The 72,089-nt window shown below is 41.6% G+C and overlaps 2 protein-coding genes and 1 pseudogene across 2 annotated transcripts; 2 read left to right on the plus strand and 1 right to left on the minus strand.

Moving 5' to 3' along the window:
* Window positions 1-4,735: 4,735 nt before the first annotated feature.
* Window positions 4,736-17,212, plus strand: LOC143267497 (microtubule-associated serine/threonine-protein kinase 2 pseudogene; annotated as a pseudogene).
* Window positions 17,213-22,023: 4,811 nt separating this feature from the next.
* Window positions 22,024-24,221, minus strand: LOC102913500 (PRAME family member 12-like). Its single transcript, XM_076545660.1, has 2 exons — window positions 23,935-24,221; window positions 22,024-22,591 (listed from the first exon to the last, which is right to left on the minus strand). The coding sequence occupies exons 1-2, from the start codon at window positions 24,219-24,221 to the stop codon at window positions 22,024-22,026; spliced, it is 855 nt and encodes a 284-aa protein (XP_076401775.1).
* Window positions 24,222-29,245: 5,024 nt separating this feature from the next.
* LOC143267535 (PRAME family member 12-like) lies at window positions 29,246-31,428 on the plus strand. Its single transcript, XM_076545661.1, has 2 exons — window positions 29,246-29,532; window positions 30,861-31,428. Exons 1-2 carry the CDS (start codon window positions 29,246-29,248, stop codon window positions 31,426-31,428), a joined length of 855 nt encoding a protein of 284 aa, XP_076401776.1.
* Window positions 31,429-72,089: the final 40,661 nt, after the last annotated feature.

Below are 72,089 nucleotides of genomic sequence, written 5' to 3' on the forward strand. Positions count from 1 at the left end.
ACAGATACTTAACACAAATGATCTTTATGTAGTCTGAGTTCAATTAAAAATTAAAGCTGGCTTTGGAGTTAGAGAATGGTTCTCTCCTTCTCTAAACCCAAGCATTTTTGTTAAAAGGAAAATGCAAAATCTCTCTATCATGTCAGAAGATCCATCTGATATGGGACAGAAGTAAACCAAAATTAAAGGTAGATTTTATTGTCACTAATTTCTCAATTCTTTGGTTCTATTTTGATTCTTTAAACTTTCCTTAAGGTATGAATATATCAAAATTTATAATATATATATTAAACTTTTGTGATGGTATTATTGGTCATATAGAGTACTAACTAATTCTAGAAAAAAATGGCTTCATTTAGCTGCCTATATTTTTTGTGTTGGAGTCTCTATCAGGTTTCTGCAGGGAATCATGACCAGGCCTAACAGTGAATTTGAAGTCTCCAGAAAGATGATAGAGCCCACAATGAAGATTCCGTGTAGACAATGGTAATACCACTAAGCTGACAAATATCACCCAAAGATCAGTTTTGGACTACAAACTGCTCAGGACAATTTCAAGATGGCTAGCTGAGATGATGCCATCTGATAGATTATTGGTGCAAGGACTTGAGATAAGCCCTGAACTTTTTTTTAAAGATGGGGTCTGTGTAGATTTCAAGCCTGTCCTGGAACTCACTCTATAGGCCAGGCTGGCCTTGAACTCACAGAGATCCACCTACCTCTGCCTCCCAAGTGCTGCAATTAAAGGCGTGCACCACCACCACACAGCAAGCCCTGAACTTTTGCGTAATGCGGACCCTGGACAACAAATGATACAGCTACCTCTTCCAGGAATTGACTATTAACCCATAATTTTTCTATATAGGATCCCCTAAAGATGCCTTTGCCCACAAAAAGCAGGAAGCAATTTTAAGAACACAAGGCCCATATTCCCAAGAGGTAGGGTGGGTAGATTTTGGTCTTTCAATGGGTTTTGGATAATTGTCATTGTTTAGGATGATGGTTACAAGTTATTTTTGTTAATTGTCAGGAAAGAGGCTAAACAAAGGAGATTAGATTTAAGGTTCTTGTTTGATAAGTGGTAGATAATTAAATCTACTCTGAAAGAAAAAAGGTATAGAAATGATAGAATAAAAGGCAGAGTATGGAATCTACTCTGAAAGAAAAAAGAGAGGATATAGATATGATATAGATTAAAAGGTAGATTACTGAATCTACTTTTAAAAGACAACTGCTAGTTTTAAATATTTTACATTGGATTGGATTTTTATGTATTGTATACAAGTTATATATATTAATACAAATTTGAGATTGATTTTGTTAGAAAATGCTGTATATATATTGCTAATCTTCTTCAGGACATTGTACCCATATAGTCCATTTAACAATGTAATATAATTTGCTAATCCTTGAAAGTTATTATTACCAACTAATTAGGATATAAAGAAATGAAAGTTAGTAGTTAGACATTACAATCAGCTTTGTAGTCATATTAGGTATGTTTTTAAGGTCAAGCAGAGATATATTTTAGATAGACAGGTCATCTTCAAACCCTTCAGAGATCAATAGAATATGACATTTAAGATGATTTATTAACATAATTTTTTTCCTTTTTTTATGACTATGACTCATGTCTGCTCCTGGCAACACCAATCTATTATAGAGAAGATATGGGCATTGAAGAAACTCCATATGGAGTTAACTTTCATTGTGGCAAATGTTAGCCACTAGGCAAGAAATGCCCCTACATCAACTGCTTTGACAGTATGCTATCCAAATGGACAAGCAGGACAAAAAACAAAGGACTACTGATCCTTGCCATGTCAAGTGTCGTTGCAGCTTTGGCAACAGGTGTCCTCTGAGGCCAGGACAATATGGCACCATCACTGAAGGGGCTTTGCAATCTGGAATAGATAATGTCTCTTTCCTTCAAAGGCAGCTGAATAGGCAGTGGACTGATGGTTCCTGGTGTGCAGTGAACAGTAGCTGGAACAGCTATTATTGGATGAGCAACTTGGCTGATGGAGTCTGACCTCTCAGTGGTAGGCTGGCATTTAATAAAGAAGATGAAGCTACCCATAGGACGAAAAGAAGGGGAAGTCAAACTCCAAACACACCAGCTAGTTGGAGAATTTAAAATCCTGAATTGTAACCTGACACTGGTGGAATTCAAATTTATCTGGTACATGGAATACTCACACTGAATGTGGGATTGAGTTGTAGGTCTTGTGTACATCCTGATTCATAAATGAGTCTTTCAGATATACTAAGCCAGTAGGCCAAAGATGATGCCACAATGTCGCAGGGAAACCTCGGGTGACAGTCTAGGAAGCTGGCTTTTTCTGTCATAACCCACACTCCATGGAATTTGCTTTTTTGTACTTCCTGTTTTATGAGGTAATATTATTTCCTTCTCGGTCTCTGAGGAAGTTGAAGATGAGATGGTTATAGTTATAGATGTCCCTGCTAAGAAATTCAGAAAAGAAACTTACTAAGAGGTATTAAGTGTGGAAGTGTGAAAGGCATCATAAGATAGTTTGCTGTTGGTAATACAAGAGTGGATAGAAAGTGAATTAGGTACATTTTGGACTCACCAAAATATGATAGATAATGGAATATTTTCTCTGAATTTGTCAAATAAAAATGAACTAGACACCATTAATGTTATTGCTTGTATGTATTGTATAAAGTTATCGTACTTATTGTATATAGTTTTTCTCATATTAGTTATAACTTTTTTATTTTTATTAGACAAAAAGGGGGAAATGTAGTGATATTTTATTTGTGCTTTAATAAATAAAGCTTGCCTGGAGATCATAGGAAAATGCAAGCCATTATAAGTAAACTAAGAAGTCAGGCAACAGTAGCACATGCCTTTATTCCTATCACTTGGCGGGCAGGGATCTGTCTGGATCTCTGTGATTTCAAGGCCACACTGAAAACAGAGCCAGGTGTGTTGGCTGTCTCCTTCTCCAAACCCAATCATATTGCTGAAAGAAAAAAAATAGGAGATTCTGTCTCATATCAGAAGAGGCACCTGGTGGGGACAAAGGAAAAAAAATCTAGGGATCATTGTTGTCGAGATTCTATTTCTCTCCATGCTTAGTCTTGATGCCTCAGAATCCTTCCTCACATGTCATGTCTACTTCAGATTCAAACTTTCCATTTTGATATTAATAATGTTCAAGTTTTCCACAGTGAAAAATAAGTCTTTCCAATCCATGAAGTCTCCAAAAGGAAGATGGGGCCCCCAACAACGATTCTACCAGTTCCATAATAATGCCATTGAACCAAAAAGAACACCACTCAATGATCAGCTTTATACTGCAGATCCTTAGGACAGTTCCAAGATGAGATGGTCCATCATATTACGTTTGTAGCCAGAACATCAGATAAACTTTGCTCACTTCTGTGTGACTGGCTACAATAGTTATGGCGCTCCTCTTGAGACTTAATCATTTAGCTTTCTTACAGGAGCCCACAGAGATATTGTCATCCACTAGACAGCAGGAAGCAATTTTAAGAAAATAACATTCCTTCTCCCAAAAGGTTTTATTTTCTCAGGGTTATAGATAAATGTAATAGATGGAGGGGAGTGAGAAACAATAATATTTAGACTCAAGATTCTCTTTTGGAAAAGAAAAAAGAAGAATAGATAGAATTGGATATTAAGGTAGTTATTATATCTACTGGTAAACTATTAGCAACCTATCAGTCTAAGATAATTAGCAATGATATGGATTCTTGTATATTGATACAAATATAAACTATTTTTCTATTCCTATTGAAGACAACTTGTATATTGATACAAATTCAAAACAATACAACTACATAGCTTTGGGTTTTTTGTAAAAAAAAAAGTTTGCTTTTTTAAATTTTAGTGTCTTCATTTTTCAAAACAAGTTCCTTTTTTAAGGTTTAGCATACATTCTCTTTTATTATGAGGAAGTGAGTCCTAAAGTCGAGTACTTAAGAATGAACCTGAGCACTCCAATTGTTATCAGGTGAAGTCACCAAGCCTGACAACTTGAGTTGAGTCCCCAGAACCTACACAGTAAAAGGAGAGAGCTGTCCCTGATCTTCACCTGCCTGCCTTGGCATGCACACACACACACACACACACACACACACACACACGCGCTCGCGCACGCGCACGCACACGCACACGCACACACAAATGTAACAGATTTTTTCAAACTGAATATTTTAAACAAATATTTGCTTGTGCTTTCTATGTGTCAAGCACTATTGAGAATGGAGCAGTAAATAAAACAGACAGAGCTGCCCTCACCCAGCTAATGTCCTAGGTTCATTGACATCAGCTTTTAGCTCCAACAGGACCCTTGTCATAGAAATATAAACCTTCAACCTCACTAAATATAATGCATACATAAGATACCATGGTTGTGATGGTTAATCTTCATTGTCAATGCAGCTACGTTTAGAATCACCTCTGGACGTTCAGGGCGTTGCCAGAGAAGTTGGACAGAGCAGGGAGGCCACCCCATGACTTGGTGTCCTGGACTGAAGAAAAAGAAATGAGAAAGCCAGCTGAGTGCTTGCATCATTTCTCTCTGAGCTCTGACCAGCCATGTGACCCCCTGTCCTGTCACCAGCCTTTCCTGCTGTGAAGGGTTGATTGCATTTTCTCAAACCATGAACCAGATGAATCCTTCCCTCCTTAAGTGGCTTTTATGTGAAATGTCAGGACAAGTTCTTAGCCTATGTAGGTAGGATGACCTTGAATGTCTGTTCCTGTTTCTACCGACAGAATGGTGGGATAACAAGGGAGTACCATGTGCCCCGTTTAATGGACTTCACAGGTCCAGTTGAGGTTTTGTGTATAGTAGGAAAGCATTGTCAAGTGAGGTACGTCCCAGGGAGCTAGGAACCCAGGAATGCTATGGGAAGGCTATATAGTGACATGTTCTCTGAAAAAGAAAGAAAGAAAGGAAGGAAGGAAGGAAGGAAGGAAGGAAGGAAGGAAGGAAGAAAGAAAGAAAGAAAGAAAGAAAGAAAGAAAGAAAGAAAGAAAGAAAGAAAGAAAGAAAGGAAAAACAAAACAATATGTATGAAACCTAAAACTTCAAAAATAACAGTTAAAGAAAATTATATTTATGTGAAATACACACCTGGTCACCCCTGATTGTATATCTACTTTATATGTCAAAGCCCCTTATAACCTCTAATTTTTCCGTGGTGCCAGAGATCAAACCAAGCTGTGCATGTGCCCAACACTGGTTGCACCCCACACCTGAAACTCCATGTGCTCTTTATACCCTGTAAAGCTGAAGATGGAGCCCAGGGCATCATAGGCACTGGGCAAGCACCCTGCCACTGAGTATATCTCCATTTTAACTAATAAGTGAGTTTTTCTTTTTTTTAACTTGTAAAATTTGGGTTTTTTAAGGTATAGGCACATGTACCCATGTATTGTGTGGAGTAATGCACATGAATGCAGGTATCCACACAGATTCCTTCACCAGGAGCTGGAGCTCCAGGCAGAAGAGAGCCACCTGATATGGGTACAGGAACCTGAACTTGAGCCTTTGAATGAGCCCTAGCCTGTTTTTGCTTTTAAGTCATCTCTCTGCCTCCAGGGTCTTTGGATAGAGAGTCTTACTCCGTATCCCAGGCTGGCCTGGATATTTAGTCCACTGTAGTGCCTAGCCATTCCAGTTTTGAGCTGGAAATTCCAACCACCATCGCGATTTCGGCAACTGTCACGCCTACAAGGTGGGGCCAAAGGAGGTGCCTGGAGACCCAAGATCTTCATGGGCCAGTGTGCTCTTTGTTCGGGGACCCTGAATGGTGGAGGTGGACTGAACAGAGCTCCAGAGAACACTGCTGGACTTTGATACAACTTCCCCAGACCCTGTGACCTACCTATCCCTTAATTTGTAAGTTACACCATTAAATGAATATCATTTTAACTACGTGGAGTAGCCTTAATAATTTCACCGATATCTGGCGCACAGCGTGGGGCACGAACCCACAACCCTGCAATTAAGAGTCTCATGCTCTATTGTACAGGATTCTTTTGGTTATCCTGGGTTTTTTGTTTTTCCATATGAAGTTGAGTATTATTCTTTCTAGGACCATGAAGAATTGTGTTGGTATTTTGATGGGGATTGCATTGAATCTGTAGATTGCTTTTGGTAAGATTGCCATTTTTACTATGTTAACCCTGCCTATCCATGAGCATGGAGATCTTTCCAGTTTCTGACATCTTCTTCAATTTCTTTTTTCAGGGACTTAAAGTTCTTGTCATATAGGTACTTCACTTGCTTGGTTAGTTTTACCCCAAGGTATTTTATGTCATTTGTGGCTTGTAAAGGGTGATGTATCTCTAATTGCCTTCTCAGCTTCTTTGTCCATTGTATATAGGAGGGCTAATGATTTTTTTGAGTTGACCATGGTAAATGAAGACCACATGAGAAAAGGAAGAAACAAAGAGCTAAAGAGACCCACAGAAATCCACAAAGATACCCCCACAAAAGACTGCTGGCAATGGTTGAGAGACAGCCGGGACTGACCTACTCTGGTGATGGGATGGCCAAACACCCAAATAATTGTGCCATAAACCCCATCCAAAGACTGAGGAATCTGGATGCAGACATCCACGGCTAGACCCCTGGTGGAGCGCTGGGAGTCTAATTAGTAAGAAAGAGGAGGGTGTATATGAGCGAGAATTGTTGAAACCAAGGTTGGATAAAGCACAGGGACAAATAACCAAATGAATGGAAACACATGAACTATGAATCAAAGGCTGAGGGGCCCCCAACTGGATCAGGCCCTCTGAATAGGTGAGACAGTCGATTGGCTTGATCTGTTTGGGAGGCATCTAGGCAGTGGTACCAGGTCCTGGGCTCATTGCATGAATTAGCTGTTTGAAATTGGGACTTATGCAGGGACGCTTGGCTCAGTCTGGGAGGAGGGGACTGGACCTGCATGGACTGAGTCTATCAGGTCGATCCCAGTCCTCAGGGGAGACCTTGATGTGGAGGAGGTGGGAATGGGGGGTGGACTGGGGGGGTAGGGAAGGGGGCAGGAAGGGAGAGAACAAGGGAATCTGTGGCTATTTTGTAGAACTGAATAGTATTGTAAAATAAATAAAAAAATATGATAAAAAAATAATTAGTCTTCTATGATAATCACACTTGTAGTCATTTTAGTTAAGTTTTCTAGATATACATAAATATATTTCAATTAGATAAATAATCTTCAAACACTTCAAAGACCTACAAAATAAGGCATTTAAAATGTTTCAAAAACTTAGACTTTTCTGGACTATGAGACACATCTGTTCCTGGCAATATCATTTACTTCAGAGAGAAAAATGGGCATTGAAGACACTCTATATAGAATTTATCTTCTTCTTGGCCAAAATAGCCATTTGAGCAAGAAACTGTTCTTGCCTGGACTGCTTGACAAAATGATGTATCGAATGGACATGCAGGACCCACAGGAAGGTGACCACTGAACTTTGCAAGGTGAGATGGTCCTTCAGGTTCTTGCTTCACAGAAGAAACTGCCAGACATTCTACAGGACTCCCAGTAAAAGTGACTGAGATACTCTAGACCTATAGGCTAAAGACAGATGCCCCAACACTGCAGATGAACTTTGGGTGACTGTCCAGGCAGCCAGCTGTCTCTCTATCATTCTAGATTTTTGGAAGTTGCTTATAATGCTCTTCCTGTTTACTTAGATAATATTGTTTCCTTCTGGGGTCTTTGATGTAGTTGAAGACTAGATAGTTATAATTATGGTTTTCCTTGGTTATGATAAAATATAAGGTAGATATGAAATTTAGACTCACAAATATAGGATAGACAGAATATTTTCTTTAATTTTTCCAAATACAAATACACTAGATATTATAACTGTAATTCTTGTAAGGCAATGGTGATGCACGCCTTTAATCCCAACACTCGGGAGGCAGAGGCAGGCAGATCTCTGTGAGTTCGAGGCCATCCTGGTCTACAGAGCTAGTCCAGGACAGACTCCAAAGCTACAGAGAAACACTGTCTCAAAAAAAACAAAATGAATAATTAAATAAATAAATAATAAGTAAAATAACTGTAATTCTTGATTGATTACTGTTTTGTTATATGTAACTTTACTATGTTAAAGTTAAACCCTTCCTTTTTGATTAGACAGAAAAGAGGAGGTACTGTGGGATGTTCTCTATGCTTTGAATGTGTTGCTCTGATTGTTTTCTAAATAAAATGCTGATTGGCCAGTAGCCGGGCAGGAAATATAGACAGGATATGCAGACAAGGAGAATTCTGGGAAAAGGAAAGCTGAGTCAGGAGACACCAGCCAGACACAGAGGAAGCAAGATGTGAAGGCAGAACTCAGAAAAGGTACTAAGCCACGTGGCTAAACATAAATAAGAGTTATGGGTTAGTTTAAATGTAACAGCTAGTCAGTAGTAGGCCTGAGCTAATGGCCAAGAAGTTTTAATTAATATAAGCCTCTGTGTGTTTACTTGGGTCTGAGTGGCTGCAGACCAGATGGAACACAGAAAAACTTCAACTACACAAAACAATACATATGAAACATAAAACTACAAAAATGACACTTAGAGAAAATTATGTTTACATGAAATACACACGTGGTCACTTCTGATTCTATATCTACTTTATATGTCAAAACCCCTTATAACCTTTAATTATTCCACGGTACTGGAGATCAAACCAAGGGGCAAAATGCAAGCTGTGCAAGTATTCACTGAGCTGAACCCCGCACCTCAGACTCCATGCATTCTTTTCACAGTGTAAAGCTGAAGATGGAGCCCAGGGCATCATAGGCACTGGGCAAGCAACCCGCCACTGAGTATATCTCCATTTTAACTACTAAGTTAGTTTTTTTTTATTGTATAATTAGTTTTTTTTAATAAATTTTTTATTTAGGAACATGCATATGCACACAGATTGTTGTGTGGGTTAATGCACATGAATGCAGATTTCGACACAAATTCCATCACCTGGAGCTGGAGTTACAGGCAGTTGTGAGTCACCTGATATAGGTACAAGAAACTGAATTTGAGCCCTCCAAAAGACCTCCATGTATAGATGAATTTCTAAATGGTATTATTAAATAAAAGTCACAGAGCCACATTTAGGGATTAAAGCCTGAGAGAGACCAGAGGAATAGGACAGCAATAAGCTAACCTCACCTCACCCACTCCTCAGCTTCCAATGCCAGATACTTCCTGTCTGTCCATGCCTATATGCCATGATGCTCTGTTATCTGATTTGATGTTCTCTCCAGCCACATCACTTCCTTTTCCTGCCCAGCTCTGTGACTTCCTGTCTGCCTGCACAGAACTCCAGACCTCTATGGTTAACTAGTGAGGGAATTTAGGGCTTGTGCCACCACACCTGGCTCTGTTTTCAGTGTGGCCTTGAAATCACAGAGATCCAGACAGATCCCTGCCCGCCAAGTGATAGGAATAAAGGCATGTGCTACTGTTGCCTGACTTCTTAGATTTCTTATAATGGCTTGCATTTTCCTCTGATCTCCAGGCAAGCTTTATTAAAGCACAAAGAAAATATCACTACATTTCCCCCTTTTTGTCTAATTAAAAAATAAGAAAGTTATAACTAGTATAAGAAAAACTATATATAATAAGAACAATAACTATATACAATATATACATGCAATAACATCAATAATGTCTAGTCCATTTGCATTTAACAAATTGAGCCGGCAGTGGTGGCACATTCCTTTAATCCCAACACTCGGGAGGCAGAGGCAGGTGGATCTCTGTGAGTTTGAGGCCAGCCTGGTCTCCAAAGCGAGTTCCAGGAAAGGCACAAAGATACACATAGAAACCCTGTCTCAAAAAAAATAAAATAAAATATAAATAAAAATTAAAAAAATAAAATAAAAATTCAGAGAAAATATTCCATTATCTATCCTATCTTGGTGAGTCCAAAATGTACCAAATTCACTTTCTATTCTATCTTTTATTACCAACAGACAACTATCTTATGATGTCTTTCAAATTTCCACACTTAATATCTCCTAGTGAATTTCCTTTCTGAATTTTTTTAACAAGGAAAACTATAACTATTTAATCTTCAACTCCCTCAGAGACCTGAGAAGGAAATAATACCTAGTAAAATAGGAAGTGCAAACAAGCAACTTCCAAAAAGTGTGATTTATAACAGAAACAGCCAGCTTCCTGGACAGTCACCCGAGCTTGCCCTGTGACATTGGGGCATCGTCTTCGGCCTGCTGGTTTAGCATATCTGACAGACTCATTTATGAAGCAGGATGTACGCAAGGCCTACAGCTCAAGTCCACATTGAGTGTGAGTATTCCATGTACCAGATGAACTTGAATTTCACCAGTGTCATGTCATAATTCAGGATTTTAAATTCTGGAAATTGCTGGTGTTTTTGGAGTTTGGCTTCCCATTCTTCTCAGCTTGTAGGTAGCTTCATCTTGGCATCCCATTCTTCTCTGCATCCTATTCTTCCCAGCTTGTGGGTAGCTTCATCTCTTTTATTAAATGCCAGTCTACCACTGAGAGGCCAGAATCCATCAGCCTAGTTACTCCTCCAAGAATAACTGTTCCAGCTACTGTTCCACTGCATACCAGGAGCCATGGGCCCACTGCCGTTTCAGCTGCTTTTGAAGGAAGGGGCACTATACCTTTTCCAGACTGCAAAGCCATCTCAGCAATTGGGCCATATTGCCCTGACCTTAGAGGACACCTGTTGCCAAAGTTGTAACCACACTTGTCATGACAAGGATCAGTAGTCCTATGATTTGTGTCCTGCTTGTGATTTTTGAATAGCACACTCTCAGCACTTGATGTGAGGGTACTTTCTTGCCTAGTGGCTAACTTTTGCCACAATGAAAGTTAACTCCATATGCAGTCTCTTCAATGCCCATATCTTCTCTGTAGTAGATTGGTGCTACCAAGAGCAGACATGTCGTATAGTCATTTAAAAAAAAAAAGAAAAAGATTTATGTTATTAAATCACCTTAAATGCCATATTATGTAGATCTCTGAAGGGATTCAAGATGACATGTCTATCTAAAAAAATCTCTGTTTAACCTTGAAAACATACCTAGTATGTCTACAAGTTTGATTGTAATGTCTAACTACTAACTTTCGTTTCTTTATATCCTAATTAACAAATTGAATTACATTGTTAAATGAACTGTATAGGTACAATATACTGAACATAATTAGAACTATATGTACAGTATTTTCTAACAAAATCAATCTCAAATTTGTATCAATATATATAACTTGTATACAATATACAAAAATCCAATTCAATGTAAAATATTTAAAACTAGTAGTTGTCTTGTAAAAGTAGATTCAATAATCTACCTTTTATCTCAACATATCTCATCATATTTATATCATCATATCTCATCATATCTATATTCTCTCTTTTTGCTTTTCAGAGTAGATTCAATAATCTACTTCTTATCAATATCTTATTTTTTTTTCAAACAAGAACCTTAAATCTAATCTTCTTTGTTTAGCCTCTTTCCTGACCGTTACCAAAAATAACTTGTAACCATCTTCCTAAACAATGACAATTATCCAAAACCCATTGAAAAACCAAAAACTACCCGCCCCACCTCTTGGGAATATGGGCCTCATGTTCTTAAAATTGCTTCCTGCTGTTAGTGAGCAAAGGCATCTGTAGGGGTTCCTGAAAACAAAAAATTGGGGTCAAGTCCTGGGAGAGGTAGGTGTATCATTTGTTGTCCATTCTCTGCATAATGCAAAAGTGCAGGGCTTATCTCAAGTCCTTGCTCCAATAGTCTATGAGACTGGATCATCTCAGCTAGCCATCTTGAAATTGTCCTGAGCAGTTTGTAGTCCAAAGCTGATCATTGGATGATGTTTGTCAGCTTAGTGTTATTACTATTGTCCATGTGGAATCATCGTTGTGGGTCCCTATCATCTTTCTAGAGACTTCAAATTCACTGTTAGGCCTGGTTATGATTCCCTGCAGAAAACTGATAGAGACTCCAACACAAAAAAATATGTGTAGGCAGTTAAATGAAGCTTTTTTTCTAGAATTAGTTAGTATTCTATATGAACAATAATACCATAACAAAAGTTTAAAGTATGTACATATGAATCTTATAAATTTTGATATAAATTCTTACCTTAAGGAAAGTTTAAAGAATCAAAATACCAAAGAATTGAGAGGGGCTGGAGAGATGTCTCAGAAGTTAAGAGCACTGCTTGTACTTCCAGAGGTCCTGAGTTCAATTCCCAGCAACCACATGGTTGCTCACAACCATCTGTAATGAGATCTGTTGTCCTCTTCTGGTCTGCGGGTGTACATGCACACAGAACACTGTATACTTAATAAAATAAATAAATCTTTAAAAAAAGAATTGAGAGATTAGGGACCATAAAATAGACCCTTATTTTTGGTTTTATTCTGTCCCATATCAGTTGAATCTTCTGACTTGATACAGAGATTTTGCATTTTCCTTTTAACAAACATGCTTGGGTTTAGAGAAGGAGAGAGCCATTCTCTAACTCCAAAGCCAGCTTTAATTTTTAATTGAAATGGGACTGCCAAAAGACCATTTGTGTTAAGTGTCTGTAGAGAAGAACAAAAACAAACATTTATGAAGACTTACAAAATTATATATGTGATATACCAATAGGCCAATTTACTCATTTTCTTGGGACATGTTTTTCTGGATGATTTGTCCTTTTTCTTCAGGTGTCTCATTTGTCCAGTGTTCTTCAGACTCCTTAGCCTATCTGCTCCTGAAGGACAGAAACAAAACCCTTCCCCAAGCCTAACCTTGATGAGGTTCCCTGTTGGCAAGTTATAGCAGGTTTCTATTCTGAGGTTAGTACATCCTTAAAGTATATTGGCTGATTTAATTCTGTAGTTTTTTCGTATTATCTCTCTATGTCTCTCCACAGCTGTTGTGTCTTTCTCATTTGCTTTGACAAAATTTAAAGTTAATAGAGCATTATGTAATCTATTTCTGGGAGGTTTTGTTACCCCTTTCAGTTTATTTAGCATATCATTTTGAGTTAGATTTGATCTTCCTATGACTTCTTGGCCTGTAGGATTATGTGGTATACCTGTAATATGCTTTATACTGCAATAAACAAAAAAATTGTTTCAATTTATCAGAGAGGTGTTCTGGAGCATTGTCAGTTTTAATTTGTACAGGTATACTCATGATGGCCACAACTTCTAGCAAATGTGTGATTACCAAATCAGCCTTTTCAGAACTTAGAGCAGTTGTCCATTGAAATCCTGAACAAGAATCAATATTGTGGTTTACATATTTCAGTTTTACAAATTCTGCAACTGAAACACATCCATCTTCCAGATTTCATTCCTCTGAGTACCCATTGGGTTACATCCTGCTGGTAGTGGAGTCTGATTGTTAAAAGAACAATTTCTTATAATTTCCTTGGCTTGTTGCCAGATTATGGAAAAAATTCTTTTTTAAACCTTTACTATTCACAGGATGATTTTTATGAAATTCTGAGGCCTTAAGCACATTTCCTATCAATAGTTTATCAATCTCATCATTACCTTGTGCTAGAGGGCCTGGCAGACCCATGAAGGATTGGATGTGAGTTATATATATGGGATACTTCCTATTCCTGACTATATCTTTTAACTGAATAAATAATAAAGTTAATTCTGACTCATCATGGATAAATTCTGCAGTCTCAATATTTAAGAACACTCTTTCAGCATACTGAGAGTCAGTAATTATGTTGAGTTTCTGAAAAATCCATTAATACCAACAGAATAACATACAATTCTGATATTTGAACTGAATTATAAGGTTTTTGAAGTACTTTACTTAAATTTTCTGACTTGTAACCTATAGATGAAATTCTAAACAGTCTTATTAAAGAAGAAACACAGGGCCAAATGCTGACTTAAAAGCCCAAAAGTTCAGAGCACTAGCAAAGCCTTTAGGTTACCGGTCACTGCCATCCTTCCCCTACGAAAGAGAGACCTTCTCCTCTGTGACCCATCTTTTGATTGCGTTTCTGTTCTACATTCTCATTGGCTTTAAACCCAACCACATGATTTCCTCATCACTGCCTGTCTATATAGAACTCCAGGTCCCTATGGTTTGGACTGAGATTAAAGGTTCGGAGAGACTCTGCCTGCCATGTAATTGGATTAAGGGCATGTGCCACCACCATGGACTTCCTGTAAATTGCTTGCTTTTAGCTCTGACCCCCAGGCAACTTTATTTATTCTAATAAAAACAAAAAAGGAAACAAGTTATAACTAATATAAGAAAACTATATACAATAAGTACAATAACTATATACAATATATACAAGCAATAAATACTTAAACAATGTCTAGTCCATTTGCATTTGACAAACTCAGAGGAAATAATTCCATTATCTATCCTATTTCGGTAAGTCCAAAATGTACCTGGTACTCTTCCTATCTTAACTTGTATTACTAACAGAACTATCTTATAATGTCTTTCAGATTTATTCACTTCAACCTCTTTACTGAGTTTCTTTTTTGAAATTCTTAACAAGGAAAACTATAACTATAACTATCTAATCTGTAACTATAACTATGTAATCTTCAACTCCCTCAGAGACCCAAGAAGGAAATAATATTACAAAAAATAAACAAACAAACAAACAACAGTAAGTGCACACAAGTGGCTACCAAAAAAATTGTGAGTTGACAGAAACAGCCAGCTGCCTAGACAGTCACCCAAGGTTTCTCTGCAACGTTGGGGCATCATCTTCAGCCCATAGGCTTAGCTTATCTGACAGACTCATTTGTGAACTAGGATTTACACAAGGCCAACAGTTCAGCCTCACATTTGGTGAGAGCAGTCCATGTACCAGAAACACCTGAATTCCACTAGTGTCCTGTCATGATTCAGGGTTTTAAATACTGGAAATTGTTGATGTGTTTTGAATTCAGCTGTCCATTCTTCTTAGCTTGTGGGTTGCTTCATTTCGGCATCCGGTTTTTATCTGCATCCTATTCTTCTTGGCTTGTGGGTAACTACATCTCTTTTATTAAATGCCACTCAACCATTGAAAAGTTAGACTCTGTCAGCTTAGTTATTCTTTCAAGAATAACTGTTTCAGTTACTGTTCCACTGCACATCAGAAGCCATTGGTCTGCCTTTCCTTGTTTGCATCTCTATTAAATATATGGGCTCCAGATATGGGTGTTTCCCGTACAATGCAAGGCAGAGTCCAATCTCCTCTCTTTATAAGTTAAACTCTATCACTTTGGGGATATTTGCTGTTAATCTCTCCCAAAAACTTACTGCAAGCTCTTTGCTGTAACAGGAATCTTAAAAGGTCTTGTCACCTTCTCAGCTGACCTTATTTGCTCAAACTGAAATCCCCTGAGTCCTCACCCAAATAGACCTCAGCTAAAAGAACCACTTGCCCAAAGCTGAAAATGAAGCTCCATGTTCAGCAAGATCACCAAGCAAGCCTCCCTGCTGCACACCAGCCGCAGCCTTTCTTCCCTTAACCGCTCCTTGTCATCAGGAGAGAGTGGTCCAGGCTCTCCCACACACAGCCATAGCCTCTCTCTCCGATTTCCTCCTCAGGGCTACCGGGCAGCCCCTGATGCTGTGCACTCGGTGGGAGGGAATTCATCACAGAGCAGCTCTCCCAGCTCCAGTGTGCCCAGTTCCCCTGCTGGCTCTGGACATACACGGCCCAGCTCCCTCCATGGTCTGGCACCCAAGCTCCAACGCCAATACTGCTCTCCACGGCGCAAGTCGGCAGGTAGCATCCCACTGTCACCCTTGGCCCACAGCCGTTCTCCACCAGCAGCAGCAGCTTCTTCGCCTCAGCATTCCCCATCTCCTTTGTCTGGACACAGGAGCCCAGACTTTTCCTACCAAACTTCACTTGTCTCCTCCACTAGGTAGGCAGCTCTCACGGCCCAAGAGTGCAGAGCCACCCCGCTCCCCACTGCTTAAAAGGGTGCAGTCTGCTGAGAAGCTGGCAGCCGCACTGGCAGCTTCTGAGAAGAAGTTAGCCCCTTCCCGCAAGCATCGTCTTGACCTGCCCCATGGTGAGCTGAAGAAGGAGCTGCCACCCAGGGAAGCCAGCCCTCTGGAGGTAGTTGGAACCAGAAGTGTGCTCTCCGGGAAAGGACCACTTCCAGGAAAAGGGGTGCTGCAGCCCGCTCCTTCACGGGCCCTTGGGACCCTCCGGCAGGATCGAGCTGAACGCCGAGAGTCACTGCAAAAGTAAGAAGCTATCAGGGAAGTAGACTCCTCAGAAGATGACACTGATGAGGAGCCTGAGAACGGCCAGGCCACACAAGAGCCAAGACTGGTCCCCCAACCAGAAGCAGGCAAGAATCTACCCCCTAAAGGTTCAGGAGAGGATAGGGAAGAGGATGCTCTCTTACACAGGGATCTAAAGAACCAGGCTCCTTTACGCTCTGGGCTGTTGACAGGGGACATACTAGGTTCCCCCCGCATAGAAGTTCCTGGACTCTTCCAGAGGAGGCTCTGGAGGCCACAAGCCTTTGAGGAAGCTACCAGTTCTTTAGAAGCCCCCAGCCTGAATAGGTGTGGGCCCACAAGCCCCAACCCCTCTGAAGGCTGCTGGAAGGCCCCGCACCTCCACACATAAGCACTAGCTGCACTTTGTCCCAGATCTTCAGAACTTACCCCCACCAGGTGCTCTGCCACCTCCACCTCTGGAACGCCAGGAACATGGTCCTGGAAATTCCTTATTGAGGGTCCAGACAGGGCATTCCTAAACAAGAAGATAACAAGGACAGGAGAACCAACTAACTCCCAAGATTTGGAAGCCACAGCTCCAACTCTTCCTAAGAACCTGTCTCCTGAGCAAGAGAAGCCAGAGTCACCTGGGCTGACCTATCCACTTCATGAGGTCCCCAGCCAAAACTGGCTATGGGAGTCTGAATGTGAACAAATGGAGAAAGAGGAGCCAGTCCTGAGCATCATGGAATTGCCTGATACCTCAGGCGACAGGAGGCAGGACATTCCATGCAGAGCCTACCCCCTCAGCCCAGAAACTGGGCCCAACCTGCTCTGGAGAAACCAAGAACCTAGGGGCCAGCAAAAACATCCAGACATGGCCCTGGCATCAGATGAGCTTCGAAAGCAAACATAGCAGTTGGGCTTGCTTCCCTTTCACTCACCTGTGTAATACACCCTCCTGGAAACCAAAAAAAAAAAAAAAAAGAACCACTTGCCCAAATGAACCGCTGCTAAAAGCCTAAAAGCGTTTAAAAAGCCTCTAGTTCCTGGTCCTCATGCCTTATATACTTTTCTGCTTCCTGACATCACTTCTGGTATTAAAGGCATGTGTCTTTTCCAAGCAAGACATGAGATCTCAAGTGCTGGGATAAAAGGCTGTTTCCAGTGTGGCCTTGAACTCTCAGAGGTCTCTGTCTCTGTAATTCTAGGATAAAGGTGTGTGCTACCACTGCCTAACCTCTATGTTTAATGTAGTGGTTGTTCTGTTCTCTGACCCCCAGATAGGTTTATTGGGGTGCACAATATATCAAACACACTTTACCAAGGTTCACTTTCTGCCCATAATTTGTCTTTGTCATCCTTAGTTAAAAGACTACAATTTCTGCCAAGTCCACTTCTGATAATTGACAAAGTCTTAGTTTTCCTTTGAAAATCAAGTTAGAGATTTTTTCCACATAAGTTTTTAATTTTTTACTCTGTATATTTGGTAGAAATATTGATTCCAATACAATATCTCCCCTCTGCATTAAAATTTTGGTAGGAGAATGCTTAAAGGGTAAAATAACCAAAATGCAATCAAGCTTTGGATCCACACTATATGTACTTCCTATACTTGCTTTTCCACCAAGGCCAATTTTCTCTCAGCTTCGGCTGATAATTCTCTTGGACTATAAATAGAAGGGCCTTGTCACCTTCTAAGGTTTTAAACAAATTACTCAGTTCATCATTTTTTATCCCAAAAACAGTTCATAGATGGAAAATGTCTCCACATAATTTTTGGAAGTCATTAAGAGTCCATAAGAGATCCTAATATGCACCTTATAGGTTTAATTTTGTTGTAGACCTATTTGATATCCTAAATATTTAGTAGAATCTTTTCTTTGTATCTTTTCAGGGCAATCCCCAACTAGGCAAAATTTTCTTTACTTCTTCAAACATTCTTTCTAGAGTATCTGTATTTGAATCAAACAGTAAAATATCATCCATGTAATGATAAATTATAGATTAAGGAAATTGTTTACATATTATTTCCAATGGCTGTAGTAGAAAATATTGGCACAGGGTGGGGTTATTTAATATTCCCTGTGGGAGAACCCTCCATTGATATCTTTTAACCTGCTGAGAATTATTGTAAGTAAGCACCATGAAGGCAAATCTTTCTCTATCTTTGTTTTGTAAATGAATTGAGAAGAAACACTCTTTTGAATTGATAAGTATAAGAGGCCATTGTTTAGGTAATAAGTAGGCAAAAAAATTCCAGATTGTGAAGAGCCCATTGGCTGAATTACTTTGTTAATTGCTCTTAGATCTGTTACCCTTCTCCTTTTATCAGATTTCTATTTAATATCAAATACAAGAGAATTCCAAGGTCTGGTTGGTTCTTCAATATGCTGAGCATTTAACTGTTCTTATACCAGCTCAGTGTCTTTGAAAGATCAGCAATTGTTGTGCCCTGTTCTTGTACAATCTAGATGGCCAGTGACTGCTCTTTATAATATCTCCTACTATTTCTTTCAGAAACATGTGTTAGTTCATGGTTTGTTTCTGAGGTTGAAGGAATGTTAATCTGAGTATTCCATTGTTGTAATGGATCACGGCCCCGTAAATTCATAACTATATTAACCACATATGGCTTTTCCTCTCTGTCCTTCTGACCCTCTACATTCAAGCCATCTTGCACTCTGTTTCACTTGAGATAATGTTCCAATACCTAACAGCTGAACAGTTACTTCTTGAAGGGGCCAATTTGAAGGCCAAAATTCTGGTGCAGTTATTGTAACATCTGCACCTTTGTCTACCAGACCTTCCAAGAGAATATCATTTATTCTATTTTTAATTTTGGTTTTGTTCATTTATAAAAGTTTGTAAAACATTTGCTTTTTGATTTCTCCCAAATTTCCTGTTCTCTCTGCTACCACTGTTCTATCACCCCAAACAGCCTGGTTGATTCCAATAGGCATTTGGTTTTTTAATTGCTCTCAGAAGTAGTTTCTTCACTCATGGCAGGAAAGGCCTGAACTGAATTTGATGTGGGTGCCTGTGTGAGGCCCCTCAGGGAGTTTTCCAATGGAAGAAAAAAAGGATTACCTTGTCTGTTCCTTCTGGATCTGCATTTGTTAGTCCAATGTTTACCTTGGGCAAAGTCCAGAAGGGAGGGGCATTCCCCTGCCATTGTTACTTGAATAAACATTGTTTCTATTAATTCCCTGTTTAGACTCCCTTTTCAAATGACCTTGTTTACTGTAATTAAAACATCTGACCTTCTTATTCTTCCTCAAAGCTCTTGATATCACCCCTCCTATCCACATATCATCATGGTCATGAGAATCAATACTAATTGTGTCCCTGATCCAGTCCTCCCAGGGTGCTGATCTTGCCTTCAATAGCCTGATTATTCCTTGATATGGTGCATTTGCATTCTCAAAAGCCAAAGATTCCATTCTTATCAGTCTAGCTTCTGAATTTGGTATCACTCTATTTACTGCAGGAGACAGCACTTTGTAAGAAATCCATGAAGAAATCTCTGGGCCCATGTATAACTTTCAGAAATGATTCAATTTTTTTTCTGCCTCCTCAATTCTGTTCCATGCATTCATGTCTGCCATGTGGCATAGAATTAAGGTTTGGTTATCCTATCAATATTGATTTTGTGGATCAGCATAATCACCTTCTCCAAGAAGCTGATCCTGGGAAATTTCCACACCTCTAGTTCTATATCATTAGTCTATTGATTTACCTTCTCTTTAAACCATGTTCCCCACTATAACTGTGAATTGGCCTCTAGGACACCTATAATTAACTCTTTTTAGGCCTGAGGAATAATTTTATTACAAGTTGACCACGAGTTTAACATCTGCTTTACAAATCAAGAATGCATGCCATATGATACTATACCTTCTTTATATCTCCTTAAATCTAACATTTCTACTGGAGTCCAGTTAGCTTGTTCACACTGTGAGCATTTGGCAATTCCTCTAAGATTATTGGGTAGATTTAAATTAGCTGATTTAAATTAGATGTCAGGAAACCTGAGGCTGTATCTCTGTAGCCATATAATTCAATCCTGAGATAATTTCACCTTCACCTTCTGTCCAGGTCTGGATTTCTCTATAACTCATTTAAACAGGTTTTTCTAAAGTCAATCCTGAGAAATGTCCACCTTTAAATGCTTTTGTCTGGACCTGAATTCCTCTGTGATTCATTTTAACAGATTTTTCTAAAGCTTTTAGGTTGGCACTTAAACTGACTAACCATTTTAATGCTAAAATAAAAATGATCAAACAAATAATATTTATAATTGATGCTATGTACATCTCATACATATTAATTTTCCTCTCATTTAATTGTTCTGCTTTCAAATAGCCTAATGTATTATCAAACAGAGAGCCAATTCCTTCCATAGTAAAAATGTTTCTCATTTTTTAATGTGGTGAAAAAATTCTCTTTAAACTAATTTTACCCTTTAAGACATCTGAATTAACTTACCAAGTCTGTTGACTGTGTAGAACAGTAGAATTCTGAGGGAAATTCAAATCAGCTAACTAGTGTGTGGGAGCAGTCTGAGATAGGAATCCAGAGAGAGCCCACACCTACCACAAGAGAAGAAACGAAAGAAACTCTGGCCACGTGCAGCTCGGCCTGAGTCTTCTAGCTCAGACCTGAGAAAGGGGGCCTGGAACAAGCAGCTTTTCAGTGAATTCTTGCCACAATCACTGGTCACCAATTGTAGATGACCTTCTAATGGTCTCATTAAATAAAAGTCATGGAGCCAGACATAGGGATTAAAGCCTGAGAGAGATCAGAGGAATAGGACAGCCACAAGCTAACATCACCTCACCAACTCTGCAGCTCCCAAATGAGAGATACTTCCTGTCCACCGACACCTATATGCCTTGCTGTTCTGCCAATTTGCTCTCTCTGTCCAGTTGCATCACTTCCTCTTTAATGCCCAGCTCTCTCAATTCCTGTCAGTCTGTACAGAGATCCATGGTTAACTAGTGTTGGAATTTAAGGCAAGTGCTACCACACCTGGCTCTGTTTCCAGTGTGGCTTTGAACACACAGAGATCCAGACAGATGCCTGCCTTCCAATTGTTAGGATTAAGGCAGGTGCTACAGTTGCCTGACTTCCTTGTTTACTTATAATGGCTTGCCTTTTCCTCGACTCTCCAGGCAAGCTTTATTTATTAAAACACTAATAAAATCCCACCACATTTGAGCACAAATGAAATATCACCACAGCCATGCCTGTGCTTTTAAGCTTGGAGCCATCTCTCTGGCTCCAAGGTCTTTGGATAGAGGGTCTCACTCTGTATCTCAGGCTAGCCTGGATATGTAGTCCACCCTAGCTGATGACTGTATCTACCTGCCCCAATATGCAATGTTGTCATTAGAGTCATCTATCTGTTCACTTTTTTATTTTTATCCAGAGTTCTTACATTTAGTTGGTGTATTGGAGCCAGAAATAATAATAGCACTTAAGAAAAACCAAAACAAACTATCCATCACTCTACGTGTTTAGTAAAGATGTCAGTGAAGAGCAAAACTCATACTGAGTTATTTTATTGCTGTCTTATTATGTTAAAAAGGGAGAATGTAATGGGTAGGCATAGGGACTTTTTTTTAAAAAATGTAATTAATCAAGAGATCGCAACAGAAGACTTCAAAAACAATTCCTTGGTTCAATAGATGCTTGAAGCCAGTTGAGAGTCTTTCCGGACCCTGAAGCTAGCAGGGAGGCTAATGACTGAGGAAGACCCCGGAGGGAGAGCACCCACATCCAGAAGTCATATTCCCTATTTACCGCTGGCAAGGACAAAGTCTAGGCCCAAGGTCATAGACACAGCGCTCACCACATTCATGGCAGGGATATGTGGAAAACAAGATCCTCTTGGGCTGCCTTAAGGCTCTGAGTGTATCCATGAGCTCAAGACAATGTTGGGCAAATCTCTCTACCAAGATGTAACCGTAATTGTCATAACATTGAATAGGGGCCGGGTACTGCTCCACATTCATCTTGGTCAAGTTGGCTGTGTGTCCCAAAAGGTCCTTCAGGGTGGGCATGGAAAAGTCATTATCTAATAGATTAAACTCGGTGAGCTTGGAGCACTTGCTGAGGGCAGGGATGAGGTCAGTGAGCTGAGAGTCCTGGATCCTACAACCCTGCAAGTCCAGAGACTGCAGAGATTCAGCTACATTTTCTAGCAGCAGTCCAAGAGGCTTGAGACATGAAGCAAATAACAAGATTCCTCTCAAGACCAGATGTTTTAGCTGACGCAGGTTGTGGCTCAGGGGGAAATAATTCAAGTCCGACTGGCACAGGTGGCGTCCTGTGATGGAGAGAGTTGCCAAGGGGTTCCTCAGGCACCTATGGGTAGACAATGGGATTGGTTCAGACAAAAGGTTCTGGAGAGTGTGTATACTGGGATTTAAGAAGAGGAAGATGGGGCACGTGTCTCAATGTCAGTTTGACTATATGAACAATCAGAGTACCAGGGTGCTGCCTCTTGGAGTCTACTAAATCAAGTCACACCCACAACTCTCACCATAATTGTTCCCAGTCACTGGCAGGCCCCATGCACATGCTAATCCTTAGAGTAAACTGGAAAGGTTTGCTCTGGTAGCTGAGCCACCTCCGCATCCTTGCTTACCAGAGTATTTGTTTCATGTGGTCTTTGAGAAAGAAGATGCCATTTATGGAGAGATGCTGCAGACAGTGGAGTTTGGAGAACTGAGCAATGACCTTACTGATGCACCTCTCTTCTCTGTCTGCTGTCCTGGTTCCAGTCCCGAAAGTGTTCCTACAGATGCGTGCCAGGGAGAATTTGCGAAGACTCCGCATCTGTCCAATGCAGGGAGCAAATCGTGCCAGTGTGGACACATCCCACCCCGTGTTCAGTTCCAGCTCCTCAATGCGTCCTGGGTGGAAAACACTCAAGATCTCTTTGACAGTGCACATAGGCACAGCCCAGATCTTCATGTTTATACAGTGCAGCTGTAGAGAGTCTTTTCTCTGCTGGACCCACTGCAAGAAGCATGTTTGCTCTTCATTCATAGGGAGCCTGAGGCAGAGGTCAGTTACCACCTTCAGATGCCGCCACCTCAGTGCATATCTGGGAAGGACCTTCACTACAGGCCTCTCATCCACAGTCTCTGCTGAACAGGCCCCATCCTCTCTTCCAGTCCATATGTTCCAGAACTCATGTGGAACATTCCTCAGGTCAAGCACCTGAAGTTTCTCGATCCTGTGGGTAAAACGTGTAAAGTGTCAGCAGACATGACAGGCCCCAACACCCAGCAAGTTTCCACTACACATCCCTAATGTCATCTCTTTCCTCCTGCCAAGGTCTCTTCAGCACCAAGTGTCCAACGTAGCAACTCACGTGTGTCATGGCATCTCCCCGTGAGCTGCATGTGTACAGCTGATCACTTTCCTTCCACTAAGTTACTCTCCATTTCTACCTAGTCCCATGTTAGTGGTTGTTGGAAAGCCAGGGATAGGCTCCTTCCTCTCTGGCTACCTCTACTCTGTCCTCTAATCCATACTCAACTGTCCTTACTACAGGAAACAATAGGTTTCAAGGCCCCTGCATTCCAGCACCATGACCCCATCAGAAGCCTCTGACCCACCTACAAAGCCATTCTCCCTGACCCACGGTCTCTCCCACGTGCTCCTTAGTGCTCAGTCTACAGTACTTGGTTGTTGCTTACCCGGGGTGAAACACTCTTTTCAGATGCATGTCTACTGCATCGAGCACAGCCTGGAAGATTTCCAAGTTGGGAGTCTTCATCAACGTCCCCACAGGGAGACAGGGGAAAGGCCAGGCTGCCACCATTGCCTTCACAATCCTAGTGTGTCTGCCATTGAAGGCGTCCTTGAACAGTGCTGGGAAGAGTGTCCAGGGTAGTTTCTCCAGAGCAGAGATGACCAAGGCTTCATTTCTCAGCAGCGCCTGTCTGCCCAGCTCCTCCAGTGTGGGTGGGGTTTGAAAACTCATCATGAAAGGTCTTCAGTCAGAAGGTTCCTGGGGAAGCATTCAGGTGAGAATATATCTTCAAGATAAAGTTTAGAAAACTTCCTCCCCCAGAACAGTAACCACTCAAGGTCTGAGTCAATTGCTCTGGCAATGGTAGAGTCCTCAACTTAAGCCATTGTCCTAACTCGGAATGTAAATCTACAGTTCCTCACTGACATCATGTGAGCCTCTCTATACCACTACTGGGTACATGATTTCCAGGACACCTTACGAGTGACCATTTCTCAAAAAAAAAAAAAAAAAAAAAGCCTTTTGTCATCAATGTTTCGTTAAGTTGATATAGAAAAGATGCAGGCTAAAGCCTGAGTCAAGATAGAACTACAAGCAATTCCAGCTACTGTGAGTCTGAAGCAGAGGAACTGCCAAAGAGGCTAAGATAAGTGGTCTACAATTCCACAAGAGCCCTTGTTCCACAAAACAAATAAAAACAGTAGTGTGAATGTACCACAGTACAAGGGGATATACTAATAACCTCAGCACCCAGAGTCAGGAGGATCTTGATTTCCAGCCTCCCCATAACTCCAGGGCCAGTTCTAGGACAGCTTGAACAACATAGAAACCCTTGTCTCAAAACAACAACCATAATGAAATCACAAACTTTTATACAAAGACATTTGAGATGGAGGTGAAACTTCATTTAGACATTTACTCATTGTCTTCAATGTGTTCATCTGAAGAGACAGAAATGATAATTTCCTGATCCATCTTGGTCTAAAGGTCCCTATATCAAACCACATGACCCACGAGAGGACAACTACTCACCAGTTCTGAGCACCGACCACAGTCTCTTTATCCCAGCTGAGCCAGGTGCTTCCTCCAGGCTCCAGGTCTCTCAGTATCTTCATGGCTCTCCTGAAGCCTTTATATACCTTCCTGCTCACCCTCCCTATTGCGGTCCCATCTTTCAACCCCAAGCTGCAATTTAATTGGACGACTCAGTCTCCACCCCTTTAATTCTACAGACAACATTCAATCATTTCGTTGATTGAATCAGAACTCCTTGGGAAAACAACCTCACTGCCCCTCAAATGTCTTGGGTCAATATAAATATTCTACTTGTTAATTTACTACAAACATTGAGTTTGTGGATTTGTTCTTATATTTGCTTATTTATTACTTGGTATTGAATGTGTTACCGGGCCTGGGTCTCGCTCTGAAGCTAAGGTTATTTTGGGATTCTAACTCTTAGGAATCCTCCTGCCTCAACATCCTTCTTGCTTGGATTACTCTTATGAATCATCATGGTTCACTGAACTTGATTAATGTGACAAAGGCCGGATGAGTTTGGGTCAGTTTGTGATTTAATCTGTTACTGATACTAGACACAAAAATAATTCAAAAATATTTCGTCAATGGATCCTGGGCAAAACATCAAGTCAGTCGGGAATATGCTTTGGAGCTCAAGGCCTAAACTGGATACTCTGTCAATACACTCAAGTAGCAGCTACTCAAAGGGGTGAGGCCGAGAATGGCTTGATTCCTTTACTATGGAGGTTGGGGTGTTGGGGATGCACTCAGTTTGTAGAGAACTATCTACCCAGCATCCACTGCATCCTCTTCCCAGCACTCACTGCAGCAGAAAAGCCGGAGCTTGCCTGTAAGCTCAGACTTCCAGAGTGGGAGGCAGTCGGTCAGTTATCTTCAGCCTAGGTGTCAACTCAAGGACAGCCTGAGCCATGTAAGACCTGCCTTCCACCCACTGAACAGAACAGAACAGAACAAAAGAGGTGGCTTGGAGGAAAGCCACCCTTGGTTCCCCAGGAAAGAGTCAGTGCTTCAGGAAGGTCAGGGTGGCACACTTGCTCAAAGACATGAAATCAAGAGTGAAACCTGGGAGCTGAGAATGGCTCAGCACTAAAGAGCACCCATTAATCTTCCACTCACAGCACCCACATCGTGTCTTGAAATGATGTGTAACTCCGGTCCCGGGAGATCTGAAGCCCCCCTCTGGCCATCTTGTGCTGCAGTTATAAAGTGTTGCATATTCATACATGTAGGCAAAACACTCCTACACCTAGAATGAATCTTAAAAAAAGTTTGTGTAAGTACCAGGAATGGCAGCAAATGCCTTTAATCCTCACACTGGGAGGCAGAGGTAGGTGGGTCTCAGTGAGTTCAGTACCAACCTGTTCTAAGTAGGAACCAGTCAGGCATACAGAGTGAGCATCTGTCTTAAAAATTGTTTAAAGCTGCGTGGTGGTGGTGGCACATGCCTTTAATCCCAGCACAAGGGAGGCAGAGGCAGGTAGATCTCTGTGAGTTCCAAAAGAGCCAGTCTATAAAGTGAGTTTTGAATCATCAAGCTATTACAGGAAGAAACCCAAAAAGCAAACCAAATAAAGTAAAATAAAACAAAAACACATTGGGTTAGGAAAAAATAAATAATAAATGGAGGAAAAAGACCTAAACACAAAGTATGAAGAAGACATATGGATGCACGACATGTTCAAACACAGAGGAATCCGATGGAAACAAAAAGTTGTTAACCATAATATATAAGCAAAGGACCTGTAGTGTAGTGTAGTGTAGTGTGTGTGTGTGTGTGTGTGTGTGTGTGTGTGGTGGTATTGTTTTCCCCAAAATATTGTGTACCTTAATAAACTTATCTGGGGTCAGAGAACAGAAAAGCCACTAGGTAGGTGGTGATAGCACACACCTTTAATCCTGGCATTCCAGAGATAGAAATCCCTCTGGATCTCTGTGAGTTCAAGGCCACATTGGAAATAGCCAAGCATTGTGACACACACCTTTAATCCCAGTAAGCCAGCCTTTAATCCCAGGGAGTGGTGGTAGAAAACAAAGATATATAAGGCGTGAGGACCAGAAACTAGAGGCATTTTGGCTGGTTAATCATGTGGCCTGGTTAAGCTTTCAGGCTATGGAGCAACACAGTACAGCTGAGATTCATTCGGGATGAGGACACAGAAGCTTCCAGTCTGAGGAAACAGGACCAGCTGAGGATCCGGCGAGGTGAGATAGCTGTGGTTTGTTCTGTCTCTCTAATCTACCAGCATTGACCCCAATAACTCGGCTCGGGTTTGATTTTATTAATAAGAACTTTTAAGATTCCTGCTACATGTGTGTGTGTAAATGACCTAAGAAAACATTATGAAACAAAGAACCATCAAAGATTCCAGGAGTTTCTTTTGTGTTGGCTGTCTACTACTGGTCATTGAATCTGTCCTTAAGAGTTCTTTGTATCTCCAGGGAGACTGCATTTGAGAGAACTATTTGTCAATGGCAAGTCCTTATCAACTGGAGACAGAGTCTGGGTTAGGGAGGGGATCTTGTGTCCACTTCTCTCATCACCAGCACCCCATGTGGTGCAGACGCATGCAGGCCCTGTTCATGCTGCCACAGTCTCTCTGAGTTCATAAGTGCAGCAGTTCTGCTGTGTTTAAGATGGGTTCCTGGGTTGGAGAGATGGCTCAGAGTTTAAGAGCACTGGTTGCTCTTTCAGAAGCCCTGAATTCAGTCCCAGCAATTACATGATGAGATCCAGTGCTCTCTTCTGGCCTGAGGGAATACATGAAGGTAGAATACTGTATACATAATAAATAAATTCTTGTTAAAAAAAATAACTGTTCCTGGTATTCTCTGTCCCCCTCTGGCTTTACACTCTTTCTGCTTACTCTTCCATAGGGTTCCCTGAGCCCTAAGAGGAGAGAATTGATGGTGACATCCCATTTAGGAATTAGTGTTCCAAGGTCTCTCACTCTATATCCAGACTCATTATTTTCTCTCTCTTTCTTTCTCTGGCTCTGTATCTGTCTCCAGATTCCTGAGAATCAAGTATTTTATCTCCCTCCCTGACATGTTTTTATAATTGTTTTGAAAAATGGTTTAGTGTAGCCCACAGTGGTCTCAAAACAGCAAAGAAGACAGTGAATTTCTGAGACTTTCACCCAAACCCTCACATTCTGGAAACAGAAGCATGTCCCAATATGTCTAGATGGACACAAGCAATTCTCCTGCTTCACCCTTTCGAGTAGCTGCTACTTGAGTGTATTGACAGAGTATCCAGTTTAGGCCTTGAGCTCCAAAGCATATTCCCGACTGACTTGATGTTTTGCCCAGGATCCATTGACGAAATATTTTTGAATTATTTTTGTGTCTATTATCAGTAACAGATTAAATCACAAACTGACCCAAACTCATCCGGCCTTTGTCACATTAATCAAGTTCAGTGAACCATGATGTTTCATAAGAGTAATCCAAGCAAGAAGGATGTTGAGGCAGGAGGATTCAATCAACGAAAAGATTGAATGTTGTCTGTAGAATTAAAGGGGTGGAGACTGAGTCATCCAATTAAATTGCAGCTTGGTGTTGGAAGGTGGGACTGCAATAGGGAGGGTGAGCAGGAAGGAATATAAAGGCTTCAGGAGAGCCATGAAGATACTGAGAGACCTGGAGCCTGGAGGAAGTGCCTGGCTCAGCTGGGATAGAGAGACTGTGGTCAGTGCTCAGAACTGGTGAGTAGTTGTCCTCTCGTGGGTCATGTGGTTTGATATAGGGACCATTAGACCAAGATGGATCAGGAGATGTTGAGTTCTATCTTGACTCAGGATTTAGCCTGCATCTTTTTTATATCAACTTAATGAAACATTGACGACAAAAGGCTTTTTTTTCTTTTTTCTTTTCTTTTTTTTCTTTTTTCTTTTCTTTTTTTTCTTTTTTCTTTTCTTTTTCTTTTTTTTTTTTTTTTTTTTTTTTTTTTTTTGAGCAACGGTCACTCATAAAGTGTGCTGGAAATCATGTATCCAGTAGTGGTATAGAGAGGCTCACATGATGTCAGTGAGGAACTGTAGATTTACATTCCGAGTGAGGACAATGGCTTAAGTTGAGGACTCTACCATTGCCAGAGCAATTGACTCAGACCTTGAGTGGTTACTGTTCTGGGGGAGGAAGTTTTCTAAACTTTATCTTGAAGATATATTCTCACCTGAATGCTTCCCCAGGAACCTTCTGACTGAAGACCATTCATGATGAGTGTTCAAACCCCACCCACACTGGAGGAGCTGGGCAGGCAGGTGCTGCTGAGAAATGGAGCCTTGGCCATCTCTGCTCTGGAGAAACTGACCTGGACACTCTTCCCAGCACTGTTCAAGGACGCCTTCAATGGCAGACACACTAGGATTGTGAAGGCAATGGTGGCAGCCTGGCCTTTCCCCTGTCTCCCTGTGGGGACGTTGATGAAGACTCCCAACTTGGAAATCTTCCAGGCTGTGCTCGATGCAGTAGACATGCATCTGAAAAGAGTGTTTCACCCCGGGTAAGCAACAAACAAGTACTGTAGACTGAGCACAAGGGGTCCGTGGGAGAGACCGTGGGTCAGGGAGAATGGCTTTGTAGGTGGTTCAGAGGCTTCTGATGGGGTCATGGTGCTGGAATGCAGGGGCCTTGAAACCTATTGTTTCCTGTAGTAAGGACGGTTGAGTATGGATTAGAGGACAGAGTAGAGGTAGCCAGAGAGGAAGGAGCCTATCCCTGGCTTTCCAACAACCACTAACATGGGACTAGGTAGAAATGGAGAGTAACTTAGTGGAAGGAAAGCAGTCAGCTGTACACATGCTGCTTACGGGGAGAGGCCATGACACACATGAGTTGCTACGTTGGACACTTGGTGCTGAAGAGACCTTGGCAGGAGGAAAGAGATGACATTAGAGATGTGTAGTGGAAACTTGCTGGGTGTTGGGGCCTGTCATGTCTGCTGACACTTTACACGTTTTATCCACAGGAGCGAGAAACTTCAGGTGCTCGACCTGAGGAATGTTCACCATGAGTTCTGGAACATATGGACTGGAAGAGAGGATGGGGCCTGTTCAGCAGAGACTGTGGATGAGAGGCCTGTAGTGAAGGTCCTTCCCAGATATGCACTGAGGTGGCGGCATCTGAAGGTGGTAACTGACCTCTACCTCAGGCTCCCTCTGAATGAAGAGCAAACATGCTTCTTGCAGTGGGTCCAGCAGAGAAAAGACTTTCTACAGCGGCACTGTATAAACATGAAGATCTGGACTGTGCCTATGTGCACTGTCAAAGAGATCTTGAGTGTTTTCCACCCAGGACGCATTGAGGAGCTGGAACTGAACACGGGGTGGGATGTGTCCACACTGGCACGATTTACTCCCTGCCTTGGACAGATGAGAAGTCTTCACAAATTCTCCCTGGCACGCATCTGTAGGAACACTTTCAGGACTGGAACCAGGACAGCAGACAGAGAAGAGAGGTGCATCAGCAAGGTCATTGCTCAGTTCTCCAAACTCCACTGTGTGCAGCATCTCTCCATGAATGGCATCTTCTTTCTCAAAGACCACATGAAACAAATACTCTGGTAAGCAAGGATGGGGAGGTGGCTTAGCTACCAGAGCAAACCTTTCCAGTTCACTGTGCATGGGGCCTGCCAGTGACTGGGAACAATTATGGTGAGAGTTGTGGGTGTGACTTGATTTAGTAGACTCCAAGAGGCAGCACCCTGGTACTCTGATTGTTCATATAGTCAAACTGACCTTGAGACACGTGCCCCATCTTCCTCTTCTTAAATCCCAGTATACACCCTCTCCAGAACCTTTTGTCTGAACCAATCCCATTGTCTACCCATAGGTGCCTGAGGAACCCCTTGGCGACTCTCTCCATCACACGCCTCCACCTGTCACAGTCGGACTTGAATTATTTCCCCCTGAGCCACAACCTGCGTCAGCTAAAACATCTGGTCTTGAGAGGAATCTTGTTATTTGCTTCATGTCTCAAGCCTCTTGGAGTGCTGCTAGAGCATGTAGCAGAATCTCTGCAGTCTCTGGACTTGCAGGGTTGTAGGATCCAGGACTCTCAGCTCACTGACCTCATCCCTGCCCTCAGCAAGTGCTCCAAGCTCACCGAGTTTAATCTATTAGATAATGACTTTTCCATGCCCACCCTGAAGGACCTTTTGGGACACACAGCCAACTTGACCAAGATGAATGTGGAGCAGTACCCGGCCCCTATTCAATGTTATGACAATTACGGTTACATCTTGGTAGAGAGATTTGCCCAACATTGTCTTGAGCTCATGGATACACTCAGAGCCTTAAGGCAGCCCAAGAGGATCTTGTTTTCCACAGATCCCTGCCATGAAGGTGGTGAGCGCTGTGTCTATGACCTTGGGCCTAGACTTTGTCCTTGCCAGCGGTAAATAGGGAATATGACTTCTGGATGTGGGTGCTCTCCCTCGGGGTCTTCCTCAGTCCTTAGCCTCCCTGCTAGCTTCAGGGTCCGGAAAGACTCTCCTCTGGCTTCAAGCATCTATTGAACCAAGGAACAGTTTTTGAAGTCTTCTGTTGTGATCTCTTGATTAATTACATTTTTTTAAAAAGTCCCTATGCCTACCCATTACATTCTCCCTTTTTAACATAATAAGACAGCAATAAAATAACTCAGTATGAGTTTTTCTCTTCACTGACATCTTTACTAAACACGTAGAGTGATGGATAGTTTGTTTTGTTTTTTCTTAAATGCTATTATTATTTCTGGCTCCAATACACCAACTAAATGTAAGTACTCTGGATAAAAATAAAAAAGTGAACAGATAGATGACTCTAATGACAACATTGCATATTGGGGCAGGTAGATACAGTAATCAGCTAGGGTGGACTACATATCCAGGCTAGCCTGAGATACAGAGTGAGACCCTCTATCCAAAGACCTTGGAGCCAGAGAGATGGCTCCAAGCTTAAAAGCACAGGCATGGCTGTGGTGATATTTTATTTGTGCTCAAATGTGGTGGGATTTTATTAGTGTTTTAATAAATAAAGCTTGCCTGGAGAGTCGAGGAAGAGGCAAGCCATTATAAGTAAACAAGGAAGTCAGGCAACTGTAGCACCTGCCTTAATCCTAACAATTGGAAGGCAGGCATCTGTCTGGATCTCTGTCTGTTCAAGGCTACACTGGAAACAGAGCCAGGTGTGGTAGCACTTGCCTTAAATTCCAACACTAGTTAACCATGGATCTCTGTACAGACAGATAGGAATTGAGAGAGCTGGGCATTAAAGAGGAAGTGATGTAACTGGACAGAGAGAGCAAATTGGCAGAACAGCAAGGCATATAGGTGTCGGTGGACAGGAAGTATCTCTCATTTGGGAGCTGCAGAGTTGGTGAGGTGATGTTAGCTTGTGGCTGTCCTATTCCTCTGATCTCTCTCAGGCTTTAATCCCTATGTCTGGCTCCATGACTTTTATTTAATGAGACCATTAGAAGGTCATCTACAATTGGTGACCAGTGATTGTGGCAAGAATTCACTGAAAAGCTGCTTGTTACAGGCCCCCTTTCTCAGGTCTGAGCTGCAAGGCTCAGGCCGAGCTGCACATGGCCAGAGTTTCTTTGGCTTCTTCTCCTGTGGTAGGTGGTGGGCTCTCTCTGGATTCCCATCTCAGACTGCTTCCACTCTAGTTAGCTGATTTGAAATTCCCTCAGATTTCTACTGTTCTACACAGTCAACAAATTTGGTAAGTTATTTCAGATGTCTTAAAGGGTGAAATTAGTTTAAAGAGAATTTTTTCCCCACATTAAAAAATGAGAAACATTTTTACTATGGAAGGAATTAGCTCTCTGTTTGATAATACATTAGGCTATCTGAAAGCAGAACAATTAAATGAGAGGAAAATTAATATGGATGAGATGTACATAACATCAATTATAAATATTATTTTTTGATCATTTTTATTTTAGCATTAAAATGGTTAGTCAGTTTAAGTGCCAACCTAAAAGCTTTAGAAAAATCTGTTAAAATGAATCACAGAGAAATTCAGATCCAGACAAAAGCATTTAAAGGTGGACTTTAGAAAAACCTGTTAAAATGAATTATAGAGAGATTCAGACCTGGACAGAAGGTGAAGGTGAAATTATCTCAGGATTGAATTATATGGTTACAGAGATAAAGCCTCACGTTTCCAGACAGCTAATTTTAATCTACCCAATAATCTTAGAGGAATTGCCAAATGCTCACAGTGTGAACAAGCTAACTGGACTCCTGTGGAAATGTTAGATTTAAGGAGATTTAAAGAAGGTATGGTATCATATGGCATGCATTCTTGATTTTTTTTTTTTTTTTTTTGGTTTTTCGAGACAGGGTTTCTCTGTGTAGCTTTGCGCCTTTCCTTGAGCTCACTTGGTAGCCCAGGCTGGCCTCAAACTCACAGAGATCCGCCTGGCTCTGCCTTCCGAGTGCTGGGATTAAAGGCGTGCGCCACCACCGCCCGGCTGCATTCTTGATTTGTAAAGCAGATGTTAAACTCGTGGTCAACTTGTAATAGAATTATCCCTCAGGCCCAAAAAGAGTTAAATATAGGTGTCCTAGAGGCCAGTTCACAATTATAGTGGGGAACATGGTTAAAAGAGGAGGCAAATCAATAGACTAATGATATAGAACTAGAGGTGTGGAAATTTCCCAGGATCAGCTTCTTGGAGAAGGCGATTATGCTGATCCACAAAATCAATATTTATAGGATAACCAAATCTTAATTCTATGCTGCATGGCAGACATGAATGCATGGAAGAGAATTGAGGAGGCAGAAAAAAAATTGAATCATTTCTGAAAGTTATACCCGGCCCCAGAGATTTCTTCATGGATTTCTTACAAAGGCTGTCTCCTGCAGTAAATAGAGTGATACCAAATTCAGAAGCTAGACTGATAAGAATGGAATCTTTGGCTTTTGAGAATGCAAATGCACCATGCCAAAGAATAATCAGGTTCTTGAAGGCAAGATCAGCACCCTGGGAGGACTGGATCAGGGACACAATTAGTATTGAGTCTCATGACCATGATGATATGTGGATAGGAGGGGTGATATCAAGAGCTTTGAGGAAGAATAAGAAGGTCAGATGTTTTAATTACAGTAAACAAGGTCATTTGAAAAGGGAGTCTAAACAGGGAATTAATAGAAACAATGTTTATTCAAGGAACAATGGCAGGGGAATGCCCCTCCCTTCTGGATTTTGCCCAAGGTAAACATTGGACTAACAAATGCAGATCCACAAGGAACAGACAAGGTAATCCTTTTTTTCTTCCATTGGAAAACTCTCTGAGGGGCCTCACACAGGCACCCACAGCAATTCAGTTCAGGCCTTTCCTGCCATTAGTGAAGAAACCACTTCTGAGAGCAATTAAAAAACCAAATGCCTATTGGAATAAACCAGGCTGTTTGGGGTGATAGAACAGTGGTAGCAGAGAGAACAGGAAATTTGAGAGAAATCAAAAGCAAATGCTTTACAAACTTTTATAAATGAACAAAACCAAAATTAAAAATAGAATAAATGATATTCTCTTGGAAGGTCTGGTAGACAAAGGTGCAGATGTTACAATAACTGCACCAGAATTTTGGCCTTCAAATTGGCCCCTTCAAGAAGTAAATGTTCAGCTGTTAGGTATTGGAACATTATCTCAAGTGAAACAGAGTGCAAGATGGCTTGAATGTAGAGGGTCAGAAGGACAGAGAGGAAAAGCCATATGTGGTTAATATAGTTATGAATTTACGGGGCCGTGATCCATTACAACAATGGAATACTCAGATTAGCCTTCCTTCCACCTCAGAAACAAACCATGAACTAACACATGTTTCTGAAAGAAATAGTAGGAGATATTATAAAGAGCAGTCACTGGCCATCTAGATTGTACAAGAACAGGGCACAACAATTGCTGATCTTTCAAAGACACTGAGCTGGTATAAGAACAGTTAAATGCTCAGCATATTGAAGAACCCACCAGACCTCGGAATTCTCTTGTATTTGTTATTAAAAAGAAATCTGATATAAGGAGAATGGTAACAGATCTAAGAGCAATTAACAAAGTAATTCAGCCAATGGGCTCTTCACAATCTGGAATTTTTTTGCCTACTTATTACCTAAAGGATGGCCTCTTAAAGTTATCAATTTAAAACACTGTTTCTTCTGAATACGTTTACAAGACAAAGGTAAAGATTTGCCTTCATGGTGCTTACTTATAATAATTCTCAGCAGGTTAAAAGATATCAATGGAGGGTTCTCCCACAGGGAATGTTAAATAACCCCACCCTGTGCCAATATTTTCTACTACAGCCATTGGAAATAATATGTAAACAATTTCCTTAATCTATAATTTATCATTACATGGATGATATTTTACTGTTTGATTCAAATACAGATACTCTAGAAAGAATGTTTGAAGAAGTAAAGAAAATTTTGCCTAGTTGGGGATTGCCCTGAAAAGATACAAAGAAAAGATTCTACTAATTATTTAGGATATAAAATAGATCTACATAAAAAATTATACCCACCTCCCTGGACTGAGTCTACCAAGTCGATCACAGTCCTCGGGGGAGGACTTGTCCTGGAGGAGGTGGGAATGGAGGGTGGGCTGGGGGTAAGGGGAGGGCGTGGGAGGGGGGAGAATAGGGGAACCCATGGCTGATATGTAGAACTGAATGGTATTGTAAAATAAAAAATATATATCACAAAAAAAATTATACCCATAAAGTGCAAATTAGGATCTATTATGGACTCTTAATGACTTTCAAAAATTATTTGGAGACATTTCCCATCTATGAACTGTTTTGGGGATAAAAAATGATGAACTGAGTAATTTGTTTAAAACCTTAGAAGGTGACAAGGCCCTTCTATTTATAGTCCAAGAGAATTATCAGCCGAAGCTGAGAGAAAATTGGCCTTGGTGGAAAAGAAAGTATAGGAAGGACATATGGTGTGGATCCAAAGCTTGATTGCATTTTGGTTATTTTACCCTTTAAGCATTCTCCTACCGAAATTTTAATGCAGAGGGGAGATATTATATTGGAATCAATATTTCTACCAAATATACAGAGTAAAAAATTAAAAACTTATGTGGAAAATATCTCTGACTTGATTTTCAAAGGATAACTGAGACTGTCAATTAGCAGAAATAGACTTGGTAGAAATTGTAGTCTTTTAACTAAGGATGACATTGACAAATTATGGGCAGAAATTGAACCTTGGTAAAGTGTGTTTGATATATTGTACACCCCAATAAACTTATCTGGGGGTCAGAGAACAGAACAACCACTATATTAAACATAGAGGTTAGGCAGTGGTAGCACACACCTTTAATCCTAGAATTAGAGAGGCAGAGACCTCTGAGAGTTCAAGGCCACACTGGAAACAGCCTTTTATCCCAGCACTTGAGATCTCATGTCTTGCTTGGGAAAGACACATGGCTTTAATACCAGGAAGTGATGGCAGGAAGCAAAAAAGTATATAAGGCATGAGGACCAGGAACTAGAGGCTTTTTAAACGCTTTTAGGCTTTTAGCAGTGGTTCATTTGTGCAAGTGGTTCTTTTAGCTGAGATCTATTTGGGTGAGGACTCAGGGGATTTCAGTTTGAGCAAATAGGTCAGCTGAGAAGGTGACAAGACCTTTTAAGATTCCTGTTACAGCAAAGAGCTTGCAGTAAGTTTTTGGGAGAGATTAACAGCAAATATCCCCAAATGACAGAATTTAACTTATAAAGAGAGGAGATTGGACTCTGCCTTGCATTGTACGGGAAACACCCATGTCTGGAGCCTATATATTTGATAGAGATGCAAACAAGGAAAGGCAGACCAATGGCTTCTGATGTGCAGTGGAACAGTAGCTGAAACAGTTATTCTTGAAAAAATAACTAAGCTGACAGAGTCTAACTTTTCAATGGTTGAGTGGCATTTAATAAAAGAGATGTAGCTACCCACAAGCCAAGAAGAATAGGATGCAGATAAGAACCGGATGCCCAAATGAAGCAACCCACAAGCTAAGAAGAATGGACAGCTGAATTCAAAACACATCAACAATTTCCAGTATTTAAAACCCTGAATCATGACAGGACACTTGTGGAATTCAGGTGTTTCTGGTACATGGACTGCTCTCACCAAATGTGAGGCTGAACTGTTGGCCTTGTGTACATCCTACTTCACAAATGAGTCTGTCAGATAGGCTAAGCCTATGGGCTGAAGATGATGCCCCAACATTGCAGAGAAACCTTGGGTGACTGTCTAGGCAGCTGGCTGTTTCTGTCAACTCACAATTTTTTTGGAAGCCACTTGTGTGCACTTACTGTTGTTTGTTTGTTTTTTTTTTTTTTTTTGTAATATTATTTCCTTCTTGGGTCTCTGAGGGAGTTGAAGATTACATAGTTATAGTTACAGTTATAGTTAAAGATTAGATAGTTATAGTTATAGTTTTCCTTGTTAAGAATTTCAAAAAAGAAACTCAGTAAAGAGGTTGAAGTGTATAAATTTGAAAGACATTATAAGATAGTTCTGTTAGTAATACAAGTTAAGATAGAAAGAGTACCAGGTACATTTTGGACTTACCGAAATAGGATAGATAATGGAATTATTTCCTCTGAGTTTGTCAAATGCAAATGGACTAGACATTGTTTAAGTATTTATTGCTTGTATATATTGTATATAGGTACTGTACTTATTGTATATAGTTTTTCTTATATTAGTTATAACTTTTTTCCTTTTTTCATATTTTTTTTATTCATTTTACAATACTATTCAGTTCTACATAATAGCCACAGATTCCCTTGTTCTCTCCCTCCCTGCCCCTCTCCTCTTCCCCCCAGCCCACCCCCCATTCCCACCTCCTCCAGATCAAGGTCTCCCCCGAGGACTGGGATCGACCTGATAGACTCAGTCCAGGCAGGTCCAGTCCCCTCCTCCCAGATTGAGCCAAGTGTCCCTGAATAAGTCCCAGGTTTCAAACAGCTAACTCATGCAACTAGCCCAGGACCTGGTACCACTGCCTAGATGCTTCCCAAACAGATCAAGCCAATCGACTGTCTCACCTATTCAGAGGGCCTGATCCAGTTGGGGGCCCCTCAGTCTTTGGTTCATAGTTCATGTGTTTCCATTCATTTGGTTATTTGTCCCTGTGCTTTATCCAACCTTGGTTTCAACAATTCTGGCTCATATAAATCCTCCTCTTTCTCACTAATTAGACTCCCAGTGCTCCACCAGGGGTCTAGCCGTGGATGTCTGCATCCAGATTCCTCAGTCCTTGGATGGGGTTTATGGCACAACTATTAGGGTGTTTGGCCATCCCATCCCATCACCAGAGTAGGTCAGTCCCGGCTGTCTCTCGACCATTGCCAGCAGTCTTTTGTGGAGGTATCTTTGTGGATTTCTGTGGGGCTCTTTAGCTCTTTGTTTCTTCCTTTTCTCATGTGGTCTTCATTTACTATGGTCTCCTATTCCTTGTTCTCCCTCTCTTTTCTCGATCCAGCTAGGATCTCCCGCTCTCTTTCCCTTGACCCTCGCCCTTCATTGCTCCCACTCATGTCCAGGCTGTTCATGTAGATCTCATCCATTTCTCCGTGTCTTTCTTGGAATCCCGTTTTCCAGGTAGCCTCACTAAATAAAGTTGCCTGGGGGTCAGAGCTAAAAGCAAGCAATTTACATGAAGTCCATGATGGTGGCACATGCCCTTAATCCAATTACATGGCAGGCAGAGTCTCTCTGAACCTTTAATCTCAGTCCGAACCATAGAGACCTGGAGTTCTATATAGACAGGCAGTGATGAGGAAATCATGTGGTTGGGTTTAAAGCCAATGAGAATGTAGAACAGAAACGCAATCAAAAGATGGGTCACAGAGGAGAAGGTCTCTCTCTCTCTCGTAGGGAAAGGATGGCAGTGACTGGTAACCTAAAGGCTTCACTAGTGCTCTGATCTTTTGGGCTTTTAACTCAGCATTTGGCCCTGTGTTTCTTCTTTAATAAGACTGTTTAGAATTTCATCTATAGGTTACAAGTCAGAAAATTTAAGTAAAGTCATTCAAAATCCTTATAATTCAGTTCAAATATCAGAATTGTATGTTATTCTGTTGGTATTAATGGATTTTTCAGAAACTCTCAACATAATTACTGACTCTCAGTATGCTGAAAGAGTGGTCTTACATATTGAGACTGCAGAATTTATCCATGATGAGTAAGAATTAACTTTATTATTTATTCAGTTAAAAGATATAGTCAGGAATAGGAAGTATCCCATATATGTAATTCACATCCAATCCATCATGGGTCTGCCAGGCCCTCTAGCACAAGGTAATGATGAGATTGATAAACTATTGATAGGAAATGTGCTTAAGGCCTCAGAATTTCATAAAAATCATCCTGTGAATAGTAAAGGTTTAAAAAAGGATTTTTTCCATAACCTGGCAACAAGCCAAGGAAATTATAAGAAATTGTTCTTTTTAACAATCAGACTCCACTACCAGCAGGATGTAACCCAATGGGTACTCAGAGGAATGAAATCTGGAAGATGGATGTGTTTCAGTTGCAGAACTTGTAAAGCTAAAATATGTAAACCACAATATCGATACTTGCTCAGGATTTCAATGGACAACTGCTCTAAGTTCTGAAAAGGCTGATTTGGTAATCACACATTTGCTAGAAGTTATGGCCATCATGGGTATACCTGCACAAATTAAAACTGACAATGCTCCAGAACACCTCTCTGATAAATTGAAACAATTTTTTTGTTTATTGCAGTATAAAGCATATTACAGGTATACCACATAATCCTACAGGCCAAGAAGTCATAGGAAGATCAAATCTAACTCAAAATGATATGCTAAATAAACTGAAAGGGGTAACAAAACCCCCCAGAAATAGATTACATAATGCTCTATTAACTTTCAATTTTGTCAAAGCAAATGAGAAAGACACAACAGCTGTGGAGAGACATAGAGAGATAATAGAAAAAAACTACAGAATTAAATCAGCCAATATACTTTAAGGATGTACTGACCTCAGAATAGAAACCTGCTATAACTTGCCAACAGGGAACCTCATCAAGGTTAGGCTTGGGGAAGGGTTTTGTTTCTGTCCTTCAGGAGAAGAAAGGCTAAGGAATCTGAAGAACACTGGACAAATGAGACACCTGAAGAAAAAGGACAAATCATCCAGAAAAACATGTCCCAAGAAAAAGAGTAAATTGGCCTATTGGTATATCACATATATAATTTTGTAAGTCTTCATAAATGTTTGTTTCTGTTCTTCTCTACAGACACTTAACACAAATGGTCTTTTGGTAGTCCCATTTCAATTAAAAATTAAAGCTAGCTTTGGAGTTAGAGAATGGCTCTCTCCTTCTCTAAACCCAAGCATGTTTGTTAAAAGGAAAATGCAAAATCTCTGTATCAAGTCAGAAGATTCAACTGATATGGGACAAAAGAAAACCAAAAATAAGGGACTATTTTATGGTCCCTAATCTCTCAATTCTTTTTTTAAAGATTTATTTATTTTATTAAGTATACTGTGTTCTGTGTGCATGTACACCCGCAGACCAGAAGAGGACAACAGATCTCATTACAGATGGTTGTAAGCAACCATGTGGTTGCTGGGAATTGAACTCAGGACCTCTGGAAGTACAAGCAGTGCTCTTAACTTCTGAGACATCTCTCCAGCCCCTCTCAATTCTTTGGTATTTTGATTCTTTAAACTTTCCTTAAGGTAGAAATTTATATCAAAATTTATAAGATTCATATATACATATTTTATACTTTTGTTATGGTATTATTGTTCATATAGAATACTAACTAATTCTAGAAAAAGGCTTCATTTAACTGCCTACACATGTTTTTTGTGTTGGAGTCTCTATCAGTTTTCTGCAGGGAATCATAACCAGGCCTAACAGTGAATTTGAAGTCTCTAGAAAGATGATAGGGACCCACAACGATGATTCCACATGGACAATAGTAATAACACTAAGCTGACAAACATCATCCAATGATCAGCTTTGGACTACAAACTGCTCAGGACAATTTCAAGATGGCTAGCTGAGATGATCCAGTCTCATAGACTATTGGAGCAAGGACTTGAGATAAGCCCTGCACTTTTGCATTATGCAGAGAATGGACAACAAATGATACAGCTACCTCTCCCAGGACTTGACTATTAACCCCAATTTTTTGTTTTCAGGAACCCCTAAAGATGCCTTTGCCCAAAAATAGCAGTAAGCAATTTTAAGAACATGAGGCCCATATTCCCAAGAGGTGGGGTGGGTAGTTTTTGGTTTTTCAATGGGGAGCCGATGGGATACATGCAGAACTGTGAAAGCGATCTCACTTAGCTAGCTGTACACGTAGACTGTAAATCTACATTCAGATCATTTCTGAACAGTTTATCTGTTGAGGTCAACCAGGAAACCCTAGAATATACCTTGATTTTTGCAAAAAGCAAAATAGGGGGAGGGGTTTCTTCAGCATTTCAGTCCACGAGTAACTGTATCCTAACAGGCAAAGTGTTCTCTCATTGTCAACATAGAATGAACTGCTGCTGGAGGTCAACTTGGGTTTTAATTTGCATTAGCACTTACATGCATAGTAGTCCAAGTTGTTGACCTCATGACTTTAAAAAGTAACTCTAAAAAAGTAAAATGGCCCTTCTTGGAAGACTAAAGAAAGACATCCAGCCACAGTTTGTAAAAAATCTCATCAAAACAATATACCCTTTTATGAATTACTCCTCAATTAAAAAAAAAAAGTAGCCCCAAATAAGAAGCAGCTCTGAAAAAGAAAATATAACTTAAGATATTTGAAAAAAAAAACAAGGTGAATACAGGTTCAAAAGTAATTAAGATATATTTTCTTAAGGCTATCTAGAATTAGGCTTTAAAGAATTCTACCATTTCAAGTTTACCACTAGTTACTAGATACCTATTTACAAACAAGATGTTCACTTTTTTTGTTCCTTTATCAAGAGAAAAATCTACCTTCAGACTCTGAGGGTGGTGATGGGGAGGGACCAGAAAACAAGATTCAAACAATCCCATGCAAATATCACATTTTTCAAATGGAAGAACTCCAAACTGCACTAGAAGTTCCAATCACCAAGACACTTTCCATTGAAATGATTCAAGTACAACTACATGGCACCATGGCCTAGGCCTAACATAGGCCTGACAACCAAGTCCTTGCTTTCTGGAAGAAAGGCCTCAAAAGTCCCACTCAATTCCACATAACAATACTTCAAAGATCAATCAGGTTTTCCTTTCCTTAATATTTTTGTTTTTGACTTCTGATCTTAAAGACTAGATTAAAACTCAGCTCATTTCCCAGAAGGCATTGCTTCCATTTGCTCCACGAAAGAGTCCACCAAGACCTCTTCCTCAAAACCATCCAGGCCCCAGCCTCCAGTCTGTGCCCGTGATGCATCTTTCTCAACATCCTGAAAAGGCAATGTAGGTAAAATATGCTCACAAACACCAAAACTAGCTGTCAGAAAGACGTAACGAGCTTTATAATTTAAGTTCCAAAACACAAATACTTGCAGCTTGATCTGCACTGACAATGATTGTCGAAGCCCAGAATTCAACATTCACAAATTCTCATTCACACACACAAAACACACCATTATCACACAACCTGTGTCTTGAGAGAATCTTCCACTCCTTAAATCTTTGGCCTCCCAGTCAATCCCAAGTTCAACCAACTTGAACCAAAACTTCACTCAGAATTTCACCAAGCTTTTCACCCACACATTAATGCCTGTCGCATCCTTCATCAACTGTCAAAATCTGAAGCCTGCTCAGAGATCGCCAGGTAAAAGAAAACAAATGAAATACACAGAGGCTATTTCAAAACAGAACATGACCATCATCCAAAAAAAAAAAATCACGATCCCCGATTGGGATCATCTTTTGTTTCCCACGTTGGACTATTTCACACTCCGGCATTGGCCAAAGGACACGAGAGCTGGTTCTGGAGCATTCAGTCTCTCACACAAGTGTCCCCAGAGGAACACCAGAGACAAAGTCATGCGAGGCCTCTCCCACACAGAGACTGTCCCACAGGGGCAGTGAGGGAGGACACCCACTAGTCCGTGGAGATCCCTGAGAGAGCACGATTCTCAAAATCTGGACTGTACACAATTCACATCAGCCTTGCCCAGGCACCCACCGGAAGAAAGATGCAGCTGTTTGCCAGAACTCAGCACTCCACTCTAGATCTCTGCTGCCTTAGTCTCCGTCGCGGATTTCCGAGTTCTGGTAGTTTCCTGGACCACTGAGGCATTGTCACAAGACTTCTCTTTTGAAAATCCTTTTTCTCTAGATATTAGGATAGCTACACCAGCTTGTTTCTTAGGTCCATTTGCTTGGAAAGCCTTTTCCCAGCCCTTTACTCGGAGGTAGTGTCTATCTGAAGTTAAGGTGTGTTTCTTGTATGCAGCAGATGGATGGGTTCTGTTTTCTTATCCATTCTGTTAGCCTATGTCTTTTTATAGGTGAGTTGAGACTATTGATATTGATGGGTATTAATGACCAGTGATCATTAATTCCTGTTATTTTTTGTGGTTGTGTTGTGTTGTCCTTCTGTGGTGTATGTTGGTGTGGGATTATCTATTGCTTGATTTTTCATGGATGTGTTTAGCTTCTTTGGGTTGAATTTTCCCTTCTAGTGCTTTCTGTAGGGCTGGGTTTGTAGATAGGTATTGATTAAATCTGGTTTTATCCTGGAATATTTTGTTTACTCCGCCTATGGTAATTAAGAGTTTTGCTGGGTATAATAGTCTGGGTTGGCATCCGTGGTCTCTTAGTGTCTGCATGAGATTTGTCCATGATCTTCTAGCTTTCATAGTCTCTATTGAGTAGTCTGGTATTATTCTGATGGGTTTGCCTTTATATGTTACTTGGTCTTTTTCCTTTGCAGCTCTTAATATTTTTTCTTTATTCTGTGTGTTTAGTGTTTTGATTATTATGTGGCGAGGGGACTTTTTTTTTGGATCCAGCCTATTCAGTGTTCTGTAAGCTTCTTGTATCTTCATAGGTATTTCTTTCTTTAGGTTAGGAAAGTTTTCTTCTATGATTTTGTTGAATATATTTTCTGTGCCTTTGAGTTGGTATTCTTCTCCTTCTTCTATCCCTATTATTCTTAGGTTTGGTCTTTTCATGGTATCCCAAATTTCCTGGACGTTTTGTGTTACGACTTTTTTGTCTTTAGTGTTTTCTTTGACTGATGAATCTATTTTCTCTATCGTGTCTTCAGTGTCAGAGATTCTCTGTTCTATCTCTTGCAATCGGTTTGTTATGCTTGTTTCTGTAGTTCCTGTTCGTCTTGTCAGGATTTCTATTTCCAGCATTCCCTCAGCATGTGCTTTCTTTATTGTCTCAAATTCATTTTTCAGATCTTGGAATGTTTCTTTCATCTGTTTAATTGCTTTTTCTTGGCTTGATTTGATTTCTTTTAATTTTTTGTTCATTTTTTCTTCCATTTCTTTAAGGGAGTTTTTTATTTCCTCTTTAATGGAGTTTTTCATTTCCTCTTTAAGGGAAGTTTTTATTTCCTCTTTAAGAGAGTTTTTCATTTCCTCTTTAAGGGAAGTTTTTATTTCCTCTTTAAGGTAGTTTTTCATTTCCTCTTTAAGGAAAGTTTTTATTTCCTCATTGAGGGAATGTTTTATTTCTTCTTTAAGGGCCTCTATCATCTTCTTAAAGTCATTTTTAGGGTTGATTTCTTCTATTTCTTCTGTCATAGTATGTTTAGGTCTTGCAGGTGTAGAATCACTAGGTTCTGATGTTGCCATATAGGTCTTTATGTTGTTGCCTGTATTTTTGCACTGGCGTCTACTCATCTTTTCCTCTCTGTTTGGTGCAGGTGGTGTCTGTGTCTGAGAGTGCCTCTCTTGTTCTAATTTTTAGTCTTGGTTTAGTAGGGGTTCTTGGTTAAATTGGTGCTATTGGGCTGTTTCTTCAGGGACAGCTGATTTCAGTCGGTGAATTATATACTTATGATTCTGGTGATCTGGTTTGGTGACTGGGTAGCGCCTTCTTTTGTGTTCCCAGGTCACGTTTTGTTCATTTGTCAACTCCTCAGCTGATCTTGTTTCTTCAGACTTCAAACTGTAGGCACCTGAATCCTCTCCCAGATGGGTTTCAGCTGAGCAGGGTAGTCTCACCAACACCTCCAAGTTGTTGGGTTTCACAGGATAAACAGTTGGGCCCTGGGTTGTCCCCAGACGGAGTGCCCAGACTCGCCCTGGTTCCGAGATAGCCTCTTCCCCAGGTGTTGGGGCTAGGGCATCCCTGTTCCAGGCTGCGTCCGCCCCTCTCCGTCCCCCGGCGGCCTGTCCACCCCTGTGGTCCCCCACCACAGGCCCACCCCCATCCACTTGTCTCCGCCGCCGGGCCTGTATGTCCCTGTCAGCTGCTGCTGGGTCTGTCTGCCTCAGCGGGCCACCAACGGGCCTGTATGTCTCTGCCGCCGCGGGCCCACCCACCTCAGCTTGTCACTGCCGCCGGGCCCAGCCCATCCACCTCCGTGGGCCGCCACTGGGCCTGAATGTCTCTGCTGGTTGCCGCTGGGCCTGTATGTCCCTGTTGGCTGCTGCCACCGGGCCCATCCACCTCCGCAGGTCGCCGACCTGCGTCCACCTGTCTCCACCGCGTGGCCTGTCCACCTCTGTGGACCGCCGCCGGGCCTGAATGTCTCTGTTGGCCGCCTCCGCTGGGCCCGTCCACCTCTGTCTGCTTAACTCTGCTGCAGGGCCTGTCCACCTCTGTGGGCCGCCGCTGGGCCTGAATGTCCCTGTTGGCCGCTGCCGCCGGGCCCGTCCACCTCCACAGGCCGCTGCCACAGGCCTACCTGCGTCTGCTTGTCTCCGCCATCTTGATTCTCCAGAAAGTTTTAGAGAACTTTAAAACCCTGTTAGTGAGGGAAACAGCATTTATGATCTCATCCTCACTGATTAAAATTGTAGCATGATAATCTAGAATTTAATAGGAGTCATAGAATAAAGTTCCTTTAAGAAACTGAAAGCAATGAGAGGTGAGAGGCAGCCAGGGCTTTTTCACTCTAGCCTGTCACTGTCTTCCTGCAGGGAAGATTTGTTTTGGCTATTCTGTAGACTAAACGACCCTTTGTCAAGTTGCTCGGGGAAATAAGGCTCTAGGATCTTTGTATTTAAATTCTAATATTTGATAAAATCAGATCCATAATCTTTTAAAATTTATTTCCAGTACATGTTGCAATTTCAGAGATTATTACTTTCAATCTAGAATAGGAACTGCAAGCTCATGGCTAACACGCTGTCATCCCCCATTTGCAGCAAGGCGTGTGACATGCTACGCATGGCCCAGGCATCTGCGAGGCTTTACTCTCTGTTGTCTACCTGACTGGGGTTCCAGTCGCCCAGGAGGCCCCCCTCTGTATATCTTCTAGGATGTTCCCAGAGAGGCTTAAGTGACAGCAAAGGTTCACTCTGAGGATGGGTAAGTATAGATGTAACCAACCGTCTTATTAAATAAGAAACACAGAAACAATGTAAAAGAGAAAGCCGAGAGGTCAGAGCTCAGAGCTAAAATCTCACCCTTCCTCCTGCTGTCCCAGCTTCGCGAAAAGAGACCTACTTCCTGTCGGTTCATTTTTTTATAGTATGTTGTTCTGCCTTCTCATTGGTTGTAAACCCAAACACATGACTGCCTCGTCACTGTCTGAATGTACAGCCCCCTAGGTCTTAAAGGCATATGTCTCCAATGCTGGCTGTATCCCTGAACACACAGAGATCTTATGGGATTAAAGGCGTGTGCCACCACCGCCACACTCTTGCTTTGGCTCTAATAGCTCTGACCCTGAACACACAGATATCTATGGGATTAAAGGCGTGTGCCACCACCGCCCGGCTCTTGCTATGGCTCTAATAGCTCTGACCCCCGGACAACTTTATTTATTAACATACAATCAAAATAATAATTCAGTACAATTAGATTACCACCACAGGTAAGCTTACGGCATAGGCCGGGGTCCTGGACCAAACAAAAAGTCAACAAATAGAAACCAATCTGAGTACCAATATTCCTCCGACTTTGCTTCCTGACTGCAGACTCATTTTGACCAGTTGCCTCATGTTCCTACCACAGCTAGATAAGCTTCTCTTACCACCATGCATCCCCTGCCATGATGATGTGCATCCTCAAACCTATGCTTGTTACCAGGTGCTCTGTCACCCCGCAACACAGTAACTAGTCCGTCTTCCCACAGATTTCTATGAGGTCAAGGGATCTTTCATGCTACTTTTAAAATGACTCATCTTCTCACAAATTCATAGAGCACAGCATGACAGTTTAACATGTGATGGTTAATTTGCAGGGTCATTTTGTTGAGAGCTCCACTCAGTTGTACTGTTGATTAGAAGGGTGATAGAAGATTAAAAGACTTTCTCATTCTGTACTTCAAAGTACAGGGTAATTTGCCGAGTCTTACAATTTTTTCAAGTGTTGCTGTTGTTGGTTGTCTCCACATTAGACTGACCAAAAGGTGACTCCTTCTTGGGAAGCTGTAATTTAAATGTATTACTTAGTCACATCAAAAAGCTGGCTGACTTTTAGTTCTGCTGTAATTTGCTTTTAACTTCTCTGTATGTTTAGTTAATATTACTTTTAAAATTTTAGATTAGGCAAAATTCTCAGAAGTTTGCTTCAGTTTCATGAGTCAAAGTAATTTAGAGGAAGCAAGTTGATAGAGGAGGAGAGAAGTACAGATTCTAGGGCAAGCCTGATGCTGGTGAGTTCAGGGCTAGCTAGGGGGAGCTTTAAAGGGCTGTGGTATTCTGAAGGGTATTGCTTATGATATGCTTCTGAACAATAGCTTGTGAGTTGAAGTTCAAGCTAACACAATTTGTGAGTAATTGAAAATGGCATTTTTCAAAGTAAAAAATGAACAATAACTGTTTTTTAAAAATTGGGTCCCATGCTAAAATAATAAAGCTGATGATTAGTTCCTAAAAGGTAATAAAAAACTAAGTGATTGTCTTAGGGTTTCTATTGCTGTGAAGAGACACCATGACCATGGCAACTCTTATCAAGGAATATATTTGATTGGGCTGGCTCACTTACAGTTTCAGAGGTTTAGTCCATTGTCATCATGGAGGGACATGGTGGCATATAGACAAACATGGTGTTGGGGTCTAATAAATAATAAGCCCAGAGCCAGATATTGGGGTGAATGCTGAAAGATCAGAGACAGAACAAGCCACAGCTAACCTTACCTCGCCAATTCCTCAGCTGATCTTGTTTCCTCAATTTGGAAGCCTCTGAGTCCTCATCCGAATGGATCTCAGCTGAACTGCTGCTAAAAGCCTCAAAGCCTAAAAAAGCTCTAGTTCCTGGTCCTCATGCCTTATATACTTTCTGCTTCCTGCCATCACTTCCTGGAATTAAAGGCGTGTGTCACCATGCCTGTTTCCAGTGTGACCTTGAACTCACAGAGATCCAGACAGATCTCTGCCTCTGGAATGCTAGGATTAAAGGTGTATGCTACCACTGCCTAAACCTATGTTTAATATAGTGGCTGTTCTGTTCTTTGACCCCAGATACTTTTATTGGGGTGCACAATATATAAACCACAGAGAAGTAGATGAGAGTCCTACATCTTGCAGGCAACAGGAAGTGGTCTGAGTGTTACACTGTGTGAAGCTTGAGCAAAGCCCGCCCCCACAGTGACACACTTTCTCCAACAAGGCCACACCTACTTCAACAAAGTCACACCTCCTAATAGTGCCATTCCCTTTGGGGTCCATTCCTTTTCAAACCACCACATTCCACTCCCTGTCGCCCATAGGCTTGTAACCAGAACATAATGCACAAATGCATTGAGTCCAACTTTAAAAGTCTCCATAGTCGATAACAGTCTCAAACTTGCTTAAAAGTCTGAAGTTCAAAGTCTTTTCTGAGATCCATGCAATCTGCTAACTGTAATCTGTAACGAGATCCTCAGTGGTCTCCATATCTTATTTATTAAGGGGCTCTAAGGGGGAAAGCAGACTCATTGACACAGGATAAGGTGAATCCAGTTGCAGAGTCCTTGGAAAGCTGGGGACCGATCATATGTTGCTTCACGTTGCCTGATCGGGTCTTCACCACCCAAGAGAGCAGGAACCCCTTTCTCCTCCCTTTTAAGAGGTCACATAGGCAGGCAAGAAGCACTGCCTCTATCAGGCTAACTAGCCCAAGGTCATGGCTGGAGCAAATACCCACTGCAGTAATCTCTTGTAAAATTAAAATAAAAAACCAGATCACATACTCCCAACATATAATAGCACAGGATATACATTACCATTCCAAAACGTAGGAAAGGAAGCACATTGAGGATGATATTTTCTAGTTCCATCCATTTGCCTGGAAACCTCATGATGCCATTGTTTTTCTCAGCTGAGTAATACTCCATTGTGTATATGTACCACATATTCTTTATCCATTCTTCAGTTGAGGGGCATCTAGGTTGTTTCCAGGTTCTAGCTATTACAAATAATGCTGCTATGAACATAGTTGAGCATGTGTCCTTGTGGTATGATTGAGCATTCCTTGGGTATATGCCCAAGAGTGGTGTAGCTGGGTCTTGAGGAAGATTGATTTCCAAATTTCTGAGAAATCTCCATACTGATTTCCAAAGTGGTTGTACAAGTTTGCATTCCTAACAGTGTAGGAGTGTTCCCCTTGCTCCACATCCTCTCCAACATAAGCTGTCTTCAGTGTTTTTGATCTTAGCTATTCTGACAGGTGTAAGATGGTATCTCAGAGTCATTTTGATTTGCATTTCCCTGACTAAGGATGTTGAGCAATTCCTTAAATGTCTTTTGGCCATTTGAAATTTTTCTGTTGAGAATTCTCTGTTTAGCTCTGTAGCCTATTTTTTGATTGGACTGTTAGGTATTTTGCTGTCTAGTTTCTTAAGTTCTTTATATATTCTGGAGATCAGCCCTCTGTCAGATGTGGAGTTGGTAAAGACCTTTTCCCATTCTATAGGCTGTCATTTTGTCTTATTGACTGTGTCCTTTGCCCTACAAAAGCTTCTCAGTTTCAAGAGGTCCCATTTATCAATTGTTGCTCTCAGTGTCTGTGCTACTAGTGTTATGTTTAGGAAGTGGTCTCCAGTGCCAATGTGTTCAAGACTACATCCTACTTTCTCTTCTATCAGGTTCAGAGAAACTGGATTTATGTTGAGGTCTTTGATCCACTTGGACTTAAGTTTTGTGCATGGTGACAGATATGGATCTATTTGCAATCTTCTACATGTTGACATCCAGTTATGCCAGCACCATTTGTTGAAGATGCTTTCTTTTTCCCACTGTACAGTTTTGGCTTCTTTGTCAAAAATTAAGTGTTCATACTTGTGCAGATTAATAGCAGGGTCTTCAATTAGATTCCATTGGTTCATATGTTGGTTTTTATGCCAGTACCAAGCTGTTTTTATTACTGTAGGAAAATGTTTAATTGGGGCTGGCTTACAGTTTCAGGGGTTTAGTCCATTATTGTCATGGTGGGAAGCATGGCAGTTACAGGCGGACATGTTGCCGGAAAAGAAGCTGAGAGTTCTTACATCTTGATTCATAAGCAGCAGAAGGAGTCTGACTAGGCTTAACTTGAGCATGAGACCTCAAAGCCTACCCCCACAGTGACACACTTCCTCCAACAAGACCACACCTCCTAATGGTGTCACTCCCTATAGGCCAAGCATTCAAACACATGTCTATGGGGGCCATTACTAGTCAAACCACTATAGGGATAAAGGCAGGGAGGAAAAGATGAAGGGAGGACTGAGACCCAGCTTCACCCTTCCTAGGTAAGCTACCTCAAGCCTCCACTTGCCTTTGTAGACTTTAGTTCTTTTAGGCTGGGGGGCGGGGCAGGAGAGGGAGGGGAGAGTCATAAGAATCTCCTGTTTATTGTGGTAGAGTATATTGCTTATTTTGTTATTTATTGTATGTTATCCTTACTTTACTTTTGAAACAAGGTCTCAACATAAAGCCTGGGCTGACCTCAAACTCCTGATTCCAGGGAGGCTGAGTGCCAGGATGACAGGCATGCACTATCACAACAGTTAGGGTCTTCTTTTTCAACTTATTGTGAAGATAATAGGGTAATGTAAAAATGAAAGAATTTTATAAATTTCATAAACAGTAGGAAATTGTGAACCTTGGTGCATAAAAACTCAAACTAGATTGAAAACAAAATTATAGTGGCTACTTTTGCCCATAATGCATTAACTTGCAGTAGACTTGGCCTCTCTCTGTTAAGTGGTTAGGAAACTGACAACGTATATCCCACAGCTCTTTTCTGATACTGAAAAACATGCATTGTGCTGTCTTGATGAATGGAAACCAACAGAGAAAGTCACAAAAAAGCCCCACATTCTCTCCGTGATTCTTTGATTTTGGTCTTCTCCCTCCACCTTTTAGTTTTAATTTGGCTAAGGGTCTTATTGATTTATTCAAAGAACCACCTCTTTGTTTCATTGATTCTTTGTATTGTTTTTGCTTGTTTGTTTGTTTTCATTTTATTGATTTCAGTCCTGGGTTTGGTTTTTCTTTTCTTCCTGTCTACTCTTCTGGGCATTATTTCTTTTTGTTCTAGTGCTTTCAGGTGTGCTGTTAAATTACGAGTATGAGATCTCATCATTTTTTTCGGTAGGCACTAGTGCTATGGTACTTAGGTGCTATGAACTTGCCTCTTAAAACCACAGTTAGTATGTCTCATAAGTTTGGGTACGTTGTGTTTTCATTTCATTCAGCTGTAGGAAGTTTTTACTCTTTCTTGACACATTTTTCATTTAGTAGTAAGTTGTCCAGTTTCCATGAATTTGTAAACTTTCTGTAGCTTCTGTTGTTGATGATATACAGCTTTAATCCATGTGGTCAGATAGAATGCAGGGTGTTATTTCTGTTTTCATGTATCTGTTGAGACTTGCTTTGTGTACAAGTATGTGGACAATTTCGGAGAAAGTTCCATGAGCTGCTGAGAAGAAGGTATATTCTTTTATGTTTGGATGAAAAGTTCTATAAATATCTGTTAGGTTCATTTGGTTTATGACATCAGCTAGCCCCAGCATTTCTCTGTTTAGTTTTGTCTGGACGACCTGTCTGTTGGAGAGTGGAGTATTGAAGTCACCCACTACCACAGTGTGAGGGTCATCATGTGATTTTAGCTATAGTAGTCTTGCTTTTATGAACTTGGGTGTCCTTGTGTTTGGTGCATAAATGTTTGCAATTGCAATGTCCTCTTGGTGGATTTTTCCTTTGATGAGTTTGTAGTGCCCTTCTCTATCTCTTCAGATTAGTTTTGGTTTGAAGTCTATTTTGTCACATACTAAAATGGATACATTGGCTTGTTTCTTGGGTTTGCTTGGACTACCTTTTTCTATCCCTTTACCCTCAGATGATGTCTATCCTTGGTGTTAAGGTGTGTTTCTTGGATACGGCAGGAGGATGGATTCTGTTTTTGTATCCATTCTGTTAGTCTGCCTTTTTATTGAGGGATTGAGACAATTGATGTTGAGAGTGAGTGGTGCTTGCTGGTGTTTTTTGTTTTTGTGTGGGTTCCCCCCCACACACACCTTTTTTTTTTTTTTTTTTTTTTTTTTTTTTTTTTTTTTTTTGGTTTTTCGAGACAGGGTTTCTCTGTGTAGCTTTGTGCCTTTCCTGGAGCTTACTTGGTAGCCCAGGCTGGCCTCGAACTCACAGAGATCCGCCTGGCTCTGCCTCCGAGTGCTGGGATTAAAGGCGTGCGCCACCACCGCCCCTTTTGATTTTCTGATCTGGTATTATTTATTCTTTGTGTTTTCTTGGGTGTGGTTGACCTCTTCAACTTGAAGTTTTCCTTCTAGCACCTTCTGTAGACAGATACTGCTTGAACTTGGTTTTTTAATCATGGAATGGCTTTCTTTATCTACTATGATTCGGAGTTTTGTTAGGTATAGCAGTCTGGGTTGGCTGGCATCTGTGGTCTGTTAGAGTTTATAGAATGATATCATTAAGACCATTTTGGCTTTTAAGTCTCCATTAGGCATCAGATGTTATTATAATAGACCTGCCTTTTTATATGTTACTTGGTCTATTTCCCTTGAAGTTTTTAATAGTCATTTTTTTTTTGTTCTGTACATTTAGTGTTTTGATTATTATGTCATGGGGAATTTCTTTTCTGGTCCACCTTGCTTGGTGTTCTGTATAATAGTTCTTGTACCTTGATAGGCACATCCTTCTTTAGGTTAGGGAAATTTTCTTTATGATTTTGTTGAAAATATTTTATATGCCTTTGACCTGTGTTTCTTCTCCTTCCTCTATTCCTGCTATTCATACATTTGGTCTTTTCATGGTACCAGATTTCCTGGATGTTTTGTGTCCGGGTTTTATTTTTAGATTTAACATTTTCTTTGTCCAGTGTATCATTTCTTCTGTCTTGATTTCAATACCTGAGATTTTTCTCTTCCTTCTCTTGCATTCTCTTGGTGAGGTTCTTGCTAAAGTTCGTTAAATTTTCATGTCCAGTTTCCCTTCAGTTTGGGTTTTCTTTATTGATTCTATTTCTATTGTTATGTCTTTAAACAATTTTCTTCATTTTCCTGCTTGTGTTTTCATAGATTTCATTAATGGATTTATTTATTTATTATTTAACTCATTTATAAAGTCCTTAATCATATTCATAATAGCTTTTTAAAGTCCTTGTCTTGTGCTTCAGCCACACTGTATTTCTCAGAGCCTGATGTTGCAGGGTTGCTGAACTCTAGTGCAGACCTATTGTCCTGGCTGTTATCGATTGTGTTTTTATTTCGGGGTCCAGGCATTTGGGTTTGGGATGACTGTAATTCTCAGTATTAATATCTTTGTTGGGTGGGTCTTCCATTCCTTGGTTTCTACTTTCCTCTCTGGATTTTTGGAGCATCTGGTGGCTGTGGGTTGCCTTTAGGGGGTACTTCTAAGTCCCTGCTAGGTGTGACCACTGAGGATCCTAGGGAGACTTTGTTTCTCGGTATTGAGAGCTGAGCCACTGGAATGGGGGTGAACTAGAAGGGGAGAGGGCTGAGAGGGTCCCCAGCAGGGAGGAAAGATGGGTTTTCCAAGGGGATCTGATTCTCTGGTGGGCATGGTCAGCAGGTTCCCAGCAAGAGGGTGTCTCCAGTGTTGGGGGTAAGATGATGGAATGGGGTGAGGAAGGAAGGCTGCAGGAGAGGATCTGCTGAGTCCCTGGGAGTGGGGACAGAGAGGAAGGAGAGAGCGCAGCAGGTGGTTGGCTGCAAAGCCAGGGATAAGAATGGGGGATTGGAATTGGAGGGTGGGAAAGAGAGTACAGGTTAGTTACCTGACTTCCTGGTGACTGTGGCCAGGGCGTCTTCAGGGAGGCACTGCCTTGGGTGATGGAGGTGAGACAAGGGGATGGGGTGAGGAAGGAACACTGTGGGATTTGCTTAGTTCCCTGGGAGTGCTTTGTTGATCATTGAAATGGGATTGCTTTTCAATTTATTTTTTTTGATTTTGTTCATTAATAGTGTATAGAACTGTAGTTAATTAAACTTGATTATATATCTTTAATAGTTTAGTGTGTGTGGGGTGTGTGTGTGGGGTGTGTGTGGGGTGTGTGTGTGGGTGTGTGGGTGTTCCTCAGGATTTTCCATATACAAGATCAAGTCGACTCTACTAGGGCCATTTTACTTCTCCATTTGTAATCTGTAGGTCTTTTTTGTTTGTTTGTTTTAAAAATATTTTTAAATTTATTTTTGAGATTATAATATAGTTACATCATTTTCTCTTTCCTCCCATAAACTCTCACTCTCACTCTCTTTCAAACTCTCACTCTCTTTCAAACTCGTGTTCTCTCTTTTCATTAATTGTTATTACATGCATACTCGCCTGAACATCTCCTTTCTGAGGATTGGCTTTCAGGTACCAGAAGGTGCATACAAGCTTCCAAAGATGGGAAGCCACCAATAACCCTGTGTAACTTTGAGCCTCTGAACCACAGCGACAGCCAGCGTGGCATGACAGCCTTAAGGGTGAAAAGAGCAGAGCACACAACCCGGTTGGTTAAGTATGTGTGTTTCCGTGTTTATTAGAAGTGATTTTGATTTTTTAAGAAATGTTCATTCTATACCTCTTGTGATGGTTAGACTATTTTATTTATTCTATTGACATGAAATACACTCATTAATTTTTTTTTTTTTTTTTTTTTTTTTTGGTTTTTCGAGACAGGGTTTCTCTGTGTAGCTTTGCACCTTTCCTGGGACTCACTTGGTAGCCCAGGCTGGCCTCAAACTCACAGAGATCTGCCTGGCTCTGCCTCCCGAGTGCTGGGATTAAAGGTGTGCGCCACCACCGCCCGGCCACACTCATTAATTTTTAAATGTTAAACCAACCTTGTATTTCTAGGATAAATTCCACATAGTTACATTGCATAACCTTTTTTTTTTTCCTTTCTTTTACACTTGGGTTAATTCAGTCTGTTAATATTTTGTTGTGGATATAATTTTTATTCTTAATATATTTTTGTGAAATTTTGGTGTTTGGGCAACACTGACCCCATAGGCTGAGTTAGGGAACTCAGTCCTATTTTAGAAGCACTGACCAAGAATTATAATTAATTCTTTCTAAAAGTTTTTGGGTTACATTTTGTAGAAAAACCATTTGGGCCTAAGCTTTTTTTTCCCCTGGGTAGTTTTTGATTATTCGGTGAGCTTTAGCAGCCTGTGTCTAAGGGGAGAGCTCATTAATTTGCCATTTGCACTCATCTCAAAGTGTTTTCCAATTTCCTTTTTGATTTCTTTGGTCCATTTTTTATTTAATGGCCCATCATTTAATTTGTGTTAAAATTTGAAATTTAAGCTAATGGCTTATAATTCACTTACCTGTGGCAGCTGGAGAATATACTTTGTATGATTTCAGTCCTTTCAAATTATTTGCTTGAGGTTTGGCAACCACATAATCTATCCTAAATCATGTCCCATGTAGCATGTGTGTTCTGCAGTTGCTGGCCAGAGTGTTAGAGACCTGTTCTAGCTGTCCAAATATGTCACCCTTTCATCAGGTAATATAAGGAAATACACTTTTAATGTATCAATGAAATGAGTATTACCCGCCCCTCCCCTTACCCCATAGTTCTCTTTCATTTTTTATTGAGAGGATTTACACAGTGTTGTGACTTTTAGGAATACATAGAAAAGTTGTACAAATTCTTATATTCTTCAATTGGACACATTTTTTTTCCTTTGGGGATAAACCCCAGGAATTTGTATACACTAAGCATACCCTGTACACTGAGGTACAAATGTAGTCCCAAAAACTTTTTTTCTTATAAAATTAATGATTTTGGGGCTGCCAAGATGGTTCAGCAGAAAGGGTGCTTCCCACCAACCCTGATGACTTAAATTCAATCCAAGGAAACTTGTTGTGTAATATTTAACTATATAAAGATGTTACATTTGCTTATGCTGTGGAATGTTACTCTAACTATGTGAAGGTGTGTTACATTTGTTTCTGCTGCCTTTGTTAACGATGTAAAGAAGTGTTACATTTGTTTCTGCTGCCTTTGTTAATGATGTAAAGAAGTGTTACATTTGTTTCTGCTGCCTTTGTTAATGATGTAAAGAAGTGTTACATTTGTTTCTGCTGCCTTTGTTAACAATGTTAAGAAGGGTTACAATTGTTTCTGCTGCCTTTGTTAACGATGTAAAGAAGGGTTACATTTGTTTCTGCTGTATTTGCTTAATTATATAAAGATGTGTTGCTGTTTCATCTTTCTTCCCTAAGGCACCTGATTGGTCTAAAAAAAAAGAGATGAACAGCCAATAGCCAGGCAGGAGAGGGATAGGCAGGGCTGGCGGGCAGAGAGAATAAATAGGAGGAGAAATCTAGGCTCAAGAGAGAAGAAGAAGAGAAAGAAGGGGAATGGAGAGGGACACACCTGGGGCCAGAAGCCAGGCAGCCACCAGGCAGACATGGAGACAGCAGGAAAGTAAAATACACAGAAAAATTAATAGTAAAAAGCCCCAAGGCAAAATGTAGATGAAGAGAAACAGATTAAAATAAGAGTTCAGATAAAGCTGAGCATGCATAACCAATAAGAACTCCATGTCATGATTTGGGTGCTGGTTGGTGTCCCAAAAGAAAAAGTCTGCTACAGAACCTATATGGCAGAAGGAGAGAACCAGTTTTTACAAGTTGCCCTCTGACCTACACACACACATACATACACACACAAATACACATACACACACATACACACACAAATACACATACACACACAAATACACACACATACACACACATACATACACACACAAATACACATACATACACACACAAATACACACACATACACACAGAGAGAGAGAGAGAGAGAGAGAGAGAGAGAGAGAGAGAGAGAGAGAGAGAGTAAAATGTTTGAAAACATAAAATTGAAAAGAATTCTAGGGGGAATGAAATCAGACAGCAAATTAGATAATGAGTTAAAGCGTGTGAAGCCTAACCCCTTAAATCACCATCACATACTTTTCTAATGTGTTTAAATCATGTTTCTATCTCTCTTCCTCTTGTTGTGTGAATATAGTTTTTTCCTCCTTAATTCTGTGTGTATGTGTGTGTATGTGCATGTATATGGGTGTACATCTGTGTGTGTGTGTGTGTGTGTGCACATGACTGAACGTGTTTGTGGTGGCCAGAGGCTGATGGCAAGTGTCTTCCTCTCGTGTTCTCCACTTTATTCACTGAGGCAGGCAGGGACTCTGGCTGAACCTGGAGCTTGCTGATTCCACTAGTTCAACTGGCCATCTTGCCCTGTGGATCCCGGCTCCAGCTCCTGAGTGCTGGCATTATGGGTGGACCATCACGTCCACGTGGCTTTTTGTGTGAGGGCTGGAAATCTGAACTCTGGTCCTCATCCTAGTATGACAACTGAGTTATCCACTGGACCATCTCCCAAGTCCTGATTTCTTCTACCTTTAGTTTATTTAAGTTTTAAAGAACTATTGATTAGAAATATCTGACCTTAAAAATCCTAGCTGTCTGCCACGTCACCTTCAAAGAGCACATTCACCAACACTGTTTTAGAATCTAAAATGCAGTGTTCTTTTTCTTCAGGCTGATTGGAAAAGAGAAGATTTGTTTTCCACTCTTATTTTTTTCCAATATTGTCTGCAAGGTAGAAAGCAATTCTGCATAGACTTAAAACCATTAATCAACCATTAAAAGAGGTAAACTTGTTGTCTTATGAATTAATTCAGAATTTAAAAAATGATAAATCATAGCTTTTATTATGTTTCTATAGCTTCAAAAAAGAATCTATTTTAAATGAGAAAACTAATCATTTAACAAATGTGTGTTGCTTTGGGAAAACAATGTTTACATATATCATAGTCATAACCTTCAATATTCTAAAAGAATAAAATTCACCACACCAAAAATCCACTGATTGCACACTAAAAGTAAGGCATTGTGTAAAGCTAGTTACGTGTATATATGTCATACACACATATGTACTGTGTGTGTGTGTGTGTGTGTGTGTGTGTGTGTGTGTGTGTGTGTGTACCATACCTAACTGTTGGAGACAGGCTTTCTCTACATAGCTCAGGCTAACCTCAGACTGGGTTACACCAGCATGCATGCTACCACCATGTATTGTTCTGAAGGTGGGTTCTGAGACTGATGTCTCAGTTTTAGTAACGAGGTTACAAATACTGGGTTCCTGGTTGTGAGAACTATAATGATAAAGACAGTGGTCAATGCTGTTTATTGTTTACCCAATTTTACTTAGAACAGATGTGTTTTGGGTGCTTGATTCAAGGTGATTTTTGTTAAGTTTCTCATAATTTAATGACAGTTGGAAATAGTGACATATAACAATAAGAGAATATTCTCTAAAAACACATGTCCTGTGAGTGGATTTTTTTTTAAATAAAAATTGGTTTGCACATTAGATGTAACTAGGGAATTCTCAGCTCTTGGTATACATGCTCATATATATTATTTTTTTCTGTCTTTATTAATTAGTTTTTTTTTTGAGAATTTCACACAATTTATTTTGGTCATATTAACCTGTCTCCCCACTCCTTCCAGATCCGTCTCCATTTCCTCTCAACTTTGTGTCCTTTCTTTCTTTCTTTCTTTCTTTTTTTTTTTAACATCAAGTACAGTTTCGCCACCCGTATACTCTTGTACATATGCCCTTCACTGGAGGGATGGCCACTGACTCTGTGCGAGTCTGCCCGAGTCCAGCTCCAACCTGCTCCCACCTTTTGAAGGGATCTTTGGTGGATGAGAGAGGAATGAGGAAGTATTAGGTAGAAGGAGATGATAAAAATAGAGACGAGGATAGCTTCAGGAGGGTCCTGGGTCAACACCCAGCCCCGCCCAGAGCTTTATTCAAAAGGCCTTTTTATAATATGGCAAGGGAAGAGGCAAAAGACTTCTCCCTTGTAAGATCAAAGCTCACCACACAGCCAAGTGTAGACCCTTCCAAACACCTGGTAACCACGCCCATGGCCAAATCATCCCATTAGGCAGCCCTGCTGGGTAAAACAAGCTCAGATTCTCTGGCCCTGAGTAAGGTCTCACTAGGAAGCTTCTGTGGGGCCACCACAACTCTCCCTTTTCCAGAACCTGACAACGGCCAGGAGCTCTTGTTAGGGGTGGGACTTCATGCCCACCTCCCCTCTCCATGCTGGGACATTGTCTGGCCTTAGTCTGTGCAGGCCTTGTATATGTTATCACGACTGTTGTGAATTCATGTGTGCAGCTGCCCTGCTGTGTCCAGAAGACATAGTTTCCTTGCAGTTACCCACCACTTTGGTCTTAACCATCTTTCTGCCCTCACTTCCCTATGACTGGTGGTTCTTGGGAGGAGAGGGTGTGACAGAGATGTTCTCATCTAGGGCTGTCAATTCCTGTTTTGTTTCATGTTTTTCTCATCTGATGCTCTTCTAATTTTGCCCATTTTGTTACTCTTTGTATTTATTCATGTGTTCATTTGTCTAACATGTATATCTCATGTTCAGCTACTATGTGCTTACTGCTCTAGTTGGTATGAACCCGGGAGAGTGGGGCCTAAAAATGAGGTGCACTAAAGCCTCATGCAATAGCCAACTTTATTCCGAGCATCAGACAATTTATACTCTGGGGGTTAACAAGAATCTCCTGAGTAAAGTATACAATCACAAGATCAAGCTGTACATGGCAAAAACATGTTTTCCCACAGAGGCATATGAACAAATAACAATAGCCAGCTGTAACGAATCGTCTGAAGTTAGCTCACTCTTACCTGCTACACCTGGGAGGGGCGTACAAACACATTCCAAGAACAATTCTGTGTTTTTGAAGAAACTGAGGTCACAAGACTTCTTGTCATGTTTTGGGGTTTTCTCTCATGGCTCTGTTCTTGGACTGTGATCTAACATCCATGTATATTTTCAGATTTTATATCTTTCACCCAGTGTCATCTCTGGCATATAGTATGTGACCTCAAATGATCAAATAATGTCAAGAGATTTGCCTCTAAATCTGGTTTTAACGCAAGTCACTTACATTCTGTCTTGGTTGGCTGCCTTGGTTGAGGTAATAGTGACATCTTGCTTATACCACATTGAGTCCTTATAGTAGTCAAAGCACTTTCACGGGACTCACTGAATGGTTTCTATGTTCCAGCTACTCCTCTGGGTATTAAAGACATATCTGTGAACCCCAAAGGTAAAAGCTACTGCTTCCAATCTTTCTCCTTCGGCCACCAGCACAGGAGGCTCTCTTGTGGGGTAAGCCTGTGCTTACAGAAGCCTATGCTGAACAGAAGCAGCTCAAGGTCAGCACCTCCCTGGAGCTCACCGGTGGGAGCGGAACATCACAGGGCTGCTGTCGACATGGAAGCTGGGAAAGTTCTCGTACTTTTGTTGTTCTCCAACTGAAATCTGGAACTCTGAGTCTTGCTTGTGAAGAACTAGAGAAGTAGTCCAATGGGAAGCATGTAGTCTGTATTGTTCAGAGGAGAGCTCTGCCTAATCCAACTCTCAAGAGCCTCAGAAAGCTACCCAAGAGTCGCCCTGTGGGGACTCTGTCCTGAGAGAGACTGTGGACAGGAGCGTTGGCTGATCGTGGTTGGCAGCAACTCTGGAAGCTGTTTGGACAAAGTCCAGCAAAGCCTGGCAGAACACAAGACCAGACCTTCTTGTGGTGTCTCTAGGAAGCTCACATGCAGAACTGTTCATTTTGAATTCCCAGGATTTCGGTTTGAATAAAAACGACTGAAGGATCATTCACAACTTTAAAAGAGCCCCTGCTCCCATGGAGATGATAGTGTGTGATTCATGTTTTGTTTTGATGAGCTGAGCAATATTTGTGTTTATTTACTAATAGAGCCTGTGTGCTGTTAGGCATCTGTTAGAACTAAACCAGCCAGTGAGTCACAGAACCAGATGTGCCTTGTTCCCAGTGACCTTTCCTGCTTCCACAAGTTCCTCTCCAGTAGGTCAGAAGTTCTCAAAGAAAGGTAAGGTCTACTTTATAAAATAAATAGCATAAATGCAAATTGATGGCATGTTTCTTATTTTAAAATCATGCCACTTCAAGATACTTTAAAAGAGAAAAGAGAACATGTAAGTTAGAACTGCTTGCCATTTTTTTAAAACCTGGCTTACAGGCAAGCCTGTTGGTGCCTGGCTTCCTGTCATTAAATGTTCAAACACGGTATATTAGCATGGAACTCCAGACAGTCTCTACCCCAGATAACATATTAGCTGCTAAGTAAGGAAAATTCTTATGCCATCTGCCGCCTCTTGTAAGGTGTGTTATCACCCAGCTCATTTTCTAAGTCAACACACCAAAGGAGCCATAAGTCAATTATGGTACTTTGCAAATTTTTCAACCGAATAAGCATTTTATAAGGGAAAACTCTCCTTTGTGCCAGTTCTCAATTTTAATTGATGCCTTAGAAGATGATTTTTTCTTTGAACTTTGTTTCTGTAAGATAATCTTTTATTAACTCAAGTTACCTAACATTCTAATGTAGATTTTGTCTTTGTCATGAACTTAGAGCTCTTCTTCATTGCTGATAGTAAGTCAATTGGTGGGGGGGGGGGGAGCAGGTATTTATATTAGTCTAAGTGTGCCAGCTTCTAGAAAGAATTAAAGTGACCAAAAATATGCTTAGGCTTGCATAGAATAAGCCAGGTATGGAAATACATCTACTTGACAGAAATGACAAAGTAAATTTCTTTATAAATCTGGCATTCGATAGAAATCTATTGGACCTTTTGTTCCACTATAGGATTGTATTATGGTTTGAATGTGAAGTTTCTGCTGAAGGCGCAGGCATTGAAGGCTTGGTTCCCAATGCAGCCATGTTCAGAAGTGAGGGTTTGGAGAAGTGATTGGATCCAGAGGACTCTGCCTTCATCTGTCGATGAGTCTGCCCACAAGTGCATACTTAGAAGGCATGGTTGGGAGGCATATGTAGTTGGTTGTTGTTCTCTCTCTCTCTCTCTCTCTCTCTCTCTCTCTCTCTCTCTCTCTCTCTCTCTCTCTCTCTCCCCTTTGTGGGGCATGCCACCCAGCTCCCAAATAAATCACACGGAATCTTATTCTTTCTTATGGATGCCTGGCCTTAGCTTGGTTTGTTTCTTGCCAGTTTTTCTAAATTATCCCTTCTACTTTTGCCTCTGGGCTTTTATCTTTCTCTATTTCTGTACACCTTTCTTTGCTTCTTACTCCATGGCTTGCTGTGTAGCTTGGTGGCTGATCCCTGATGTCCTCCCTTTCTTGCTCCTCGATCTTCTCTTCCCAAATTGCTCCTCCTATTTATTCTCTCTGCCTGCCAGCCCCACCTATCCTTTCTCCTGCCTACCTATTGGCCATTCAGCTCTTTAATTAGACCATCAGGTGTTGTAAACAGGCCAAGTAACACAGCTTCAGAGATAAACGAATGCAACATAAAGAATGCAACACATCTGTGCATCATTTAACAAATGTTCCACAGCATAAACAACTTCAAATAATATTCCACAACAGTAGTAGGACAAAGAGATGGCATGTAGTTGAAGGACATAGATCATTAGGGTTGTAGCAATGGTCATTATATCCTGTTCCCTGATTCTTCCTCCCTCTTGTGTCTGCTTCTTGAAGGTGATGAGCTGGGTGGTTCTATTCCAGCATGCCTTCAATGCCATGACCCTTCATGGTACCAGAGGCCCAAGTGACCATGGACTGAAACTTCTCAAATCATGAGCCCAGAGTCTTTTCCTTTTAACTTGTTTATTTCAAGAACTCTGACAAAGCAGTTCTCTCGGTTACTTTCCTACTGCTGCCATACAGAACTGCCCAGCAATGGGCTGGAGAGATGGCTCAGTCAGTAAGAGCACCTATTATTCTTGAAAAGGACTTAGGTTCAGTACCCAGCACCCACATGGTGGCTTACTCACTGCCCGTAACTCCAGCACCAGGGGATTCAATGCCTTTTTCTGAACCCTGCGGACACCAGGTATGCACACGGCACACAGTCATACATACAAGTGAAACACTTAAACACATAAAAATGAAATAAATCTTAAAAAAAAAAAAGTTAAAAACAAAATAACTAGCAAAGGCTAGCAAGATGGCCCAGTGGGTAAAGACACTTGCTGCTGACTCTGATGACCTCAGCTTGATCCCCTAGGACTCACAAGGTGGAAAGAGAACTGACTCCTGAGATCTGTCCTTGGATGACCACACCTACTCCATGGCATTCCTTCAAATCCACCCCACCCTCCTCACCCCTGCCAACAACAGCATACATGTAAAAAACAACCAAGAAAGAGACTAAAGGGAAGAGGATGGATTTTGGCTCACAGGTTGAGGGCACAGCCCCATCATGGCGGAGAAGTCAAGGCATGTGGAAATTGAAGTCGCTGGCCACATTTTGTTTATAGTTAGGGAGAGCAAGGAATGCTGATCCTCAGCTAGTGTTCTCCCTTCTAGGCAGTTCAGAATCCTGGTCCAGGGGATGGTGCCACCCCCGTTTAGGGTGAGTCTTCTCACCTTCGTTAACCTAATCAAGACAATTCCTCACAGGTGTGCTCGGCGCCTTGGCTCGTATGTGAGTCTACAGCTTGCCAAACTGACCACTACCATTAGCCATCACAGCAATGAAAGGCTGGCGAATGCAGATGACAAACGTTTCTCAGAGTGTGTCCACTCAAGTGCTTACTTGGTCTGTGTGTGGACGACCATGTATATGTGCAGTGCACGTGTGCGTGGAGGCCAGAGAACAACCTCTGGTGCCATTCCTGAGGAGCCGTTCACTTTGTTTTCTGAAACAGAGTCTCTCACTGGCTTGGAGCTTAGCAAAATCGGCTAGGTCAGCTAGCCATCCCAGGGACCCACAGGTCTCTAACTCGGTTGTTCTGGTTGAACAAATATTAGGGACCTATTAAGTCAGATACTCGTAAGCATCAAGTGAGGAAGACAAACCCAGTCTTTGCCTCCAGAGAAATTGATTTTTTTTTATGGAAATAGTCACGGGTGGATAATATAAATACTGGGGCTAGCTTCATAGAAGGTTAAGCGAGGGTGAATATTAGCCTGATCAGAAGGACTTCTTCCCTCCTGATCAAGGGAATGGCAGACGTGCAAAGGGAAGAGATCGACATCTGAGAACTACGCAGTCCAAGATCTGAGGCTACAATACTCCCCATCGAGTGGGAGAAATGGGGGGAGAGAGAAGGCAAGGGTCACTGCACAGGCAAGCAGAGAGCAGCCTGGGACTGACTTGGGGCTGTACTCGTTACCTTCTGTGCAGGGATGGATTCCACCCACGGCCTCCTCATACGTGCCAGGCCAGCGCTAGCTCCATCACGGTGACATCCCCCTAGTCTCCTACCAGAATTACTGTTGATTGGGATTAGCTATAAAACTTTAATGCAGACTCACTTGTCTGAGTATTATGTCAAGGCATTGAAGGGGGCAAGGTAGCAGTTAGGAACGCCCTACTCAGCTCCAAGGGAGACCAAAAAGAAGTCTTAGCTGTGTAGAAGAAGCCACCGAGGCAGCCCAGAAATGGGAACAGCTGTTCAGTCAGGGGAAGCTAAAGTTTCCCTAAGCAGTTATTTTGAGATCTTTCTCCAGGCCCTCCCTCCCGATTTGGGGAGTGTTTTTTCTTTGGGTGTTTTCCCGCATTCTAAATGATGTGACAACACAGATTTATTATAAAGTCAGAGTTCAGCAGTGGCAGAGAAAGGGATGCACATCCCCCTTTTCTTCTTCCAAGATTGCAAAGCCAATGAAGTGGGAATTGGAGGCACACGCTCGGATTTGACTTTACAAGATAATGCTGAGGTGAGAGTTTTGTCTTCTTGGATGGACCTCCCATCAGCATGTAGTGAACGGCTCCAAGGCTTGGAGATGAGCCCTTGCGTCACCAGGCATTACCTCCTGGCAATCAGCGAGTAAGCCTCAGTAACTCACTCTTTGATTAAGCACCGTAAGAACCATGTCCTTGAAGGAGTCAAGGATCTGCTTCAAAATGAACATCTCACACCAGCACGGGCAGCCGCTTCAGACGCCGCGGTGATCCCACGTTGCCGAGCCTTGTTTCTTCAACCAGAGGTGGCATCGGAAAGGAAGATGAGTAAAAATTGATCTACAATTTAAAGCAGATGACGCAGCCAGAACGGAACGGAAGGCTGCTGCTCAGTGGTGGGAGTGCTACCCTAGATGCCAGCCTTGGCAGCAGTCAAGAAGAGTACGATGCAGAGTGTCTATTGATCCTGCTAGCATCTATTCAATGGACATGATTCATTCCTTAACACTCACTTCCTGATAAATAGAATCAAAGTCAGAATGATTGAGCGCCGTAAAGGGCCAGGGTCTCTCGCTTCTGCATTTATTCCTCATCCGTAGATTTACTTCAGCAGTTGTTATATAGCGGCTGGGGGAAAGCTATAACATGGACATGTTTGGCGACAGGGACATCCATTCGTGTCCCTAAAGCTGCAATGGGCCCCAGACTGTCTGGACCCCCTGTGAAAATAGAAGACAAGCAGCTCACGGATGAGTAGTGATTAGACATTTACATTTTCGGAAGACTCAAGCTTATGAATATTTAATGTCAACAATATCTAATTAGCATCCTTCAGGTGAAAGTAGCATGACAATGATCAATTCTAAGCATCCTACCATTCCATAACTCAGTGCTGTCTCCTAAGAGACCCTTTCATCGGAACTGTTACAGAATTCGTGTTGGGTGTCTGCCCTTCCCACGTTTCTGCTGCTTTACAGGCCCAGGTGCTAGGAAATAGCAAGTGGGGACGTGTCCAGCAACACCAGAAAGAAAGAGGGAGGACCGTTGTCTAAATAACTCCCAGGCCCTCTAGTCTGCCACCGAATTGCAGAGTGTTATTGTTTCCCTAAGGCAGCTACAGTCGCAAACAGATCTGCTCATTTAAATCTGTCTTTCTTGGATCGGTATCCTGTGTGATACGGCATTCGCCTATTATGCAAACAAAGACACTGATGTTAATTACATGGAAATTGATGCTTACTGTGAGTTTATACAAAGAGTAATGATTTCACTGGAAAGAGATCTAAAGAGGACTTCCTCATCTTTACAAGCTTTGGTTTGGGGGTGGATGCGTCTGATCGCTGGAGTTCAACAGAGAGAAGGAACCTTCGAATTAGATCTCCATTCATGGGATTTTCCCAGATAAGAGATTACATCGTCATTTGTACTGCCTGCTTCTCAATCGGTGACTCCAAGGCTTCGTGGCGCTCACTTCCTCACAGACACACTACTGACTGAATTATGCTCTAAGTGTGCTTCGACACATTAGCGTAGCCTTCGCTTCCAGTGTGTAGACTTTGCCTTCCCTTGAGGTCAGAGGTCCTGTCTTTATTCCCTTTGCAAATCACTAAAGCACGATGTTTAGTTCACAGGAAGCGTTCAAATAAAGTTAAAGGAAATGAATTGTGCACAGATGACTAGGAAATTGTCTGTCTGCTTTGCCATCTCTGAAAAATAACAGGTATTTTGACTTACATCATAAGTATATGCCCAGGATCAATGTGCAATGGTAGGAGAATAATCACACAGAGGTGGTTATTATAGAAAATTCAAAGAAAAAAAAATCCCCCTCTGGTTCTTTCTGTGATGTGTCTGCATAAAATCCCAGTTTTGCTGACGGTGCGTGTGCCTGAGCGATCTGCTGCCACCCCCACTCTGGGATCTATATAGCACTGATGTTTTACAAATTTCTCATGTCTATTCAATAGCTGCTCTTCAGAGTTAGTAAAACCTTACATTTTAATTAGGAATCAGAGCAAAGGTCCATGGCTGCCTCACTGCCTGGACCGAGGCAGGTTGAACAAGATTACATTTTTGCGACGTCTGCTGCTCCTTTTAAAGGAGAGAGCTAGAAGCCAGTCACCGTGTGAGGCCAGGTGTGTTTCCCCATCTGCTGCCCTGACAGCTGAAGCTACTCCATCAATGCTGATTAACATGCTCCGGCAGGGGCAGGCCTCTTTGGAAATTAGTTGAACCGATTGAAGGCCTTACTGTAGGGTTTCTAGGACCTTCCTCAGCTGGATTTATGTCCTTGGTTAGGGGATCATGAGGGTCCTGACAATCCTCTTGTGTCTCTCTACTCCTTCTGGGATTTAAATTTTTCATTTAGAGTCTTATCCCACCTTTAATACATTTTTATCCTTTGATTCAGCAAGTCCACTTCCAAGAATTTAGCAGGATGAAATTGCCAGAGATATATTCAGTTATCTGAGTATGAATCACTTATTATAATGTGATTGTAATACCATAAACCTGGGAGCAGCCAATATTCTTACATAAGAGGGTGATTAAATAACGGCACAACTACAGTGGAATCTTCTGCAATCCCATTTACTTAATAAGATTAGGAAATACACATTATGTAATATAAGGTTAAAAAGCAGAATGAAAATGTTTATGCATTTTTAAATTTTATAAAACTATATGTTTATGTGCGTAATTTTAGAAAATGTGTTTCTGTTTGGTTTGTGGGTGATAGATGCTTGCAGATACTTATCCTATTTAGACTTATCTGTATCCTCCAGGTTGTCTGTAATTATATGAAGAGTTAAATCACAATAAACTAGCTAGCTCAACTACTTTTTATGACAGACAGCCAGAAGACAGAGAGATTCACATGCAGAAAACCGTGGGAACATCCTTAGGAGGAAGTGAATGTCCGTATGCGAAGGAGAAGTGATAGACTTAGCAAATGTCAAGCCACCAGTGGGAAAGAAAGGAGTGCTCGTGGATTTGAGCTGCCTCGGCCCTGAGAAAGCAGTGGCAACGTCATGTCAAGTCGAACAAATCCGGAGCTCAGGACTGAGGAACGACAAGAAGCTATCAGCTCATCTTTAACGTTTGTAAGGAGTCAGTGGTGCTCGGCTCCGACCCTTGGAGCGGAGGAGCCAAGAAGAGCGCTGCTTGGTCAGCAGGTGGAGCCAGCTGATGGAGGGAGGGTGTGGGAGCTGGGATGGAGACTGCACAGCTCTGGAGGCACCGAGCCTGCTGCAGATGGTGAAGGACAGGAAGCCAGCCAGCAGACAGAGCAAGAACAAGGTTTACTTTTAGGCACACACACAATGATGGAAATATAGCAGTGAGTAATACTCAGAGACTCAAGCCCAGAAACTTGTTTTGTGTGTGTTTGTGTATGTATATGCGCATGTGTGGGAGTGAAGAGAGAAGAACAATGTGGGGTGTCCCACCTCCAAAGCCTTTGTTTTTTAAGGTCGGGTCTCTCGTTGGCCTGGGGCTTGCAGATTTGGCTATCATGGCTAGCCAGCAAGCCTCAGAGACCCTGCTCCCTGGCGCTGGCATTGCCGACACTCGCTGCTTGCCTAGCTTTTCTGTGTGGGTGCCGGAGATGTGATGCAGGTCCTTGCACTTGCATTGTCTGTACTTTACCAACTAAGCCATCTCTCCAGCCCCCCAGAGGAACTTTAAAAGCTAAGGTGTGGTGGCCCACTGGGGCTTAGTGAGACCTGACTCAGGATCAGAGAATCTGAGCTTGTTTTACCCAGCAGAGCTGCATAAGAGGATGATTTGGCCAGGGGCTTGATTACCAGGTGTTTGGAAGGGTCTATGCTTGGCTGTATGATGTGCTTTGATTTTCCAAGGGGGAGGTCTTTTGCCTCTTCCCTTGGCATATTATAAAAAGGCCCTTTGAATAAAGCTCCGGGTCCCTGGGTATTGACCCAGGCCCTCCCGAAGCTATCCTGTGTCTCTTTCTTACCACCTCTTTCTATCTTTCTATCATTTCCTCATTCCTCTCTCTACCCTCTAAGAACCATTCAATAGGAGGGAGCAGGTTGGAGGTGGACTCTGGCAGACTCTCATACTAAGTCCAATCTGTTCGTCTGCCTGGAAACCTCCTGCAGCAACTCATTTCCCATAGCATAAAAGCTGTAGTCGTGAAATTTAACTTTTATTTATTTATTTATTTATTTATTTTTGGTTTTTCGAGACAGGGTTTCTCTGCATAGCTTTGAGCCTTTCCTGGAGCTCACTTGGTAGCCCAGGCTGGCCTCGAACTCACAGAGATCCGCCTGGCTCTGCCTCCCGAGTGCTGGGATTAAAGGCTTGCGCCGCCGCCGCCGCCGCCGCCGCCGCCGCCGCCGCCGCCGCCGCCGCCACCACCACCGCCCGGCGAAATTTAACTTTTAAAGATGTGCCGTGAAAAACTGGTCATAGGTACCATTTTATTCTTGGCTTCCATAAGATTCTTGGATTCTACAAGGATGACACTTTCCCTGATGCTACTGGCCAGACTGGCTCCCTAGGACTCCCAAGAACTCTGACAACAAGCCTGGAATCTTGGAACAGACAGCAGACTTCATCCAAAGGTGAGCTTGATAAGCAGATCCAGCCGGGTCTCACTCTAAGGAACATGGAATGCGGTAAACTGAGTACTCAGGTCTGGCAGGTAAGATATATATGTGTCCTCGGGTTAATGTCAGTTTTGTGGACATCAAATCTGTTTCAATTGATGAACATTATCAGTGTGCTTGGCTGCTTTCCTCAGATTTAAGTAATGATACTGTGTGGGAGACTTCCCCACCTGCCTGTGCTTACCCTCTTAAGATCTGAAAGAATACATACTATAGCCATGCCTGCTGTCAATTAATTGGTTAAGTCTATGAGAAACAAGGACCCTGCAAGAGCAGAACGAGGAGAGGGAAGTGTGTGGGAGACAAGGGTGATTCTCAGGTGGTGATATCAGAAAGTGGTCCCTGGGAAGCCCTGGGAACTTGTCAACATGGTTTGTGGCTGAATTCCAACTTGTTCCACGGATGCTGTGAGAATCTCAAGAGGAGGCACAGCGCCCGGAGCATCCACTTCATACTGATTGCACATTCAGGAACCTGCATCGAAATCTACCTCAGCCTTCCTGAGGTCGGAGTCTGAGTCAGCGAGAGAGCTGAGAACAGAACCCTGGCATCTGTGTGCCTTTGACCTATCTGCTAACCCACCCGGAACAAGGTGTATGCAGGCAGGGTGTGTTTAATTTTAGTGACGCGAAACCAGAGGCTCCATCCTTGTGACCTCAACACCGACAGCCACGTGAAATGCCTGTTCCCTTTCCTTCTTACTGAAGGGACATCTTCAAATAATAAAGGATATAAAGACTTTCACAGACACTAATGGCTTTCTAAAGCAGCAGGTTGGGCCTTATTTAGATGTAAATGAACCTGAAAGGGCTGGATTAGAAACTGTCACAAGCATTTTCAGTCAAGGCCTCCTCTGTTCCCCTGAGCCAACCCAAAGAAATCCAGCGGTAAAAATATGTGCTTAGAGCACATCAAAAAACACACACCAAGGAAACCACACCAGGAATAACTTTTTGGTTCCACCTGCCTGTTGTTCTCAGTCTTAATTCCGATAAATAAAACAAATTGAATGCAACCAAGACTTTGTATCGTGCCTGAATGGGGTTGTCCTAAGCCAGCGGTTCTCAGCCTTCCTCATGCTCTGCCCCTTTAATACAGTTCCTCATGGTGTGCTGACCCGCAACTATAAAATTATTTTTGCTGCTACTTCAAAACTGCAATTCTGTTATTGTTATGAATCGTAATGTCAATATCTGATACACAGGATATCTGATATACCGCCACAAAGGTGGTGACCCACAGGTTGAGAACCACTGCTCTAAGCCCCGCCTTCCCAGGCAGACTAATACTTTTGTACATCTGCAATTTGTTACTCAATAGCTACTTTGGCTGAACATGGCAAAGAAGGACTTTTGTGGAGGCCACTGCCAGTTTGCTGTCCTCTACGGCAGTTACTGGACAAACCTGATTCTTTATATGTAAATGCAAATTAGCTAAAATAAGTTTCTGTTTAGTTGCTAACATCAGCTACATTCCAAGTGTTCAATATCTACATGTGGGCAGTAGCTCTCAGATTGGACAACATTTGTGTTGAGTCCTCCCATCACCTGGGCAGTATTGTCAGGTCCCAAGAAATTCAGATTGTGCTGATCAGCCCCCACCCAGCAGTTCCAAATAAGTTTGCCACTTATGTAGCAAAGGCCTGGGTAGTTCATGTTCTGACAGGGGAGTTTAATGGAATGATATGTGGAGACCCACAGAAGCTTCCTAGTGAGAACTTACTCAAGGTCAGAGAATCTGCACTTGCTTTACCCAGCAGGGCTGCATAAGGAGATGATTTGACCAGGGGCGTGGTTACCAGGTGTTTGGAAGGGTCTACACTTGGCTGTACAGTGAGCTTTGATCTTGCAAGGGGGAGGTCTTTTGCCTCTCCCCTTGGCATATTACAAAAAGCCCTTTTCAATAAAGGATGAGGCTGTGGGTATTGACTCAGGCCCTCCAAAAGCTGTTTTGAGTTTCTGTCTTTCTTCTCATCATCTAGGTCTCTCTTTCTATCTGATATTTCCTCATTCCTCTCTCCTCCACCTACGAACCCTTCAAAACATGGGAGCTGGGCTCCCACAATGATGCACTAGTATTCACTAGTATTCACTCACTCATCCAATAAGTATTTGTGGAGCAACTATTACACTTCCTGGCTTTGCTTGTCAGGTGAACTTAATATTTCAA

Source organism: Peromyscus maniculatus, chromosome 10 (assembly GCF_049852395.1).
Source record: "Peromyscus maniculatus bairdii isolate BWxNUB_F1_BW_parent chromosome 10, HU_Pman_BW_mat_3.1, whole genome shotgun sequence".
Classification (NCBI taxonomy): Eukaryota; Metazoa; Chordata; class Mammalia; order Rodentia; family Cricetidae; genus Peromyscus; species Peromyscus maniculatus.

What these genes read in the sequence shown, in the direction of transcription:
- LOC143267535 (XM_076545661.1), top strand. Translation starts at nt 29,246, where the DNA reads ATGAGTGTTCAAACCCCACCCACACTGGAGGAGCTGGGCAGGCAGGTG. An exon ending in AAAAGAGTGTTTCACCCCGG is followed by an intron (nt 29,533 to 30,860) that starts GTAAGCAACAAA and finishes GTCTACCCATAG; the next exon opens with GTGCCTGAGGAACCCCTTGG.
- LOC102913500 (XM_076545660.1), bottom strand. Translation starts at nt 24,221, where the DNA reads ATGAGTTTTCAAACCCCACCCACACTGGAGGAGCTGGGCAGACAGGCG. An exon ending in AAAAGAGTGTTTCACCCCGG is followed by an intron (nt 22,592 to 23,934) that starts GTAAGCAACAAC and finishes GTCTACCCATAG; the next exon opens with GTGCCTGAGGAACCCCTTGG.